General features: G+C 48.0%; 1 protein-coding gene across 3 annotated transcripts; it reads left to right on the forward strand.

Annotated features, from left to right (window-relative positions):
* Positions 1-18,216: 18,216 nt before the first annotated feature.
* On the forward strand, positions 18,217-41,345 carry DISP3 (dispatched RND transporter family member 3). Of its 3 annotated transcripts, none has more exons than XM_068171721.1 (21): positions 18,217-18,455; positions 24,013-24,949; positions 26,100-26,319; positions 27,777-27,913; positions 28,341-28,475; positions 28,704-28,864; positions 29,923-30,062; positions 30,741-30,886; positions 32,337-32,498; positions 32,888-33,049; positions 33,511-33,633; positions 34,239-34,375; positions 34,884-35,065; positions 35,513-35,643; positions 35,741-35,916; positions 36,626-36,752; positions 37,567-37,712; positions 38,060-38,219; positions 38,601-38,714; positions 39,717-39,883; positions 40,907-41,345. In XM_068171721.1, exons 2-21 carry the CDS (start codon positions 24,022-24,024, stop codon positions 41,267-41,269), a joined length of 4,017 nt encoding a protein of 1,338 aa, XP_068027822.1. In that variant the 5' UTR covers positions 18,217-18,455; positions 24,013-24,021; the 3' UTR covers positions 41,270-41,345. The 3 variants fall into 3 exon arrangements, 2 of the variants coding, with proteins under 2 accessions (XP_068027822.1, XP_068027823.1); XM_068171722.1 differs by having other exon boundaries at positions 35,744-35,916; XR_010993531.1 differs by lacking the exon at positions 40,907-41,345 and having other exon boundaries at positions 18,218-18,455; positions 38,501-38,714; positions 39,717-39,752.
* Positions 41,346-70,377: the final 29,032 nt, after the last annotated feature.

Below are 70,377 nucleotides of genomic sequence, written 5' to 3' on the forward strand. Positions count from 1 at the left end.
GGGGTTTTATTATTGGAATGCCCTGACTTTTCCCCAGTGTGACTGCTTGAAGATGTGTTCCCCCTTTAGGATCTTGTCTTCATCAGAGAAATAATTTCTGAAATGTATCAGAAGACGCTGAGTGATTTGTATCTGTGACACACACCTGCTGAGAGGACCTGAAACTTCTGCTACATGGGGGCTGGTAGCTGCTGGGGCATTTCTGATCATGAAAATACAGTCAAGGAGCTCAGTTAACAGCTCTCACTCCATGGTGCTGATGGGGACCTCAGGGGACTGGTAATGGAATATGGCACTCTTTGCTTTACCAGTTAGCTTTCTCTCTGGTGAGCAGTAAGTGAAGGTTAGTTCTGGCTGGCTGTGATTTTTGGCTTCCTTGGTGTGATCTTATGGAGTGGACTTAGTTTCTAAATGCCAGATTCAGCAGCCTTCCCTCAGTGCAATACATGGGAGCAAGTGTGGCTGGATGTGGGAGGGGGGATGTGCAGGCTGTGGGAAGCAGAATACATCTTTGAAGGATCAAGTTTAGAAATCACCAATTAACCCTTCTGAGCTCACTAACACTGGGGGCTGAGTGTGGTGAAGGCAGATGATACGAAGAGGAACAGTGAACAAATAAAAGGCACCTCAAATGCCTCCCACCACCCGGCTGTACAGAAGGAAAGAGAAGGCTAGAGGAAAGCCAAGGTGGAAATAACCAGAGTAACTTATTCAAGAACCCAAAGTGGCTCCTGGAGGTCCACTAACAGAACAGAGGTGTCCACCAGACTGTGATGTGCCTCAGACTGTCCCCCTCCATAGATGGTTATTATTTATGTTTATACCATTAATAGATTGAAGGAAATCCATCTAAAACTTCACTTATTATGTCTCCCCTTCTATGTTCAACTCTACTATGATCTGTTTGAGGGACAGCTCTTTAACTGGAGGGCAGGAAAAATGGAATTAGGTGCTCCACAGTTGGACATGAATAAGAATGATTGAATGATTGATTACAGAGGGGTTTCTACAGATGCTGGGGCTTCAGGAGGGGACCAGCTCTGCAGAAAGACACAAGGGAGACACAAGACCAAAGATAAACTATGGAATAGAGATAGGAAAAAGAGTAGGAAAGGTTGAGCACTATCTGCCAGAGGAAGACCATTAAGAACAAGGCAACACTACGCTGTTGAGCCCTGCAGGAAAACAGCTGCTATATTAGTTCTGCTGTCTTCTACCTCAGAGTGGCCTGTAGTGGATAACTTCACCAGGAGGTACAGAAATGGCCTCATCTCTGCCCCTTCCCCATGTCCTCTGATGAACACTCTGCCACAGAGGAAGGGCTGTCTTGTCCAAGGTCACACAGTGAGGCAGTGGCAGAAGCCAGCTGGGGACTAGGGCTTCCCAAGTCCCTGGCCTGCATCCACTGCACATCACTGGCATAGAGGCAGCTCTGCAAATCTCACATTCATTACAATACAATCAAGCTTTGCTGCATGGGTTTGGTTTTTTGGGGTTTTTTACAATGTCTCTCAAAAACCCAAGACTGATTTGCATTTTAAAAACAACCAGGAAAATGCTATTCAGTAGCTCTGGGAGCTCAGGAGTAAAGATTATCTCTCAGTTTTTCTCTCCCAGATTTTTTGCCTGAAATATATTTTTGTCCTAAGAACACAATACTTATTGCTAATGTTTGTGTTGTGAATATTCATTACATCCTGGGGCTTCAAGACCCCAGTGGGAAGGCGAGCACAGGAGGCACTACTGTCCCGATACTCCGGCACTCCATAGACACAGGGTAGCGGCATCAGGGTGAGAAGGTTTGTTTGGCTGGGGGTTGAGCTGTGGGATACTAATGCAGTCTGGAAGCCTTTGGGGAATGCTGGTGAAACTCCAATTAATACTGCACTGAAGGCCTATTCAGCGAATAACTTCCATAAAACTATTAGTTTATCTTAATAGCAAGGAAAAAGCTCCACACACAGCAGGGGTTTAAGACACACTGTCGCTCTTTACATCTGTTTCTTTCTCTATGGCAATCTGCAGGAGGACCTCTTTCCCAGCGAGCTTCAGGGCTGGGGATACTCTTTCTGCCCTGAAAATTGTAGTGTTTCACCTGTCAGCAGTGGTGATTTAGGTTTCCACATGTGAATTTATGCAAAAGAACCTGCATGCCCAAGCAGGGGCAGCTTCCCACAGCACTGTGGGCTGCAGCTTCTTGCAGGGCTGGAACATGCTTCCCTTCTTCAGATGTGGCTGGAGGCTCCTGGGCTCACTGCTGTTCAGATGGTGCCATCTGGCTCTCATGAAATATATGAGAAATGTCATCCAATAAAGAAGGGTCTGGCTGGCTGTGTGCCCTCACCTCTGCTCTTTGGAGAAGTGATTGTTTCTGCAGCTGAGAAATGTTTAACAGAATCTTTGAGTACTAATGTTGCTTGAGTAAGAAATAATAGGCTGGTAATTAGAATTCAGCCCTGAATCAGTGGTGACTAGAAGATATTTTGCTTGGGCTGAGGTTTATAAAAATACACAACACATAGAAATATATAGTAATGTGGCTTTGTTCATTTTATGGACAGATAGGAAATGTCCCTTTTCTTGAAGCTCTGTCTAGCAGGATGTTTGGGTTAGGAAAGATAAGAAGAAAAGGTCTTAGTTCTATGAAAGAAAGACTTGAGGACGTTTCTAAAAAGAGCATTTTCCCCACTCCTCATTTGTTTTATATGAGAACATGCTTTATCTGCAGCTCAGCATCCTTCAGGGATTGCCCCGAAGAGCTGAGGGGACTGATGGGGCTGTTGGATGCACCTGCAGATTCTCCTGGGACACTTTGCTGCAGCAAGGAGTAGAAATAGAAATTGTTTTCTCTTTCTTCTCTCTGTGCTCCTCTACGAAAAATTCTGAGAGAGAGAGAAGAATGCCCTTGCCACCACACACCTTTCAATCCATGTGTTTTTAACTCCAAGCACACAGACATCTCCACATTCACAAGCTCTGGTAGCCCTGTGTGTAGTCCAGGGCTGTGCTGACAGACTTTGCACTCATCTCCCTTGCCTGGCTCCCAAGCCTGCCCTTGTGTTTGATGAAGTTCAGTGCTCAGCTGTTGCCCAGCCCTCTCTGCTCTGTGTCTGGCTGGTACAAACTTGAAAGCCTTTTGGGCAATCAAGCAGTAACAGACATTGTGGAAGCTGAAAGTCCCCTCGATAAAATTTACAAGGTCTAAGTGAGCCTGCTTGACATTGTTTAATGCTTTAGTAATGAGCACCTAGACAGGAAAGATTGCTGAAGTAATTTTAATCTGCATTGATGAGCAGTCAGAATTTCAGAGAAGGGCCATAAATATAAGCAAGTGGAATGGCCAATGGTGCCTGATCTTGGTGAGGAGGGTGGTTGTGCTTAGGCTGTGAGACATGAATAAAGGGGAAGGGTTTTCCTTCCGTTTCCCAACTCCAAAAGGCATCCTTTAGCCAGGAATGGCTTTAGGGACAGTAGCAATCTCTTTCCTGCCTGCTTGTGACAGTGCTTCCGTGGATAAGTGTTTGCGGATTTGCAGCTGGTAACGCACATAGCTGTCTCCTGCACGGAGCATTTATCCAGCAGTGAGGGCACCAGCGAGTGCTCATGATGAGTCCTTCCCAAAGCCCTGGCTCTAAGACGGGCTGGGCCTGCAGCACCGGCCAGGTGCTGCAAAAGTTTCTGGTAGTTTCCGTCCCAAGATGGGCCAGGTCTCGGGGCGGTGGCAGCGCCCACCCGACAGAGCCGGACTCCCACCCCCAGTCTGCCATCAGTCACACGAAGCATTACCATCCCTCTCCGAACCGGTAAACCGAGGGCTCCCTCTGCGGGCGGGCAGGGCAGTCCCGGATGGTCGCGCATGCCGGAGGGGACACGGGCACCCGCAGCTCCTCACCTCGGCGGCCGCTCCGTTACCTGCCCTGTCCGCTGCGGAGCTGCGCGGGGCGGGCTGTCACCGGGGGACGTTCCTAAGCGCCGTGTCCGCGCCGCCCTCCCGCCGGTACCGGGCCCGGTGGGGCGGCTGCCTTCCTTGCCGGGGCTGCCTGCCCGGCGCCACCGCACCGGGGCCGGCGGGGCGGGGGCCGCGCACGGGGCACGGGTTATATACGCGCTTTGTAGCGCGGCCACAGCGCCGCCCGCAGCCCGGCGGGGCGGCGGCAGCCCCGGAGCTCCGCTCCGCACCGCACCGCACCGCACCGCACCGCACGGCACCGCACCGCACGGCACCGCACCGCACCGCACCGCACGGCTCCGCTCCGCTCCGCGGCGGCGGGCGCTGGCGGTCCCCCGCCCGCGGCGGCCGCGGTGCTCGGCGGAGCGGCATCAAAAGGCGGCGGCGGGGCCGGGTCAGGGCTGCGGGACCGGCACCGCCGCTGCGGCTGCAGCGATCGTCGGTAGAGCGGGAGCCGGCGCTGCCCGCTGCTGCTGCCGCCCGGCGGGGCGGAGGTGAGTGATGCGTTCCGCGGCCCCGGGGCTCTGCCGGCTCCTGGGAGTCCGTGAGCACGGCCGTCTGTCGTGATGCTCTCTCCGCCGGCGGCCCTCAGCTTTCGGCTCTGCCCGGGGGTGGCCTGGGGTGTCGGTCGGGCTCCCGGGTCCCGCAATGCTTAGAGACAACACCGCTTGCAATCGTGCTTTTTTTTTTTTTTGTTTTGTTTTCTTTTTCTTTTTCTTTTTTTTTTCCCTCCCCCTCCGTCCCCTTCCCCTTTCCCTTTTTTGTTCCCCCCTGGGAATCCAGCAGCTAAAACCCTCAGTTGTGTGTTTAGCCAACTCTCCCTGGAAGCTCCGGATAGTTCATGAATATGCATAGGGAGATCGTTTCCCGGGAGCTGCCTCTATAATGAGCTGATTGAGCTGCGCCTGCAGCAGGGCTGTTCTCCTGGGGGAAAAGTTGGGTGCCAGAACTGGGGAGCTTTGTGTCCTTGGCTTCACGGAGGCTTGGCCGGCCTCTGAGGACGAGCAGAGTCAGCGGGGTATTGGCTGTATTCAGTGGTGTTAGCAGGTCCAGCCAGGCAGGATCCTCATCTGCTGTGTGTCCAAAAGATATAAAGAGCATCATGTAACTAGTACATGTAAGATAACCTTCCTGTTTTATACCAGCTTGTGTAGAAATGGACTTTTCCTGTCTAAAAACACCGCACCACTTAATAAGGACATTTCATTGCTTAGCAACAGTCCCAACTTAGCTTGGTCCTTAAGGCTCTTGCCATTCAGGTAGTCTCCAAAGATGTGCCAGTAAAACAGCCACTGTCCTGGAGCAAAGAATCTCTTCTGTTTCTTCCTTGGTGATGTGATGACCAAGCCAAAAGAGCAGGGCTGGTTGCTACTGCCCAAGTATTTAAGAGCACTTGAGAGACTGAGAGCTGAGTGTAATTGAAAAATTCCAGGCCAGACAGAGTAAGCTGGAAGTGGCCGGTCCCTCAGGCATGTTTGGGACCTTGCAGCTGCCTTGTTGATGCATCCTGTGCCACTTGCACCTTTGTTTTGTGCACAGGTGTAGCAGCATGCTGGTTAACAACCTTCACTTATGCAATTATTAGAATAGTATTTTGATAGCTGTGCAGTCTGCTAGTGTTTAATGTAATACACAAACAAATAAGTTCCTTTAAAACAAGGCTGATGCATGTCCTCGTCTGCTGCGGCAAGACAGACTAGTTAAGTGGGGTGAGGACTTGTGCTTTGGAAGAGCAATTCAAATGACAAATAAACACACAGACGTTTTGCTCACAAAGCCACATCCTGATACACATAAAATTTGCTACCTTAGAAACTCAGGCTTTTAAGAACAATTTCCCCATGAAAATTTGTGTAAGCTTTTGAAACTAGCTGTCTGCTCTCATCAGAACAACTTTGCTTGGGGACAATATTTTTCCCTCTTTCTCGCCAGTAACCTTGTGAAGTGTTGATAAAGATAGAATCCACAGCACCAGCTTGCTTTAATTGCTCTTTTAGACTGTGTATCTAGATGGAAACCTAGCAACACAACAACTGTATTGAAGGAAGATGTTTCACTTCTTTTATCACCCTGGATGCATCTTTAGAGGTTAGAGTCATCAAGCTAGTCTCTTTACCCCTTGGAGCCTTATAGCTTGATTCCCTAAGCCTGGAATAAAACAGAACTGAGCTAGTGAAAAAGACAACAAAGATGGAATGGAAATGCTTAATATGATAAAAGATCCATTCTTCCTTTCTTCCTGCTGTCCCTGTGAATACCTGCAGTATTCCCCTGGGGAAGATATTGCTCTACAGAGAGAGAAAGCTTGTCTAACAGGAAAATGATTCAAGGGGAAACTACCCATCAGCGTTTGTGTCCCTTTCACTTAGAGGCACAAGGGGAAAGCTAAGGGACCAATGGCCCAGAGCAGTGTGTAGCAGTGTAGTATGTGAGAACTGGACTGGCATTTGGGAAGAAGCATCAGCATCATCCAATCTCCAACTGCCCACAGTGGTGACGACTGTGATTCAGTTTCTGCAATGTACAGGGCAAATTCATCCTCAGGGGCAGGAAAAAACCCCAAGCCACAACCCCAAACATAAGCTGAAGTCACTTATACTCTGTCCAGATTTCCCTCACTGGCTGTAGTGTAGTGTTTTCAGCTATATTGACAAATACCCTTGTTGTGCATGTTGTTCCTTACCATAGAATAGGGCACTTACAGGGAGTCAAGATGGCAATATCTGACTGGTTCTTTGTAATTTGGGGGCACATAAATGAGGGATTTCACACTGTTGAAATTGCTGATAGTTTTTAGATGTTTGGGGGAAATGTGTTTGCTAGGTGCTAAAAATTCTTTCAATATCTAATGTGTCCTTGCTGTGCCTCCCAAGATCTTGTATTTTTTCAGCATTAATGAATTAAACATCACAAACGCCTTTGTCACGCCAACAGAAGAAGCAGTTAGGTTACAGGAAAACTCTGACCCCTTCTGTATCTGTAATTTCTGAACTGCAAATGAAGTGTTGTTGACAGGCTGTATTTTGCAGGAGTTTATGGGGTGGCTGTGATGTGCGTGTATGTAATCAAATCACACGAGAGTGATAGGATGGGTGCATTACAGTTTGGCACAGGGAGAGGGTATGCACACGGTGTTAACATTTTGCATCCAGAAAAACCACAGCACATCTGTAATCCTCTCATGATGCCAGTGCTCCAAGATAAGTGCTGCTTATACAAAGACCTGCCTGTTGGGTATGAGTACTTAATAAATAAGCTTGAGTGAAACCAGAGCGGGATAGAAGTTCATACCCTGGTGCATATGGAAAATCTGGATAAGCTGTGATTTTTATTTCTGGAGTTTGAACAGGTCCTTCTGTGAGTCGCAGGGTCTCTGGGTAACGCTGCTGTGGTTTCTGTGCATGCCAACATGCAGAAAATCCTGGCAGAAGATCTCTTCAGCACAAAGTATTTACCATACAATTGGTTTAATCCTCTAATCTTATCAAGCACTAACATAAATGAGAACTGAACAAATTCATTCATTCTAAAAAATCAAACCCCATTATATTTCTCAGTGTAGTGCAAAATATTTCTCCTTTTACTTACCCAATTGGCTTATTTTTTTAATCCATTGTTTGTTTAGAGGTATCAGACTATAAATTTGGGCTTAGTGGTGAAACGTACAGGTAATCAGCCCTCCCGTGATGCGAGTTTATCTGTGATTTGAACAGCTGGAGGGGATTTCAGGATCAGAGCAAGCAGTGTGGCCTGAGGGCCTGGGAGCTGCGAGCTTGGCAGAGGAAGGAGTTTCTGCTGAGTGAGTGCTTCTTGCCTCTTTGGCAACAGCAGTCCTGTGCACTTTCTATTGCTTTTGTGCCAGTCAAGAAGAGCAGCAGATGTCCTTTGCCTTCTTCCTTGCCACACACCTCGCTGTTTCTCTTTAGAGAGGTAAGCGGTCCTCACGAGGTGTGTGTGAAAACTGTCCTTCTGCTCTGTGAATGTGTGGCCAGCGGCCCGGGAATGTGTTTTCAGACCTCGTGATGAAGTTTGAGCAGTGAAATATTAGTTTCTAGAACTCACTTAATCTTCCCCCGTGATACCGCAGAACAGGCTATCTCTTTAAATGATTGATTTAACACAGATTTACCTGAGTTCATTCATCTTGCTGTACCTTTACCAGGGTGAATTTTCTCTCACTCCTGTCTCTCGGGGTCAGCCTGTCAGGACCCCAAGAGTGTAAAAGTCCCTGTTTCCTAGTCCGTGCAGCCAAAGAAGTCTGGAGTGCGTAGGACCGAGGTCTCAAGGTTGTTTATTTTTCCTTATCTAGAACATTCTTTCTCTGACCTGCTGAGGTCTGTCCAGAAAGGAAGCCATGGCAGTCTGCCTGCCCTCTTGGGCAATGTTTACCTTTTATATCAAAAGTTATGTATAATCTGTTTACGATAACGTGCCAATACCTATCATCTATGTTGGACAGTGTGTCTCTACCTTAAACCAATAGAAGTGTCACCATCACAGCAAGACATGGAGGACAAGATGAAGGAGAAGAAGGTCAAGACACGCCCAAATCCCTCCATCTTGACCCCCTGAACTACATTCTAAAAAGCCCCAAAATTCTACTTTTCCACCCTATGTTAATTCAAATATCACAGTACTCAAACCCTTGTGGCTTGTAATTCCTCTTACAGACCTGGTAGCCTTTTCCATGGACTAAAATCGAAGCCACAGGTGTTTTTGACTTTGTGCCAAGGTCTCCGAGACAGCCAGGGCAGCCAGAGGGATGGCCTGGACTCCAACACCTGTCCTTACCGATGCTTTGCTAAGGGCTGGATCCTCGTCTCCTCTTTCAGAGCAGCACCTCATTTCGTGAATAGCTCTGCTGCCTTCAGTGAGGCTGTTAAAGAGAAAGGCTGCGGTGCTTGTGACTCAGACTAATGCAAGTCAATTTAAAGGACAGATTAAGTGCAGTGTGAGTATGGATTGCAGTGTCTGGCCCGTAATGAATAATTCAGGAGTATGGAGGAGACAGCGTAAGTGCTTAATCCGGCTCTAAGTGAAGTCAGCAAAAGACTTTCCATTGACCCCCAGTCCAGGATACATTTCAGCAAAGCTTAACCACGTGTGAGTTTGTAAATTGTCCCATTGATAGCAGTGTGCTTCAGGCGTGAGCTACAACTGTCTGCACTAGCACCCAGCTGAATGTTATTTATGACTCTCTCGTCCGCTGTGCTGTCATTGACCGTCCTCTGCAGCACCTAAGGGAAGCTTTTCGAGCTCTGAGCACGGCTATTGAGTCATGCTTTTATAGCATTGAAAACCTGAAAAGATTAATAACCGCAGTACTACACCATTAACAGGAGAAAATACAGACAGAAAAAGGTTGGGAAAACAAGCTTCAAAGGTTTAATTTTGGTTGCTTAGAGCCAGGAATGGTGCCCTCCTCCTGCAAGAACAAGGCAATTGTGTGTGATAGGGATCCCACCGCAACTGGACACTGCCTTTCACAGCTCAGGAGTCCTGAGCTGCCAGCAGCTGGGTGTGATCTGCCTTCCCGGGATGAACTGAACCCCCAGGGACTGCAACTGCCCCTGGAAGACCTGATGTGGAAATGGCAGAGCAGTTCTGCTGGTGGGAACCAGAGGATGCTCTGCACCTGCAGCTCTTGTCTTCAGGTATGGGTCTGTAGCACCTGGGAATTCTGTCCTTCCAGCGGCTCCATAGGGATTTACTTTCTCATAAAAGTTCAGTTCAGCACAGCCACTAGCAGTGATGATTTTTTTTCATGGTGGCAGCATTATTGACTTGAAGGGGCAGGGCATCTCCTCCTGGTTGTAACTCAACATATAAAAATTTCAGTGTAATCTGTGCCTTTGTTCTGAGCCTGTAGATTCTGGCAGTGCCACAGGCTTTGCTCTCCTGTGGGGAGACAAGCACACCCACGACAGAGCAGGGCACCCCAGACAGAGGCTGTCTCCTGCACTGAAATTAGGGCTTCACAGCGTTATAGATAGGTAATGAGATGGTTGGCTCTCACAATTAAGACATGAATATTATGTGTATGCTAAGAGAAGTGTGAAAAATGCATATTAAATGATTGGCTCTTTACAAATATTAAATTGAATATTATACATGTTATGTTGGACAGTTATTGTGTAGTACTGTATTAATCCTTTTTAAGCAGTGTGGTAGATATAGTTTTAGGTTATAACATAATGTTATAATAGAAACAATGCGATGTAAGATATTATTTTAACTAGCTCAAAAAAGGGATGAGATAATCAAGAAATTCTTCGCATAGAGGTAACAGCAACAAGACATCTAAGAGTTACTGCCTCCTTATGGGAAAAGACAAACATTCCTCCACATCCTTTCTGTTTTTAAGGAGCTACCAGGATTAAGGGGAAGAAGTTGACGATAACCAGAAAACACCCTTTGTTTGAAAAGAATTTATTCATCATGTATGAGATACATGAATATGCAACAGGCTATTGCTTTTAAAGGTTAATCCTTTGTTAGTGAGCCATGCTTTCAAGAAGGAAAGCATCCAGACGTCCGTAATTCTTTGCTTTTTATTGTCCTTTATTGTCCTAACTCTCATTGTCCAAATTCTTATTGCTCTAGTTTTTACTACTATTTTTATAACTATTTTATTACGATTAAACTTTTAAAATTTTAAAACAAGTGATTGGCGTTTTTCACCTGGTTATGTTATTGTGATACATTCTCCCATAGTCCCCTTTCCCCTCACTAGATGGCCTTGGCAGTCCAGGCATTTGGGAGGAGGGCAGGCTTGTTACTGTAAGTTGAGGCATGGCAACACTTGGCCTCCAGTCAAGATGTAAGAAAATGATCTCCACAATGGATAGCAGAAAAGGAGCTGACTGACAAGACTTTGGGAGGGGCCAGGGGTCGCTGATGCAACACCAAAGGTATATAAGGTAGAGCAGTCATTTTGTGAATGAGCACATGGCGGTTTGGGTCCGTGCTCCCAGCGCTGTATTTTTCCTTAATCCGTTCTTTTGTTGTATTTTGTTAAGGTTTAATATAACTTTGACATTTAAAAAGTGAGCGTTGTTTCTCACAACAAATAGCTCACTTTTTTTCCCTGTTTTTGAGTTTTCTCTGCTTGCTGGGAGAAGTGGTTTGGGGGGACAAGGCTGGAGTACTTTCCCTGCCATCTGCCTTAAAGGCAGCAGGCTTGAAAGCTGGCACAGTTACTTCCTGATCTTTGCCAAGCTCTGCTAATCCAGAACAGCTTCTCCTGAACAGAAGGCAGTTCATGTTTCTTAAATAGTGGAGAAAAGAGAGAGGCCAGTGTGTTTAAAGGGGTTGAAAGACACACTGGCAGTCATCTGATTCTTGAATTGATGCTGGCCTGGACTCTCTGCTGCTTTATTGGGGGAGATTTAGGGGTGAGCATCATTTTTCTGCCTGGACTTGAAGGTGTGAATGCTTGTTGCTTTTGGGGCCTGGTTCTGCAGCTGCATCTCACTTGCAGTCATGTCAGTGAAGTCACTTTGGATTTGTTACTGGGAGTGTTCCCTGGGATCTACCTGCTAAGCTAACCACATGGATAAACTTACTTGGGTTTCAGGGCATCCTGTCTGAGGCTGCCACAGGCTTTCTTCCTGTCTTACTTTTTCATAGCAGAAATCTCTTAGACTTGAACAAAGAGGAGTGTTCTGGGAGATCTCTAGTTTTACTCTGAGCTCACTGGGCTGATGTTGGGCTAGCAAGTCACAGGGTCTCTGTGTCACTGTTAAATGGAGTTGTAAGTACCACTGCTGCTCCTCATTTGGCAACTAGAGTTGAGTGATGTTAGCTGTAACTTGCTTGGTCTGTATTTAGCTTCTGTAAAAGTCAGCAAAAGTAATAGATTAATTCCATCAGAGATGAAGCTCGACTGTGGAGCCTTGCTTAATTCATTTGTGAACTTGCATATAATCCCATCTATTTCCCTAGAGGAACAAGGAATTTAATCTGATAGGTGTTTGCAAAGGGTTTATGCGTCTCTGATGATGCACAAAATACTCTTTGCTCCTAGAGGGATGTTGACTTGTTTCTTGGCTCTGTGTTGCACCTAGGAGCTGAGAATGAACTGCTTTTGAGCTGTATTCAAATCTTTGGAGACAATTTGGAAAAAAAAATTCCACAAAACAACACCTAACCTTCTACTGCTTTGGGTACTGCTGTACATGCAGCACACTTGATTCCCTGAATCCAACAAGTTCTCTCTGTTCCTCCTTTTTACAAGGGCAATGAATTACTGGAGAAGATGGGGCTGCAGACTCAGGTTTGAACTAGAGCCCAATGGGGCATTTTAAACATGTTTGAGAAATGCCCAAAGCAAGCCTGCTTATAAATCAAACCCAGCCAAATCCTCTGTCTTTGTATTTGCACTGCCACCGCTTTCCCTCCACCTCCCCCCTTGCTCACCCTCCCACTTGCTCTCCAGCTAAAACTCAGGCTCTAGGTTTCATCTCCAAGCCAGTTCTTACAGCTGAGTTGAAATGGGGAGGTGGACAGGCCCACAAGTGCAGAAAGTGACTCAGTAACACAATGGGCTCCAGCTAAACTGGGAGTCTTGGCAATATAGACATCAGCTTGTTTCTAAAGCTAAATTTATTTTGCCTGAAAGCTCAGACTAGTTCTTGGACCATGCTGAAAGCTGCTCCTTCCAGTGCTTCCTGCCAACAGTTGCAATTTGCAACCTCTGGTCATGGCAGGCTGGGCTTCTTGAGGACCCACAGAACACCTCTCAGTGCCTTGAACTTGCCATCCAGACTAGACTGGACATCCAGAGTGCCCAGTCCCTGGATGTGTTTCTCGGTGGAGTGTCTCACAGTCTGATGGACATGCTGCAAGCCATTTCTTTCCACATTCAAACTGAATTTTATTTCCAAGGCCATCCCTTCTTTTTCTCCCCATCCTAACCCTTGCATCTCAGCTCTGCCCCTTCACACAGAGCCCAGAGATGGGCAGCTGAGCTTTGGTCTGGGGTGGTCTTTGGTCCATTGCATGCTTGTCCCTGGTATCAATGTGCTTGTGCACAGAGCATGGCAGAAAAGCTGCAGCATTGCAGGGAGCTATAAAACACCAGTCTAAGGCAACTGGAAACAAGATATATCAGCAGGTAAATGTTTTGTCCCCTGTGGCAGTGCGTATGCCAAAGAAGCAAAGCTTCATCCCTGTAAATCTGCTGTCTGGAACCAATTCCTTGATGCACGTTTCCTCACAGTAACTGCAGAGTTCATAGCATGGGTTTGTGTATAATTGGCACAGGGAAGCATCTGGCCTTGTTTAGGTTCCAATAACAGAGATCTCTACTGTAAGTAGCAGACAAATAAGTTTTTTATGACATTTCCTTCACAGACCTCTTGCAATCCCTTATATTTCTGATGTGTTGTGAAGAAGATAATTCCTTCTGGATCCAAATCTTGGCTTTTATGCAGCTAAATTAGTTCCTGCATGTACACCAACCTGCCTACGTGCTCATTTATTTGATTATGTTGTGGATCCTGGTACTGTTTGCATTTCCATTTCTTTGGCTGAATCAGGAAGCATCTTCAGATACTTTCCTCTTGTACTCAGCCAACAGCCTGGTTTCCAGAGGACTGCAAAGTGTGTCCCTTTGAACATCCAGCCTGATTTCCAGAGGGCTTCCACAGTTCCACATCCGGCTGTGGAGTATGTCCCTTTGAAAATCAATTTACAAATGTCTTTTCAAAAGTAGTCTGTGTTTCCTTGTGAAGGGGAATCCCAGGAGTCTTTTGAACAGGGCATGTTGCGAAAGGATAGAAGTCTCAAACTCCAAAATATGAGAGCAATTCAGAGCAGATTATGTGCTTTGGCTCAGGAAAGCTGGAAAAACTAACAGTAGAGCCACAAATGTATCTTTCATTTTTGTGTTTTGACTGCAGGACTTAGCCCTTAGAGATAGTGCAAGTCGCATCTCAGCCTGTGAACATCTGTCTGAAAGTGTGGGATGCAGTGAGAAACTGGGAACAATTGGCTGAAATGCTTTGATCCTTCCAGGTGGCAGTTCTTGTCCCTTTGGGTTGGCTGGTTGCCACTCACGAGCAGCTCCTGTGCAGCTCCTGTGGCTGTGAATCTCTGCATCTTTGGTAGTAGAAGGGGAATAAGGACAATGGTGATGTTTGCCTCTCTCTGAGCTGCTTCAGATCACAGACTTCCAGGTCTGTGCTGGGGGGGAGGAGAAGAGAGCAGAGAGGAGGGACATTCCTGCTGTCTCAGCTCAGTTCTGGTGGCCTAAATCTGTATCCTAGAGACGTGGCTTCACTGGCAGCTTCTGGGAGCTGTTGCAAGCAACATTTCCCTCCCTTGCACAGTGACTAATAGGAACTGGCTCATGGTGTCTCTTGTTTGTGCTAGGAAGCATCCTGGACTTTCTCTGAGATGAACGTGTCACTAAAACCTATTTGCTTATTCTGAATCTCTGCCCCTTCCTCTGCTAATGGTCTGCAGGACTGTGCTTATTGAGCTGTAGTAATATTTAATGTGAGTTTCTGCATGGCTGGTGCAGCTGGCAGTAAGCTTTAACTCATTGTACTGGCAGGGGATCTGCTGACCTGCTGCTCAGACACTGAGGCAGCTTGTCTTGTCTCCACATCTTCCCCTGAAGAAGTTTTCCTTCTGTTCTGAAAAACCTTGTGCTTGCCCAGGTCCTGCTCTGGGCAGGACTGTGTGGCACCAGGGTGCGGCCCTAGAGGCTCTTCAGCCTCTGGATATTGCACATCTGCTTCCAGATTTCTCACTGATTCTTGGAAGATGAAATAGAAGTGCAAATTAATGTAATTCCACGAGCTCTGGGATTTAATGGGAGGAGAGCAGGTAGCTGCATCTGTTTGGGAGAGAGAGAGAAGTGTGGGAGGTAAGGAAGACATACCTGCTCAGATCCCACTTTTCAGGCTGCTCACAGCCAGCCAGCTACAAGCTGCTTTGTGAGTCCTGATCCAGTAGTTAAGTTTTCCATGGGTCACTATAACACATGGTTTTCTGCAGTTATTCTCACTCAGTTGTAGTGACTGTCAGGATAAATTCCCCCCAGAATCCACCCTCACATTCTGAGAAATAGGCTGCGTCTGTGCCACAGATGAGATCAGCTCAGTGCATGGAGCTGGAATGGTACACATTTCAGTACTCCTGCTGCTCCCTCATTTGGGAGAGTGCTACAGATCCCCCACTCCTCTCATGCTGGTGTGTGGAAAGCCCTGCAGAAAAAGTGAATGTAGCTAAAATACCATGGGAGCTGTGTCCTCACTACAGATTGCAGCCTTACAGCCTTCCTCTTCCAAATCTGGTTTTTTCTGATGTCAGTAAATTGTAGCAGTGAAAAATAAGACCTTTAGATACATTAGATCAAAATGGGTAGCACCTGGAGTGAGACACTGTGACCTGCATGACGTGACACGTGCAAGTGGGACTTTGTGCCTGTTCCTCCTGTTTCTGAAAGGTCAGAGCACAATGAGCAGAGCTGGCTAAGTACACTCTTCAGGTGGAGCATTTGTAACATTTTCTTTTAACCTCGTTGTACTTTTTAAGCTGGAGTGGCAAGAACTGGAGCTGAAATTGTTGCCGGTGCTGTGGTTGGCAAGAAGGTCTGGCAGGACAGGTTGGAATTCCTGCCTTACCTCTCATATTGCTGCCCACAGAACCACAACCAGCAAAGCCTCTTCTGCACAAACTGCTGCTTGAGCTGCTGAGAGAAGCAGCTCAGATGGAGGGTAAGGAAGAAGTTTTCCTGCTCCTCCTCAGTGATGAACTAGCAGCTTATGTGAATGATGTGGAGAGGGTGTTTTGATCAGTCCCAGTAGTGTGAACGTGTTGGGGCTTAGGTTTCTTTTTATTCCTTTTTATTAATATAGAATTTTTTTTTTCCCTTAAGTTGCTAGGAAATATTAACAACTGGGTACTTGAGAAAACAAAAAGTGGCTAAGCCTCAGGGGAGGAGAGCATCTGAGTGCACTTCTCTTATCTGGGAGTTTCTCTCTGAAGGCGAGAACTGGGCAGGTAAAGGACAAGGATGGGCTGGGGAAGCTGCTAGCGCTCTGTGTCTCTCTCTGCTTTGGAGGAGGACAGTCAGATTTTACATTTTCCATTCCAAGGGAGGCTCCTGCCTTCCCTAGCAGACACCTGTCTTTCAAACCAAGACAGCACACCAGCAGGGTGTTGCTGGAGAACTGCACGTGGATGAGGCTGCATAGCTGTGGGAATCCAGGACATCCCTCTGGCTGCCCTGGTTGTCTCCAGACCCTGGCAGGGGGCTCGGAGACCTTGGCACAAAGTCAAAACCACCTGTGGCTTCGATTTTAGCTTATGGAAAAGGCTGCCAACTTTGTGTGAGGAATTACAAGCCACAAGGGTTTGAGTAGTGTGGTCGTTGAATTCACACAGGGTGAAAAAGTGGAATTTTGGGGCTTTTTAGAATGGGGTTCAGGGGACAAGATGGAGGGATTTGGGTGTGTCCTGACCTTCTTCTCCTTCTTCTTGCCCTCCGTGTCTTGCTGTGATGGTGGCACTTTTCTATTGTTTTAAGGTAGAGACACACTCTCCAACATCAATGACAGATATTGGCACGTTATTGTAAACACGGTACACGTAGTTTTTTGTATAAAATGTAAACACCGCCCTGAGGGCAGACAGAATGCCATGGCCGACCTGCTGGACAGAGCTCAGCAGGGCAGAGAGAGAATGTTATAGATAAGAGAAAATAAACAACCTTGAGAAGCCGACCCTGCGCATTCAGACTCCTTCTCTGGCTGCGGGGCTGGGAGAACAAGGATTTTTACATTCTCGGGGTCACCTCGATATCCAGACCCCGAGACACGGCCAACCCTTGTCTGTATCCTTCCTCCCACTGCAAGGGGTGGGTGTGGGGAGAAGGGTCAGAGTCTGCATGGGAATCCTGCAGCTGAGCACAGAGTTGTATCGGTCCCGGTGGTTAACGTAAACTGGGGAGGCTGAGCGCTGGGTAGAATAATAAATGACTGGTAGTCACTGCCAGCAGGATCTGGCTTTCCTTTTCAGGGTGACAGTGGTGTGTAAAGCTGGAGAGTATCTGTAAAACAGCAACACACAAGCTTTGGGGTTGGCAGTTTATTCCATTGGCTTGGGAATTGATGATTGCCTTCAGTGGTCTGACATTCCTTCCTGGAGTGATACTTCGTGGGATAGTAATGCAAGGCTCTGGTTTATGGCAGCTATCTATATTTAATGATCTGTAAAGGCTTTGCTCTGAGCACAGGTGCCTTAGGGGTAGGTGCTGGAGTGTGGGAATCCACATACCTCTGACAAGCTTGTTCCTTTGGGCCCCAGCAGGTGGGATCCGGGGTGCTGTTGAAATCTGACAAGGCACCCAAAGGCACCTAGCTGAGCCAGAAGTGATCCCTTTACTTTGCAGCAGCAACTTGCTCGGGTTCAGACAAATCTAAGTAATTTTTGTAGTGGTTAAGTGAGTAATTTCTGAAGCATATCAGAGCCTCAGCTTACTTGGTACCTGTTTGCAGAAACCTGGAAGTGCCACATACCTGAGTGACAGCACAAGCAAGTAACTTAAGCAGTAAACATGGTACAGGGCTGCGAGGCATGTTTTGTGAGATTATAACCAAGACGCTGCTTCTGACACCTACAATCATTAGTTACAACAACCAGAAGCAAATTATTTTATCAGGAAGTTAATTTTCTTTGGCAGCGACAAGCATGTTAGCAAGGTGCTCACACAGGTATACCTCTGCAGCAATCCCAGGATGTCAGGGCACCAAACATGCATGATTTGATGTCAGCAAATCTTGGCAACCTTTGTCTTTGAAAAGTGCCAGTTCCAGTACTTTAAAGCATGTGTTTTGGGGCAATTTATTGGGTTCTTTTTGGTAGTGTATGTGGTGTGAACTTGGCTCTCATTGTGGAGGTTGGATATCCCTCACCAGCATCAAGGTTACATTGCACAGTGATGGTTATCTTTGATGATACAGCTCAGATTATAGATGCAGAACACATGAGAGTTTGTGGTTTGCTGCACACAGCCCCCATTTTTGCCCTCAAAAAGATTTGTTATCTTGTGTGTCAAACTAGGTACCCAAAATAAATGTCTGCTTCTTCCTTCATCTCCTGAGCTCCAGCATCTGTCAGAAGCAGACTACACCACCCCCTCCTTCTCTGAGACGCTGCAGAAGATTCAGTTCAGCCCTGTTTCTTCAGCCCTCAGACTCTGTCGTGACAGGCAGTGTTAAAAAGCTCACGAGGAAATTAATAATTCTGCCTGTGAGCCAGGCATGAGCGGCATGCAGGAAATGAGGCATGAGACCACACGCTGAATGATGAGGAGAGAGCAGGGTAGTGAATAACTGCTGGGTTTGGGGAGCATCATCCATCACATGCACTGGTGGGAGCCAGAGTCCTTGCCTTGGACACTGAGCTTGGAAGCAAAACTACACTGCAGAGCATTTACAAAAGAGGGACAAATTAAGGACGAAGTATTGGGCCTGAATTTGGCATTTCCAGACTGGTGAGTGCTTGACTTTGCAGCTAATCTTCCCACACTGTTTTTGGCATGCAATTATGAGTAGATCTAATCAGTGTTTGTCAGAGGCTGGAACAGCAGGTGGGTGCATGCAGAAGATCCTCGACATAGCAGGCTGAGAGTGCTCTAAGCAGCCTTTGTCCAGTCTGAAAGCTGGTTGAGAGATGGTAGAATCATTTAGGTTGGAAAACATCATTGAAAATCATCACTTAAGGTCATTGATCCTTCTGTTTCCAGCTGCTCTTATCTTAGCCAGTGTGTAAAAGTTGCTGTAAGGTGGAAGAGGGGTGGAACAGTCAGCAGGTGGAAGGAAACACCTCAGTAGGAGATGAGGGGTGCATGTGCCTGTGCTTGATTTCATAAAAGCTTGAGGTCAGATAATCCTCTTTCCTATATACAGCTCTGCCTATTGTCTTGCTTTTTGTGGGTAACTGGAATTATAGACTGTAGAGCTTATATATATATATATTTAAAATAATTTTGTTGAACTTTCTTCCCAGCAAACACACATTTATACAATTACACTGTAATTCCAACAGCTCTGTGCTGCTGGAGCATTCTGATATCATTCTGATCTGCAAAGTGCCTGGGGTCTGGCAGTGTTTTTCTGCATCTTACTAAAGGATTTAAAGCAAGTGGAAAGGGAAATGCAAGGCACACAGAAAGAAAATAGATTAAAGCCTTGTTGTTGTGCTGTGCTTGCAACTGGGAAAGTGAACGTGCTTAACTAAGAATGGTGGAGCCAGCTCAGCCAGCAGATCAAACCAGTGCTTTTGAGTAGCATGTGCATCTCTGGGCTCGTATCCCACTGAAACAGATTCTCTCTGTGTTCTATCCTCAGGCACAGCTTCTGGTCTGGGACTGAATTAAGTCAGTGTTTTGAGAAGTATTATAGGAGATTCAGGGTGAGGTGTCCATGGCCTGGTTGACTTTTCCAGGAGTGCAAGACTTACGAAAGTCAGACCTCCAATTGGATGAAAATCATATCTAATTCTCCCTTATTGTTTTGTTTAACAATTCATGTTAGCAGCCTCCACTGGGAAAGGGACTCCATGCACTCGGTGATAGCTGTGTTGAGAAGGGGGACCTGAGAAAGCCCTTCTTGGCTGCATTTTAAAAGTAGACTTCTGGGTTAGTCTCGGTGATTCAAGTGTAGAGCAAGACTGTGGTGCTGTGTCCTGGTGTCCCTGTGGAGCTCTGCTTTGGTGTGGTACATTAATGATGCCCCTCCAGTTGCTCTACATGGCCAGAGCTGTGTGCAGCTCTGTGTCACCGAGATGTGGCTTTTGCCAGGACTTGGATGCTCTTAGGATAATTTGGAAGCACAAAGGCTATTTCTCTCCCTCTTATAGGAACTTCATGTAGCTATCAAAGGGGCCTAAAGCTGCCTTTGGTAGAAACTCCAGGAGATTTCAGGAGCACAAAACTGCTAGCTCTGCTGTGAAAGCTCTGCACATGGGAGAAACCAGTGTGAAGTTTGATTATTTTGTCAATGAGAATCTCCTATATTACAGAAATTGTCTTTCCCTCCCTTCTCATCTTGAACTTTCTTTTCTTTTTTCTTTCTAGCTTGGTGTTGCACAAGACTTCCTTTTTCCTGTAGGAAGGAACAACTGGGTAATTGAAATGGAACACTAGTGAGGATTTTTTAATGTGAAAGTCAGCATTAATTAGTCAGGTCGGGTGTAATTAGCTTCCTCAGCTGTCACTGCTTCTCTCCAACTTGCCAATGACTTTCTTCTAGATGTCACTGGAAAAGAACTGTCTTGTGGGAGCTGCATGGGTGTTTTTCCTGGTTGAGGTGCAAGTGAATGACAATCCCTGTGGGGCTGTTGGGGCTTGAGCTGGATCTTGCCTGCAGGAAGTCTGTTTGCTTTGAAAATAGCAGAAGGAAGCCCAGGAAATCTATATGCCTAGCCAAACCAGCTGAATCAGTGCCTCTTCTCTAAAGAAACAGACCCAGGGCTCCAAGGAGTACTCTAATCCTCTGCCTCTTTCAACCTGGCGCAGGCTAAGCTTGCGCAGGAGTGAGGCAGAGCTTTAATGAAGGCTGCAGGATTAAGTTCTCTGTGGATATCCTGGAGCTGAAAAAGTAATTGGGCCATGATTCAGTGCTGAGAGTCTCTGGATAGCATGAGAAGTGCTGGAGGGAAAACAGGCCAGCCCCCAAGTAAAATTCAAGCAGAAAAAATGCATTTCAATCCCCTTCTGGATGATTTGAGGGTTTATCTCCACCTCCAATTCAATTTGCCATGTTTTGGGTTGGGTAGGCTTTCATGCTGACCCAGGCAGGATCTGGGGAAGGTGGCAAAGCCAGATGAGTCCCAAGGGCAATGCTAAGTGTGCCGTGTCTGGCTTTGGAGCTGAACCAGCTCTCCTGAAGGGGGTTCAGAGCTGTGGGTGCAGGCATGTGCGTACCCTGCGTGCACAGGGAGGCTGGCAGTGCTGGGGACAGTCCAGGTGCCCCCCACCCTGCCCTTGCCTCTGTCCCTTTATCTTTCCCTGACTCACTTCTCATGTGAGTGCATACAAGGGCTTCTCCAGAAATTTCTGTGCTGGAGTTCACACCAGTGCCAGAATTTGTGTCAGTCTGCAGCTGGAGTGTAACACGTGTTGGTCACCACACATTATAGGTGCCCATGTGTTACAAACTGGGGTTTGCAGTCCAGACCATGACAACTGATGGACAAGTCAGAGGGAGATGCCCTAGAACTGATCCCATCCTTGAGTTGAGGATTTAGCTCTTGGTTAAGAAGATTGTGTGATCCCTTTTCTGCTGCCTTATTATTATGTTGCATTCTCTCATTTCCCTTTCTTGTCACACGCAGGCTCTTCTATCTCAGGATAAGAATCTTTTCCCTCCTTCTCCTCAGTAACTCAATAAAATGGGAAATTATTATGGCTCTTTACCTCTCTTTCTAAAGAGAGAATACATATCCTTTTTCAGATCTCACAGTAACTCCATTCTGTTGAAGGAGAGCCCAGGCCAGTGGGAGAAAAGTCAGGGGTGGAGGGGAGGTAACTGCAGGTACACACCAACCTGCCCAAGTGGGATGAGTGAGGTTTACCCCTGAGTTCCTGCAGCATCCATCTACACTAATGTGAACTGGAGCTCCAGCTTGGCTGTCCCTTAGAGGCTGAAGGGTAACAGTCCCTGGCAGCTGAGTGATGGATGGGGGTCACACACCAGCCAAGGGGGTCTGAGGATGCCTGGCAAAGGTGAGCAGTGTGGGGTGACATGTGAGCTGGGGCTGACAAGGTGCTGTGTTTGGGGGTGCTGGTATGCCAGCAGGATTTGGACACATATTTTGTCATCTTGGGCTTATGGCTGCGTTTGGGAGTGTAGAGTGTGAGAGACAAGGCAGGACTGTGGTAAGAATCCTCCAGGAGAGGATTAATTTGCAGATTCGGAGACTTGGGAAAGCCTCCTCCCTGTCATGACACAGATAAGACTCTGTAAGCAAACAACACAAGAGTAGGGTAGGTGTGTGTTCCCACGAAGCTGAGTAGTGCCTGCAGTCCAGTGCCTGTCCTGGACAGCACCATTTCTAAGCTCTTGGCTTTGCCCCAGTGCCAAGGGCTCACACCGTGATACATGTGTATTCAGGGAAGCTCTCAAGCACTCCTTGGTTGTTTAGGATGATGCATCCTGAATATTAAAGAAATCTCAATGGAGTCTAAAACCAGCTAGGTTATTTCCAGAGGATTGAAGATGCACACCCCCTCCTCCAACTCCCACTTTGTTTTCCTCTTTTGTCTCAGTCCTTCATGAGAAGGGGGCAACAACACAGAAGAGTTTTGTGCACTGTCCTCTCTTCACCCTGTTTCTCAGCCTGCTGAGGGTTGAAGGTCTGGCAGGAGAGGCACTGTGGCCATCTGCAGGCTGTGGTACCTGTCTGTTTTTGTACTGAGTGGCAGAGCAGGAGGCTCAAATCTGCCCTCCTGCACAGTCTCCAGGGTCTAGCTTGAGGTGGGTGAGCCACTGTAGGAGCCTAACCAGGGTGAGGGCCTGGGAAAGCTGCTGCTCTCACACTGACAGGAAGGGTGGGATGTTTTGAGACAAGATCAGTTGCAGATTCAAGGCCCTGAAGAACATTCCTTGCTTTCCTTGATGTGCGCTGGAGCTTGGAGGTTCCCTGTTCTCCACAGGTTCTCTGATGAGGGGAACACTCTGCCCAGACATGCACAGATGCTGTCCACACCAGACTGAATCCCATGGGAGCTGCTGTGGATCCCATGAGCTCTCTGTGAGCAAAACCACTGGCATTGCTCAAACTGGCCAGAGCCAGAGGGGTTGCTGTGATCCTTGCTGCTTTGCACCAGTTCTCCTCTGCCAGGGAGCATTTTTGTCCCGTTGCTTTTCCTCTTGGTCCAAGTCCACGCAGCTCCTAGGCCTTCTGAGGACATAGAGTTAAGAGGCACAGGCAATCTATCTTCCTGCTGATATAAGGCCTGATAAAATAGAAACACTGGTTAGGAGCAAAGCTCGTACGTTTTTTCTGGCCTGTGTGTAAATTGTTTTCAACTCCCAGGGTCAGGTAACAAACGGAACCTGTTGGTTCATTCATTCAGTGACAGGGGCTACTGGCTTTGCTGCGTGGAGCCAGAAAAGGGAGTGACACTTACAGGGTCAGGGCTTTGCTCTGAGGGACCACCACTTGGGGATCCCTGGCTTGGGAGGCCACTATGAGACACCAGGGTAAGTCTGGGAACCAGGGAAAACCTGCTAGGAGAGCACCTCCCAGGGATTATCCCTTTCTTTCCTGGCCAAGCCTGGGCCGATCAGGAAGGGTTTCCTCCTTCATTCCGTGAAAGCAGTAACTGCTTTTTCTTCCTGGTTGTTCTGTAGGAATGGGAAAAATGCACTCCACTAGCAATATTCTGCAGGAGTGGAAGGAAGGCAGGTTGTTCAGCACTTTCCCTTCCCATACTGTCAGTGGACATCCCATCAGGAGCTAGAGCACGGTCACAGTGAGTTCTCAGAGGGGTTGATGTGTGCAAGGTGTGGCTGTGTGCGCTTCTGGCTCTGTGTGCACACATGCACACTTCCTGAGAAAGATGAATACTGCTATAACTAGCTGGGGGAAATCTATTGTCAGTTCTAAGGAAAGGAAGATAATGCCCCCTTGCATTTTGTATCTGGTGGCATGAGCCACTCCTGGATGTGAGAACCAGGTTAGCAGATTAAGCGTTCATGCTGCTAAGTGTGAGCAACATACTGTGAATCCCTGCAGCCTCCTTGCCTGGTGCTCCTGGAGCCATGCAGAGCCTTCCTCTGCCACAGCGCTGGGCTCTGGGACTGTCACTTGCACTTTTCCTCTCTGGTTCCTCTGCCAGGCAGAGTGTGGGATACCCCGTGACAAGGCTGTTGTTTCAGGGGCTGTAGCAGATCTGTGGGGTTTGGAAGGAGCGATGCTTTCCTCCTGAGGGAACTGGAGTGTGCCTCTGGCCTGGCTCTGTTGCTGCGAGTCTGTGGATTCACAGCTGTGCCTGTGACACCACTGCTGGCTCTTGCTGACTGCTCTTCTCTATCTGTGTGCAGCTGCTGGACATGGACACGGAGGATGACCCATTGTTACAGGATGCCTGGCTAGAGGAGGAAGATGAAGAGGTTGCCTTCAGCTCCCGGAAGAGGCGAGAGGGTGCTCTGTTGTGTGGGAAAAGCCCGTGCAGAGTCAGGCCCCTGTGTGTCACACTGCCTATGTCTGGCTTCTGGAATATTGTTGGCTGGGTGTTTACCAACCCATACTGTGCTGGCTTCATACTTTTCCTGGGCTGTGCCATCCCTGCTGTGCTTGCTGTTGTCATGTTCCTCCACTACCCTGCCCTGGATATTGACATCTCCTACAACGCTTTTGAGATCCGCAACCACGAGTCCTCGCAGCGCTTCGATGCCCTTGCCTTGGCCCTCAAATCCCAGTTTGGGTCATGGGGCAGGAACCGCCGGGACCTGGCTGACTTTACCTCAGAAACCCTGCAGAGGCTTATCTTCAAGCAGCTCCAGCAGCTTCACCTCAATGCTTCCCATCTTGGGGTCAGTGCGCGGATCAAGCGCAGCCCCGCAGAGGGCAGGATGAGCTCCCTGCAGCCCCAGGCCCACCTCAGCACAGGAAACCAGACTTCCCGAATCGGGAGAGGAGCCCCACGCTGGGACTACTCCAGCACTTTCGTCAGTGCTAACACGCAGACACACGCTCACTGGCGCATTGAGCTCATTTTTCTGGCTCGGGGGGACTCTGAGAACAACATCTTCACCACTGAGCGCCTGGTCACCATCCATGAGGTTGAGCGCAAGATCATGGACCACCCTCGCTTCCGGGAATTCTGCTGGAAGCCCCATGAGGTCTTGAAGGACCTGCCCCTGGGTTCTTACTCCTACTGCTCCCCTCCCAGCTCCCTCATGACCTACTTCTTCCCCACTGAGAGAGGAGGGAAGATTTACTATGATGGCATGGGACAAGACCTTGCTGACATCCAAGGTGAGCTGAGGGCCATGGGCAAGGGCTGGCATGCTCAAGGAATGCCTCTCCTCAGGTTCAGGCAGTCAGTGGTGTGCAGCTAAGAGGAGTGACTGCCTTGTATGGAGAGGAAGATGCTGCTGGGCTGTGCCTTGAGGAATTGTCTTTTTTGCCCCAGGGCCCCTTTTTAACCCTGCAACTCCAGTCATAGTTGACACAGACTCCTACAGACAAGTGAGAGGGGGTGTCCTGCATGGTGCAGATGTCTTCTACTGATCCTTGTCCCCTGTAGATGGCTGTGGTTCACGAGAGCAATGTCAGGGGCTTGAAAAGACAAATAGGGATGAGCTTCCCTGCACTACAGAGCAGATTAAAGAGGTCCATGGGTTGCTCTGGCAGCTTGTGAGTCACCAGCTGGAAAGGTTCCTGTAAGGAGAGGAGGAAAAAGGCCCTGCCTCCTCCTCCCAGCTCTGTACCCTGTACTGTGCACCTCTAGTAGATCAGAGGCTCTGGGTGGTGACAAAGAGGTGACTCATGAGGAATGTGTGGGTGTGATGTGGCTGTGGGATGTACCCTCCATCTGTCTCCCAAGTCAGGCTGCAGAGGGTAGGTGTCCAGGAGCCATGCAGGGAACAAGCAAAGGATTAAGTCCATCTGCTCCAGTAACAGTTCTGCTACAAAACAGGAAAGAGCATAGTTTCTGGTCTTTCTGGTACGAACTCTAGGGAACTGGATTTTGGAATAGGTAGGCAGCATCTTTTAGTCAGAACTAGCTGAGTGCTTCCATCTCTGCATCCCTCACACCATCAGATGGCAGAAGTACCAGGTCACAGCAGAGCCAGGACTCCTCGTCTGTGGGCATTGTTTAGTTCTTGTGCTTCCATGTTGTTGGCTGGGGATGCTGTGGTTCAGGTCAGTCAGGTGGAAGATGTGTCCCTGATGAGGAAATGCATGGGGGCAGCAACACAAGCAGTCACAGAACAGAAGTGGGATGTGAGTCTTTGCAATCCTGATTTCCCTGGCCCTCCTTGCTCTCTGGAAGGCAGTAGCAGTCAGCATTGCTCTGATGAAGGACAGGGTGACTCCCTGTTCCCCGTGGCCAACTAGATCCTGTGCCTTGCCAAGACAATCAAGCAGGACCTAACAAGAGTGGCGCTGCTTTCTCCTGCAGGGTCCCTGGAGCTGGCCATGACCCACCCCGAGTTCTACTGGTATGTGGATGAGGGCTTGTCTGCTGAGAACATGAAGAGCTCCCTGCTGCGGAGCGAGATCCTCTTCGGGGCGCCCCTGCCCAACTACTACTCGGTGGAGGATCGCTGGGAGGAGCAGCGCCACAAGTTCCAGAACTTCGTCATCACCTACGTGGCCATGCTGGCCAAGCAGTCCACGAGGTGAGGGTGTGTGTAGGCAGGCCAGGTGGGAGTGCATAAGAGCAGGGAAGGGCACAGGATGGAATAGACCTTTCAGGGCAAAAGCTCTGCCTTAAAGTTCACACCAGGGCAGAAGCGCCTATTCTGCGCTGATAGCCATGTTCCATTTGGCTTCACTGGGAAGGCACCAGGCACAGGAGGCTTGACATGCTAGCTTGAACTACTGGTCAGGCTTGAGTAGTGGCCATGGCATAATGTTCCAGATGAAAAAGCATCTCCACTGAAACTGAGTTCAGCCACAGAGCTGTGAATGATGGTGGGGAGTATATGGCGGAAAACTACTCATATGTTCCCCTTTACTGCCACTTCCACATGCAGCAACATTCCAGAGACACCAATAGAGACAATGAAAAGGGGACAAAGTTTGAATCTACTGCCTGTCTTTCCACTGAGTCCTTGTCTGGCATAGGATCTTTTTGCTTCTGTCTTACAAATCCAGTTCCGCTAGCTCAAACAGAACTGCCTTCCTGCTCTGAATTTGGCCACTGCTGGTCTGATGCAGGGGGATGAGAGTCTTTACTCAAGGCTGCTCAGCCTGTGGATCCAATTCTGCTTTTTGTACAGAGAGGTGGGGAAGGGAGTTTCAGGGTAGGATAAGTTTCAGGAAGTGCAGGCTTTTTTCACTACCAGGTCTGTGTGACTTGGTTAAACAGAGCTTTGCTCCATGCTTGAGAGAGAGAGAGATGATAAAAGAGCTAAAAGAGCATCCCAGTACTCAGGCAGTTGACAGAAGGCTGTGCTTCCCAGTCTCTGTACCTTCTTAGACTCCAGCTTTCTACTGCCCTGAGTCTTAATACTTCCCAGAACGAAGGAATGCTGACCTTCAAAAGCAGGCTGGAATGCAGGCAGCCACAGAGCATTCCCAGCAATGGGAATGCTGGGAAAGCAGATTGTGATTCTGACAAGCCAAAAGGGAATTGAGGCCAAGGCTCAGTTCCAAAGCTCAGATCCCTGATAACCTCCTGTGGTGCAGCATTATTGTAGTCCTGGTTAAATTATGTTGGATTATTTTTGCTCTGAGCCTGCTTCCAGAGGCAGAACCTGGTAAATCATATCGTTTCTGATTGAGCTCTCCCTCTGCCTGCATCCACAGTGCTAATATGATAAGCAATGATTAGTATTCCAGATGGAATTGGCTTTGAAGACTCTGAAACTGTTAGTGCCCAAGACCCACCATGCAGTGGAGGAATTTTAAAAATATTAGACCTGCTCTTTATTTTTCTCCTTCCCTGTGTGAATTTCACCTCCAGCAGCAACTTTTTTCAACCTGCTCTCACCACTCTGTTTCCTCAGAGAACTGCCAGGTTATTAGAGCATTGACCTCCTTTGGCTGTGGAGGAGATACTGTGCTTTAAATCACCTGGCTCTTCTCCTTTTGTGCTCAACTATTCCTCTTCTTTCATATCTCCCCACCCCAGCAAAGTCCAGGTGCTGTATGGAGGGACAGATTTGTTTGACTATGAAGTGAGGAGGACTTTCAACAATGACATGTTGCTGGCCTTCATCAGCAGTAGCTGCATAGCTGTCTTGGTCTACATCCTCACCTCCTGCTCAGGTATGCTGGAGTCACAGCTACCCTGTTCCAACACAAATCCAAATGTGCCCTGTCTCTCTGTGTGAAGGCTGAGGAGAGACTCTGATGCCCTGGCACCAGTGTGGCTATGTGGCACAGCAGCATGCAGAAGGGCAAGCCAGTCTGATTCTCCAGAGGAGAGATTTATGGGCAGGGTGAGGGAAAGACTCACAGGAGGTCAGGAATAAGATGCAAATGCCCATCTTGGTAACACTGGCATAAATTTGATGTAATTTTTTGCATGGGCCTCATGGGAATGAGTCTGTAAGCAGTTCTCCTGCAGCCCTGAACTGTTCCCTGTCATAACACACTCATGGGAACCACTATCCCAACAGGGCAGGTGGGAGGTGTCTGTTCTGCTGGAGGGGGCCAGAGATACTATTTTTTCCATGTTTCTTTTCTGCTGTAGTGTTTCTGTCATTCTTTGGCATTGCCAGCATTGGGCTAAGCTGCTTGGTGGCTCTGTTCCTGTACCATGTCGTATTTGGGATCCAGTATCTGGGTATACTCAATGGTGTGGCTGCCTTTGTCATCGTGGGGATTGGTAAGCTCATCTTTACTCAAAGCCTGTGCTTTACCTGTGCTGCCTTGCCCTGCCTTCTGTCTGCAGGAGAGAGGAAGTTGATGGTGGCAAATGCAGATTGAATTCTCAGGCCTTTTTCCATTACCTATAAGTTTAATATTTGTAGGTCAAATGTCAAGGGGGAAATCAGATTTTTAGAGGTGTCACTCCTGTGAGCAGAGTATCAATATCTCTGCTGTCTTTTTCCAGGAGTTGATGATGTCTTTGTTTTCATCAACACCTACCGCCAAGCCACCCACCTCAAGGACCTGCGGCTGCGCATGATCCACACTATCCAGACAGCAGGGAAAGCCACCTTCTTCACCTCCCTGACCACAGCTGCAGCATATGCTGCCAACATCTTCTCTCAGGTACCCTCTACCTTTGCAATTTGGGGTTTCCATTTCTGCCAACAGGCCTAATAGATCAGGAACCTGCCAACACCATCTGTCCTCTCCTTCAGCACGGTGGACTGCCAGACCTGCTTCTTACAGGGCTGTCTCTTACTTCTGTAAGGCAGTGGATTATCCAGGGAAATTCTTCTGTGCTGTCACAGTACAGCTGGTCTATAGCTGGACAAGGTAAATCTGGCCATAACAGAAATCCAATTTGGTTAGCCTGGTTCATTCTAGAGAAGAAGTAAAACAAGTCCCTGAGAGAGCAATCATTGGTTAGATTTGAACTCAGACATCTCATCCAATCATGTTCCTTCTAGAATGCAGACATACCACTGGTCAGGGAGCTGGGGTGGTGTTAAGACCCAGACCAATCACTTGTCTAACCCCAGGAGTTTTAAACCCCCTGTATAAGGAGGCTTCCATAATCAACCGTTGCTATTGTCGCGTGGATCTCCGAGAGTTTGTGTTGTGTCTGTCTCCAGCCCACGATCCCACGTAACGCTGTGCCACTGATCAAACAGGCTCTGTTTCAGTGCTTTACCGATCAGATTTGCTGATTTTCGTGACTGAGGTCAGCGTGTACTGTTCTCAGGTTCCTCCAGACATCTCTTCCTTGCCTGCTATCCCTTCAGCAATCCTGCCTCAGCTGATCCCTGTCGCTGATGGTGGAGACAGGAATGCGACATTCACACACCGAAGTTCATGTGGCAACAGCCAACCTTTGTTGAAGCACACCCTCTTTTATAGGGGCCTCGAATTTCCCGTGCTTTGAGAGAGGATTGGACAAAGGTCTTAACTCTGCCTGGCTAGCTGGCCAATGATACAGGTGCATTCCTGATTCAAAGGGATTGGATGGGGTCCCCTTGTTTGAACTTAAATTTAGCCTATTAGTATTGTGTCCAGGGTCTTGTTTACTTCAATTCCCTAATAAGCTAAGCTGGTCGAGTCTGTCATGGCCAAATTATTTGTGTAGCTATAGGCCAGCTATAGCCTTTACAGATCCCAATCCCATGTTCTCTCTCTTCATGTAGATTCCAGCTGTGCATGACTTTGGACTCTTCATGTCGCTGATTGTGTCCTGCTGCTGGGTAGCTGTGCTCTTCACCATGCCAGCTGCTCTTGGAATATGGACCCTTTATGTGTCCCCATTAGAGAGCTCCTGCCAAGCCAGGTGAGCCCTGGAGCCTATGGGTGGGAAGTTGTGGAATTTGCAGTCAAGGAGGTTTTCAAATGCCTTTCCTGTCATCTCAGTTTATCCTCATTCCCCTCAGGGAGCTTGACTTTGGCTCTGACAGAAGGGAAATTTAAGTTTTGCCGTTCCAGATTCAAGCAAGATGGAAGGGCCAAGTCCCAGTCTCATTCTCTCTCAGTCAATCCTCTAGGTTGAATCCCATGGAGTATTGGACCATTTGTTCCCTCAGAGCACCTAATGCACAGCTAAACCTTCAAGCGGTGGAGATGCAAGCCCTGCAAGGCAGACAGATCCCCACTGCTCCTGCCTGTGAGCACAAGCAGGACGTGGAGATTTGTGTTTGAAAGTCAGCACTTTCCCTTTTCCCCAGCTCTTTAGCACTGCAGGTGACCTGGAATGATTTTATTCATTAGCAGGGAGATGAACTGCTGAAACTCCTATCACTCAGCACCCAGTGTCCACAGCTCAGCCCTGCTCTGTGTATCCAGCCCAGCCATTGCCCTCTCAGCACTTAGCAATGGAATTTGCTCCTGGCAGTTCCTGTTGTCTTTCCAAGCAATTGGAGCAGGTTGTTCCTGTGCTCCTTGGAGCCCACTGGTAACTCTTCACAGGGTAGGTGGCTTAAAACTCTTTGTCTCCTTTCCTGCTTCAATCCAGCTGCAGTCAGAAGTGCACCAAAAAGAGTGCCTTGCACCTGGCTGAAGATCTCTTTATTGCCTCAGCGGCCACTTCCAGAGCAGGCAGAGAGACCCTTCCCTACCTTGATGATGACATCCCACTGCTCAGCGTGGAGGAGGAGCCTGGTATGTGTCTGCTGTTTGGTGCCTTTAGGGGGATCACACTGCCCTCTTCATCCTGCAGTTCTCCCTACCCCTGACACTGGTCCTTGCCTCAGTTCCCTGAATTGTAAGCTGGAGATGGTGTCATCAGGGGAAGTTGTAGGAGTCAGGACTCAATATTGTTTGTAAGTTTGCTTTGGGATCTTCAGTGGGTGTCAATGCATGCTTTCTTAACTGTTTGCTAATTCTCTGGGGTCCACTGTGGTCTGCTTTCTATCTGGAATCAGTGATTGTGACAGGGAATTAGCCATGAAACATCTAATCCATAACAGTGGGACAGCTCACCATGGAGTAAAGTTTTCCCCTCTTCCCTGCTATTTGGAGCAGTGTATTTGGGAAGCAGGAGAAAGAACACTGTTGTTCTCCAGCATCAGCCCCCTAGAGCAGCTCCTTCATCATGGTATGAAGAGAGCAGTGACTTGCCTGAACTCACATAAGCAGTCTAGAAAAAAACCCAGAAATTCCCTATCTGTTGTTAGCAGGAGATAATCCTTCCAGTCCCGATCCCAAGAAAAAGGTGCTTACAGGGTCGTGCTCTCTTGTACTTGGCTTTTAAAACTTGCTGGCATGTCTTAAACCCCACAACAGCAGTGGTCAGGGCAGTGAGTAACTTTCAGGCCTACAAGCAACTGGAACTGGAGATAACTGAATCAATTCCGTGGCATGTGCAGAGCCCTTGCTGCAGAGCAGGCTCTGAGATGCCTTTGACAGGCAGGCAGAGAAGCTCTGGCTCTGTGCTGCAAGAGTTCTCCTTAGTATGCCAGAGCCACATGCAATGGTGATGTATGGAAATAATCCCTCTCTTCCCTGCAAACAGCAGAATGTTTTCCTCCAGGGCCCCTGGGCATGAGGGAACTGCGAAGAAGCAAAGCAGCTTGTTCCAGTGGCTAACCAAGCGTGGTTTGTTGGTTGGCTGTACAATGTGCCAGGCATGCTTCATCCCTCTACAGCAAGTGCCCACTTCTCATGCATAGAGAAGGGGGCATTTCCCTTGGCATCTGTGATCTGGAGATGAGAGAATCAGGGAGGAGCCAGGCTTCAGTCAGGAAGAGGTCAGCTGTGTATAATTAGCAGTAAGACATATTTAGTGGGGACAAATTCTGCTTGGCCCAAAAAGCATGCAGCGTCCTTGTGACCTTATGGACAGTGTTTGTGGGGTTTGGTAGAGCAAGGAATAGCCTGAAGCATAGATTTGGACTGAGCTATGGATTTACATGTGTAGCTGTTGCTTGGCAGTGACTTGACAAAGATGCTTCTTAAAACATCCTGGAGTCACTGCCTCTGCCAGGGTCTTACTTCACCTCTTTAGCTTGAGTGAGTTGTACAGCACCTTGCAGAAGATTTGATAAAGGAGAGCAGAGAGCTCTGAGACACTCATGACACTGAGACTACTTTTGATTTCTCTCTATTCTAGTCTCCCTGGAAATGGGGGATGTCCCCTTGGTGTCTGTGATGCCAGAAAATCTGCAGCTCTCTGCAGAGAAGAGCAACCAGGGTCACTTGATAACTCATCTGCAAGAGCTGCTGGAACACTGGGTGCTGTGGTCTGCAGTGAAGAGCAGATGGGTGATTGTGGGTAAGCAAGGAGGCGGGTTGCATCTACATGGATTTTAGAGGGTTTGCTATTTCAATCTGTCTCCAAGCCTTGACTATGAGTTAAAAGAGCTGGGGAAAGAGACATGGTAAATATCTTCTGACACAGGGCGAGAATGCTCCCTGAACAGTCAGTCCCTAAGGGACTTTTCCATCCCTTTCTTCTCACTCAGATCTAAAGTGGCAATTCCTGATGGAATTTTTTCCCTGGCATGGGGCTTATTACAGGAAGGCCCAGTTCCCAGTGTGCTTTAGTGGCTGTTCTTTTTCCAGCTGAAAATACCATCTTTCTACCACATGCCTGCTCTCTGAGCATGTCTGAAGTGTGAAGTGCATGTAGGGTCCCACGCTTACCCAGGTTTCTCCTTGCAGGGCTCTTTCTCCTTGTTTTGCTCCTGTCCATATTCTTTGCTAGCCGCCTCCATCCAGCTAGCCGTGCTCCAGTCTTGTTCCGGCCAGACACAAACATCCAGGTTCTACTGGATCTGAAATACAACCTGAGTGCTGAAGGTATCTCCTGCATTACCTGCTCAGGTGAGAACACTGGTTCCCAAACCATGGTGGGGCAATCCATCCTGGCCTAAGCCCTGGACTGGAGGAGCTGAAATGTGAGGCAGACACCTACAATGTTCAAATATCTCATTGGACATTGGATGGACCCTGTGGAAAGGAGGCGCATGTTGGGAATAGGATGGTTGAGTTGCCTGTAGGAGTGGAGTATTTAGAAAAGTATTTCCTGCTTTAGCCATGAACTGCCTGTGTATTTCTTCCGGAGCAATCCCTTCACAGACCATGAAAACTGACTATTTTTACTCATAAGTGCTGGTCTCGTGTCAGTGCCCAGCAGAGAGACTGTGGCACTGTGTTGCCTGCTCAGGGTTTGGTGTTCAGCAGCAGAGGTGTCTGTGTCTGTCTGTGAGCAGCCTGTGCACAGGCCTGGTACATCTTTTCTCATGCCATTCACTCTTTCCTCCCTGACTAACCTTGTGGGACAGGTTTGTTTCAGGAAAAGCCCCACAGTTTGCAGAGCAACATCCGAACTTCCTTGGAAAAAAAGAAGAGGGGCTCAGGTTCACCTTGGGGAGGCAAAGGCAGCATGAGTGATGCAGGGCAGCAAGGTGAGTGAGGCATGATGACTCTGGCCACATTTGCAGCCAGGGCCCAAGGATCCACTGGGGTTCAAACTAAACCATACGCTCTCTGAATAGCTGATGGGGAATAATTCTCTTCAGAGCCTGCCCCACTGAGCCCTAGGTTGGTGCTGGATGTATGGGGCATCTTTAGACTCTCCCTTTCCCTGAATACCTACTGCTCTCTAGGACATGGTCCTGTAACCCTGGTGGCAGTATTGTCTCGTGTCATATCCCTCTGATCTGAGTACAGGGTTAGGAACTCCAAGCTTTCACATCCCAGTCCTATTCACAGCCTTGCTGGCAGGTCACAAGGAGAGTAAATTCAGTTTGCAGGGGATGTTGAGGATAGAAGAGTTATTGGGCCAGGTCTCGAGATGACATGAATCAATAAGCCATCAGGAATTACTGCAGCTCAGGATGTACTTGTGATAGCCTTTGAAAGATGTGCTGTGCTGCCAGAAGGCAGAGGCTGTGCCTGGTGTCTCTGAGCAGACAGCAGACCATAAGAACCCTCCTTTGCTCTGGCTGAAATCTGTAGGATTTGCTGGTTGAGAAGTACCACCAAACCTCATACCCTCTGTTTTCTTCAGGGCTCCAGGGGACTGTGTATATCTCCAAGTCCAGGAGCAAGGGAAGACCAGCCATCTACAGATTCTCACTCAATGCCAGTGTCCCTGCGCCATGGCAGATGGTGTCACCAGGAGATGGGGAGGTGCCTTCATTCCAGGTAAGTCAGTCCAGGATGTTGGACCCCTCTAGCAAGAGGGCAGCGCTCAGCAGGTGAGCACAAGAGCCTCCTCCTGTCTCTCCATGGGGTCCTATGCAGCTTTGGGTGACATTTTCAGAGCACTGCAGTAGGGTAGTTAACACAGAAGGCATTGTGCTTGGCATCATCCAAGATGATGCCTTGGAGTGCCACAAGACTTCACCTGTTGCTGTTGTGAGGTGACTGTTGGTGATGGGAGCAAAACTGTGGGTGACACTAGGGCAGATGTCCCTCACCCTGGGCAGAGCAGCCACCATTCAGCCTAGGCCACTGGGAATGAGGGTATTAAGGGGCTCGTCACACACTGGCCATCGCTGGGAAGGGGCAGGCTGGGGGCTGACTGTGCCTGCAGTGCTCATTCTGTGTGGCTGTGCCAGTGCTCAGGGAGGAAGGGAGAGTGTGATGCTAATGTGCAACAGGCTGCAACCCTGTGGAGTTAAGTGTCTGTTTTCATTAATCCATTGCTTAGGTGTATAGAGTGCCTTTCGGTAACTTCACCAGGAAGCTGACAGCTTGTGTGTCCACAGTAGGGCTGCTTAAGCAGATGAGCCCCAGGAAGTGGATGATGACCACCTTGTCCTGTGACACCAAGAAGGGCTGGAAGTTCGATTTCAGTTTCTACGTGGCCTCCAAGGAGCAGCAGCGAACACGGTAACCTTCCCAAAGCCCCCTCGGGACAAGGCAACAGAAACAGCAGAGCTGAGAGGCTGATGTGAGATGCCTAATGGCCAGTGCTAGTCCTGCCCTCCATCAGTGACATCCATGGCTCTAGAATTTGCTTTGCTGCATATATGCCCCATCTCTGCAGTCACTTTGCCGGCCCGTAGCATCATTAACATGCAAAAGGCTTGAGAGACTGTGACTGGGGGGCTTCTTTGAGTGGCAAAAAGATGTTGCTGATCTGGTTCTTGCCCTTACTCGCCTGAACTCTTGGGCTGAATGGGCAGCACAGAATCTACAATGGCTAGGGATACAGGCCTGCAGATGTTCACCTTTCCCGTTGCTTCTGTCCCTGAGAATGTCAGTTTCCATGTAATTCTTCGGACGCTTCATCTTCTCTACCTCTGTCCCCCATAACAAACTTTCTTTGCTGCACAGGAAACTGTATTTTGCTCAGTCACACAAGCCCCCTTACCATGGCCGAGTGTGCGTGGCACCTCCGGGCTGTCTGCTCAGCTCCAGCCCAGACGGACCCACCAAAGGCATCCTGTACGTTCCCAGTGAAAAAGGTGAGCTGATGAGACCCTGTTCAAACATGCCAAGATCCAGAGAATCAGACCTTTTTTTGCCATCTAATACAACCAACCTTCATTCTGTATTTGACAGCAGCACCCAAAGCAAAGCTGTCAGCCACATCTGGATTCAACCCATGCATGAACACAGGCTGCGGGAAGCCAGCGGTGCGGCCACTGGTGGACACGGGAGCCATGGTGTTTGTGGTGTTCGGAATCAGAGGCGTAAATCGCACGAGGCGCCAGGACAACCACGTCATCGGAGACATGGTACACATGGTCTGGCGTGCTCGGGGCTGGCAAGCGAGGGGCAGGCTCTCTGGATGGTGTTTAGTTAATACCCACAGCCCAGGGTGGTCCAGCGGTCTGGACAGATGGAAGGGCAGGGGTTGTAGCATTGTGATGAGCCAGTACGGTTCTGTTTTAGCAAATTGACAAAATAATGGAGATCAGGAAGTCTTTACTGAAAAAACACTTCAGACTTTTCAGAAAATCCCTCTGAGTGCAATATATAACCTTCTAATTTTGAGTCTAAACATGGCTTTCTTGAAGATTTTTGAAACAAACCCATCTTGAGCGTGGTATAAAATCTCACTACACATTCAGGACTGAGGGAACTGCTATTTTTCTATAATATATAACTTGTTATGAAGTATAAACAAAAAATAAAAATCAATTACTCCAAGGAAACTCATTAAATGTGACTTTTCTAGAAACAACTTATCTGTGAGATCTCATACTTTGACACATGACAGTCTTTCCCTAGAAAAATTATGCTTAGCTTGGCTGCTGCGCTTCAGCTTTCTGCTGTTCTTCCTGCTCTGTGATTTGGGGGTACTGTGCAGAATCAGCATTTGCCTGTTTCCTCCGAAGGGGCAGTGAGAAACGCAGGCAGTGGAGCAGGCAGGAAGCTGGAGTGCCAGTTGCTGTGTGTATGTCTCACGTGTGGTGCTCTTGTCATTGTGTCTCCTTGTGAAAGGGCAGTGTTATCTACGATGACAGCTTTGACCTCTTCAAAGAGATTGGCAACCTGTGCCGCCTCTGCAAAGCCATTGCCAGCAACTCTGAGCTGGTGAAGCCCGGAGGGGCTCAGTGCCTGCCCTCGGGTAGGTTAGACTAACTCCTCTGCAGCCCTACCTGTGCTTGCTTGAGCTGGGGTCCTCAACAGCAAACCAGAAAGGGTGACTGCTCTTGCTGTCTCCTTTTCTTCCCAAGGCAGCTTGACCCTTCTAGAACATGTCATTGGTTGTGCTTTTTGGGACAGAAAGAAAGAAAGATGGTCTCTTTAATGCCAAAGACACCGGGTATATTCTTTGGAATTTAATCCAGAAAGATAAGATCGGAATTGCATTTGTTCTTTCTAGTCATGGGTACTGCTTGAGATACAATCTTTTGATTCAGTAAATATCCTCTTAGAAGCTCCTGAATAACAATGAACTCACACCTAATCTCATTGCAGTGAGGCTACTCACTGTCTCTGTGGCTTTGCATACCTGACCAGTGACCATCTCTCCCAACTTCAGAGGTCACAAGCTTGTGGAGCTGAGCCCAGGAAGTGTATATTGGCTTCAGGCTAAAAGCCAGTTTCATGCCTGGAGCAAATCCCTTGCCAGGCCAGGCAGACTTGCTCTTTTTGCTGCTTCCTGACAGCTGGGGACAAACAGCAGTGGCACTGTCCTGTCCCATGCTGATGACAGAGAGTGTCCTTTCAAGCTACAGCAGCTGAGAGCTGTGATGCTGAGACCTCAAGGGTTTTGGCAAACCAGAATGGCAAGGGGAAGCAGCTGTGGACAAATGGGTCCTGTGATTCTCTTGGGGCTCTCATTTTGGGTTGTTGGTTGGGTTTTTTTCATCTCTTTGCTCCAATGTGCTTCCTTTCCCTGTTCTGCCCTCCATCTCTTGCTCTTTCTTTCTCCCCAGGTTATAGCATCTCCTCCTTTCTGCAGATGTTGCACCCGGAGTGCAAGAACATCCCTGAGCCAAACCTGCTGCCTGGACAGCTCTCACATGGGGCAGTGGGGGTGAAGGATGGGAAGGTGCAGTGGATCTCCATGGCATTTGAATCGGTGAGCACATGGCATCACCTGGTAACACTGTCATTCTGGTGACAGTTTCATCTTGTGACTTCTGGGGGTTTAGCTCTGCTCTTTCTGCACTGGCCACTTCCATTTGCAGACATAATTTAATGTTTATTAGCATTTGTTGCAGACAGCTGCTTGCACTCAGTCACAAGTTAGAAAGGGCTGCTTACACCACAGCTAGCTCAGGCAAAAAGCTGGTGGCAGATTTGCCCAAATGCCACTGCCAGTTCTGCCTGGTGCTGCCACTTGAGCTAGGTTGTTCTGCCCTTTCCCCTGCCATGCATACCCTGCCCAAAGAGCAGGACATGAGCGATGTGTTTGTCTTGTTACAGACAACCTACAAGGGGAAATCGTCCTTCCAGACATATGCTGACTATCTGAAATGGGAGACATTCCTGCAGCAGCAACTCCAGCTCTTCCCAGAGGGCTCTGCTCTCCGGCATGGTTTCCAGACCTGTGAGCACTGGAAGCAGATTTTCATGGAGATTATAGGCAAGTGACTGCCATGTTTCTCTCCCTGGGGAACCCATGCTCTCTGATACATCTTCACAGCACACTCCATCCCATATGGTGGGCATGGGTAATATCTGCAGTCCCTTGCCATTGCTCTGCAAACTCCTAAAGCTTGTTCCTGCCCTAAGCAATGTGTGTTGTCAAAATTAGGCAAAGCCCAAGGAAGTAGGTAAGGGAAGGGACTCAGCCCTGCTGATGTGAGATTCAGGAAACCAATCACCTTCTTTCCACTTTCATTCTCCCCCTCCTGTCTTCCCCAGTGTGAGTCCCTGCCTGCCTTGTTGCCAGCAGGAACATGGTGCCTTTCTCATCGCAGCTGTCACCTTCCAGGATTCATATCAGCTGGCTGTTTCCTTCCAGGAGTGCAGAGTGCCCTGTATGGTCTTGTCCTCTCGCTGGTCATCTGTGTGGCTGCTGTGGCAGTGTTCACCACACACATCCTCCTCCTGCTGCCAGTGCTGCTCAGCATCTTAGGTAAAACCACCAATTCCAATGTGTCAGGCTTTCACTTTTCCTGAAATTGATGGATTGTGGCACTGCTGATTATCTGGTGATTTGAACTGAATTGCTCATTTTCTGTGTAAACTCTTCTGGCTTTCCAGGAGCCAGTCCTAGAGACCAGACTGGCTAAGTGAACAGAAGAAACTCTCAAAAAATGCACAGGAACCTCACTGGGAAAGTAGATTTGTGTGTCTAATTCCTAGTGTGTTTTATCTATACAATCCCTTCTACTTGTTTAAATAAGGGTTTTAGCTACACAAATGTCATCCCTACCTGTTATGTATAATAATGTGATTAAGTCCCACAAGCTCTGAATAACAATTGCACTGCTTTCCAAGAACCTGTACCATGGCTGCTGTTTCCAAGCACTGGAAGATGTTAAAAGCCAAGTATTTTAGCAATGTTTTAGTATTTGAAGCAAAATTGTAAATAGTTTACTCTCCTGGGCTGGTGATTTGATAATATTGTGATCTAAATGTGTTGCTAAACCTCTTAGTTTAAAAATCAAATCTAACATTTTGAAACCACATTGTCTCCCACATATGACTCACAAACTAACAGTACTCTTTGCCTTCAAAAAAGTGTGCTCAGCCTCTGTGTAACTGCTGCAAGCAAAACAACAGGCTCACTTCCCCGTGGTCCTTGTGTGCACACATGGACACTTGTCTGGGCTTGGATTCATTTAGCAAGAGTTGGTCTAGACTGGCATCAGTCTGTCAGTTTGCCTGATATTTAGCTAGGTGTTCCACTAGGCCCAGCAGGTCTGGTCACCTTACAAAATGGTCCCTGTGCTAAGGGAAGGCGAGGGAAGTGTTTGTCTCTGTGGCAGGGGGACTGTGTACCAGATTCAGACTGGGTGGCGCACACACCTATGGGATATGATCCCAAACTCCCCAGGGATTGATTTGTATCAGTGAGCTTGTGCAGCAGTCCCAGAGTCCTTTACATTTGCCTAACAACACCTTTCTCACACAGGGGTTGTCTGCCTTGTGGTGACCATCATGTACTGGTCTGGCTGGGAAATGGGAGCTGTGGAAGCCATTTCCCTCTCCATCCTCGTTGGCTCCTCTGTTGATTACTGCGTGCACTTGGTGGAGGGCTACCTGCTGGCAGGGGAGAACCTGCCACTCCACCAGGCAGAGGTGAGCTCTGTTCTTCCTACAGCCTTGCATTCATTCCTCTTGTGTCCTCCGTGCCACTCAGCTGTGATGTAGGACGCGTGATAGGCAAGGGGGGATGTGTTCTGGCACTCTCAGAGCATCCCTGGTGTACTGTATTTGCTGCTCATCCAGCTGACTGCTCCAGACTGTGAGCTTGTGTACCTGAGTACGGTAAACTCAGATGAGGGTTTCCAACCCACATGGTTGTCCCTTTCTTGCTGGCCTCAGCTGTGTCCAAAGCAACCTGTTTTCATGTCCAAGTGAAGACAGTCTGTGCTGAAACAGCTCTACACTAATTCTGTAACCTCTGAAAATTGCTTTGCTGGACCGACCGCCAGCTCACCTCTGGCCTTGTTAACCAGATCTTTCTGATGCTGTTGAGCCAGGGACGGGCGGAATGGCTCATATGATTTCAGAAGACAAATGAGTGTTTATTCAAAAGTACATCTCTATTTTATCGAGAACATCGTGAACATTAATTCTAATTGTCTTAAAGTAAAAACATTTCACCTGATTGGCACACTGGACTTAGGTCAGTGTGGCAGAACACATCTATAAACAATATGAATGGAAAGCAAGATAATAGATTGTTTACATTCCTCTCGGACTTTTTCCCAGGCTTAGTCTGGCAGAAATCTTTCTCTTTTTCTCTCTGACTGAACTGAGAATATCCACATCTTTTGTCTCATTGGGAAGATGGAGACTACAAAAGCCTGGGATCTCTGATGCCAGGTGTAGTGTCTGCATGCAGTGCCTGTGTGGTGTAGGCCCAACAATCAGTCTGATGTGGTGGAAAGGAGGCACGAAATCCAGCAGCCTTTGCCTCTGCTGGGTTCTAACCCTATGGCTCTTGGCACAGCATGCCCATAGAAATGTCTGAGCTGCACTCAAGCAGCCTCTTTGTCCTGGACCGGGATTATATCAGCGGAGCCACCCTCTCAAAACCTAAAAAACCAGTGTAGCCCCATGTGCCTGTTACACTAACACTGCCGTCCCTTCCACCAGGACCCCACGGCATGCCGACAGTGGAGGACGATGGAAGCAGTCCGGCACGTGGGTGTGGCAATCGTCTCGAGCGCCATCACCACCTTGATCGCCACCGTCCCGCTGTTCTTCTGCATCATCGCCCCCTTCGCCAAGTTTGGGAAGATCGTGGCCCTCAACACGGGGGTCTCCATCCTGTACACGTTAACTGTGAGCACAGCCCTGCTGAGCACCATGGGGCCCGGCACCTTCACCCGCAGCAGGACTTCCTGCCTCAAGGCCGTGCTGGGGGTGCTCCTGGCTGGCCTGCTGGGCCTCTGCATCTGCCTTGCCCTGCTGAAGAGCGGATTCAAGATCCCCCTCCCCAATGGGACAGCCCTGTAGACCCCAGGCCAAGAGCCACATGGTCTGTCCTCTTGCTCCGTTTCTTTTTTTCTTTTCTTTTGAAAGAATATTTTTTGTAAGAAAAAGAAGAGGAAAAAAAGTCCCTTTTTTCATGAAGTTTTTCAATTCCAGATGCACTTTATTTTCTAATGAGTTTTGCTCTAAACTTGTATTTATTTTAGGTAGTGGTGGATGGATGATGGAAAGTGAGGGCTGCCCAGGGAATAGCTCAGCCCGTGAACAGGAGAGGAGGAGGTTTCCTTCTCTCAGTTTTCGTTCTGCTTTCTTTTTTTCTTTTCTTGTTCCTTTAATTTAATTTTAACAAACAGGGCTTTCTGGAGCCACAAGGCTAAAACGGGAGAATTTGGGAAGGCTATCTGATCCTTTCAAAAATCTTTCCCCTCCACTTGTCCAGGGTCAGAATTGCAATGATGACTCTTAGGTGATGTCCTACTCGCACACCAAGCCTGTGCCTCGTTACTTGAGCCTTCAAGAACAGCAGTGAGCTGTTGGACAGGCCTGGGGAACAGCATTGTCTGGATCCCTTTGCCAGGCCCTGTACCCAAGCCAGACCAGCAGTGAACTTGCTGCACAGGAGCTCTTAAGAGTGTCCCTTTGGGATCCAAACTAGAGCTGTTGCACGGCACCACCTGCAGTGGACCTGCTTTCATGCTTCAGAGAGGGTGTTGGGACACAAGGCATTCCCCTTCCTTGTGGAGGGACAGTGCACTTTGTACTGGGATCTCATGTGTCTGTGAACAGCCATCAGGAATCAGATGGTGCCCTCAGCAGCCTGCCCTCCTCTCCCTCATCTCAGTAGTGAGGTCAAGGCAGTTTCAATGCCCAGCCCCCCATGTCACTTCACCAGTCACTGCCTCTGCTCTTGCTGGTGGAGAGAAAAGAGAGCCCTGAGGTCCCTGCAGAGCTCTTTGGTCATAGCAGTCAGCTCTTAGCCTGAGGACAAGGTAACCCCTGGGGCCAGGCAGAGCCCATACCTGGTGGTATGCACAGCATTCTCTGTGGCAGCTCAGGGACACCCTCCTTCGTGGAGACCTGAGGGCACCAGAGCTGCAGCTGCTGTCTGCTCCGAGCAGATGGTTTGTATTTAAGTAAAATGAAATTGCAAACTGGTGCCATTAACAACTACATTTTAAGCATCACTGAGTCTGTCATATTTTTAAAATTGAAATAGCTAAGTGTGCATTAATATACAGCACATCTGATCCTTGGCAGAAGGGGAGGGTCAGGCCCACTGGGAGATGCATTAACCAGTATTTACAAGGATGCCAATAGAGTAATGTGGCCAGGAAGCAGCCTGACCCAATTTCTTTTCCGATTTCATGTCCTGGTGGCTATGTGTTCTCTGTCTGGATCAACCCCTCCTTTTTAGATGAAACTTCCAGGAAGTCCAACCCTATTGCCAGCCATTTCGTGGGACCTGCACTGCTGAGAGACTGAGCTGCTTCTTCTTGGCTCAGTGTATCCCTGCTTTGATCCCTGCCAGTCTAACACCTTCACATTGTGTCACCCCTGTGAAACTGGATCAAATACTTGTTTCTTGAAGTAGGTTCCCCAAGGTGTCCCCAAGGTTCCCCAAGCTGGAGAGAGGAGTTCCTATTGTTTCCAGGTGGACTCCAGAGTAATCCTGCTGCAGGCAGTGAGGGTCATGAGAATGTGAGTCGAGCAGAATGTGAGTAGCCTGGTTTCTCCTTGCTATCCCGTGGTGCTTCTGAGTTACCCTTTTCTGCAAAGTGTTAAATGTTTCTTGGCACCTACCTCTAATCTGCACCAGCTCCTTCATAATGAACCCCGTGCCCATGAATAAATGGTTCTGGAAAGGATTTTTGATTATTCCTAACCTGTGCTGCTTTGATGGCTGCTGTGCACAGTTTAGCCCCATCCTTGATCTGTAAGCCATGCTGTTGCCTATGTCTGTGCTCCAGATTTAACTCTTGGTGGTGCCCTGAGCACTCCTAAGTGGCAGTGACTGGAGAGGGCAAGAGTGCTTATGATATGCATACAGCCCCATGGGACCTGTGTGGCTATGCAGGTGCTGCAGGGAAGGGCAAGGTATCCCTGGCACTGTGGCCAAGGAGTCTCTGGCTAGTGGTTCGACTTGAACTTAGCAAATGCTTCAAACCTCTTTTGGGTGATTAAAGCTGATGGATATTTCCAGGTCAGCAGACAAGAAAGTAAGTTGCTGAGGGCACCCTTAAGAGGAAGTTCCTCCTTCTAGAAGTATGAAGAAACCTTTAAAGGCCTTTAAGAAAAGGCACAGATGTGCTTTGAATCCTGTGAAGTTGAAAGCCTATGTAAGCCCCTGGTATCCTGTATTTGTGCTCACTGTAAAGAGGCTACATAAATGCCCCACCTCCAGTGTGATTCTGGACATGTCATGCTGGGAACATTTATTCAGACAGTGTGGGGAAGCAAAGATTAATTTTAAAGTAGAGAGAAACCTTTTATGTTTCTTGGGTCTGATCTGGCAGTGTCTCTGATCTGCAGACAAAAATAACAAGAGATCTTGGCACCTGACAGGATCCATCCTGTTTTCTGAAGCAGGCAGGGAAAAGGACAAGCTATCATTTACTCTCCTCCCCTCCTGCCAACCCAAGCTCCCTCTGTGAAGAAGGACTGGCAGGCATCACCTTGGTTTTTGTTGCCCAAAGTGATACTGGGAATGCAATGGCTAGAACGATTCTGAAGGAACAGGGGAGACCAAGATAAGTGCAAATTATTCAAAAAGGCATGCTGAGGAGATTGTGCCACTCCAGGAGGGAAACTGAGGCAAGGAGAGGAGGAGGAACTTACCCCAAATCCAGCAGGATGGCAGAAGAGCCAGTAGAGGATCCTAGGTGATGTTTTACTCTGCAAGGACTCACTGAATGTTGTCACCTGAGACTCTGATTAAACACAGTCATGACACTTGTCTTAAGATCTAACTAGACATTTGCCCCATCACTGCTTCACCCTGCACAGCTCTGTGGTCAGGGTGGCTGGTGCTTTCTCCACATGCAGTGGAGTGACAGAGACTTAAAACTGGAGCCCAGCCTTCTGCAAAGCACTTAAAACATCCTGATCTCCCCAGGCATCTGTGGAGACAGCAAATGAGTAGCAGATGTATACATGTCCACGTAGGCAGTGTCATCCTTGTGATTACAGAGTACTCATAAAATTATAGAGCTAAGGAAAGGGATGGCTTTATCTGAGCTACTGTGGAGGTGTAGCTGACAGCCCTGCTGGGAATTGGTGCTCCAAGGCAGATGCTCATAGCAATAAAAAGCAAGGCTTCACCTGTCTGGTGCTGTTCCAGGAGCAGATGTTCACCTTAAATGATTCCTCCCACATCTTCTTTCCCTGATGACTCCTCTGTTTCACAGGCCATCTCCTGGGCCCCGTTGTCTTGCTAAACAAGGTTCAGCCTTCTCCATGGTAGGTGTTCATGCCTAAGGTGCTCACAGAATCTGGACTGAAAGTGGCTGGAAAAGTCTTGAGAATTTCCTTAGGCAGAGGAAGCCAGGGAGTTAAACAGCTTCACACAAAGTTTTCAGTTTTGATGTTTCTAAACAGAACGCATCATATCAGCCTTACTTGGAAGAAAATGCTCTGATTTTCCATTTCAAAATGATCTTCATGCAATTAAAAACCATTAAGGAATTTTCAGTCAGCACATGGCAATGGAATATGCCTGTAAACTGCCCACTCCTTTATTTCTAGCAAATCCTGGTTTGAGGCTTAACCTCTGAAAAGTTAGGTTAGTGTTTCAGGAGGGGGTCATTCTGGAACTATGCAGTCTCCTACAAAACAGAGTGGGTCTTGTCCTGCCCAGAAGTTCTCTCCCTTCCAGTGCAGGGCAGTAGCAGAAAGACACTGCTCCTTGCTGCTGAAGCTCTGAGATTCATGCACAGAGCTGGTGGGACTGCTCTTTGCCTTCAGTGGAGCTACTGAGTGAGTCCAGGGCTCCCCATCGCTGTGGACACTCAGAGAAAGAGTCCCTGCTCACAACAGCCCTGTCCACATCAGCTTTGGAGTAGGGAGGAACAGAGTTGATGTGCTGTGCAGAGATCAGCATAAGAGGAAGGAAAAGGTACATGATTCCTTGCTCTGTTTGTTTCTTTATGTTGTGGTGCCTCTTGAGGTGCTGGGTTTGGGCAACTGGGGCATCAGATTTGGCTGCTGACCTCTGCAATTGCCAAGGCTGCACATTCTGAAAGGAATCAGTAGCTGAGCTGGACTATGTTTCTCAATTCCTGCTGGATCTGAAAATATGCCAAAGCAAAGGTAGCCTGAGAAATAGCCCCAAGGAGAAGGATATGTTGACACTTGGAGAGCTACTGGGACCATTGATAGTGGTCTGGAGGCAATGGTCTCCAGAGACCCTGGCTTTGCCTCCACTGGAGCAAACTGGGATGCTGCAATGTCTAAGTCTTTCAGCTTGTCCTGCACTGAATTTCTGTAGCAGAGCAGCCTGCCCTTCTGGAAGGTTATAAAAGGCTTTTTGTTTAACCCCATGACACATATACATCCTCCCACACTATCCACCAAGGAAGCTGTGCAGACTGATTTGCAGCCAGGCAGGACAAATTCAGTGTCTTGGTTACTTCTTCCAAAATCACTCGTCACCGTAGATAGCGTGTAAGCCATCGTTTACAGATATTTCAAAGGCTTCTGCTAACTACTCTGCCCTGGGTTAGTACCCAGGGTCCCAGAGCTAGACATCTTTCAATGCCTGTCTCCATCCTGAGGACAGAGGTTTTTGGCTTTTTCCTCTCTGCTCCTCCTTTGGGCAATTGCTGAAGGGAGGTGGGGGCAGTGACCATGGCCAGAGGCAGAGCAACAAGCAGATGAGCAGAAAGTTTTGGAGGCAGAAGCAGAACAAATAGGAGGGAGGATGTTTCAAAATACAAGGGGGAAAAAGTGTGAGCACCCCAAGGACAGTGGGAGGGAGGGCACTGCCATTCCACCACGTTGTGTGCAGACCTTAGAGTGTCAGTTCTCAGAGTGATGTAGCACAATTCCTGATGTATGCGTGTCACTTTTGTAAGTTGTCTCCTAGCCTCACTATTTTCAGTGTTCCTTGATTTTTGGAGACTGTTGTAAATAAAAAGATTTTGACATTCGCACGTTTGGATCCCTCATTCATCACCACATTACTGTTCATGTACACATACTGACAGCCAACACTGACAGGATCTGTGTTGTGTAAGGAATGCAGTGGGGACGAGGCCACAGAGCCAGTTCCTAAAGTGCACAGGATTGTCTGCTCCTGCTACTGAAGTTGGGCCTATTGAAGCCAACTTATCACGTCCAGGAGAGCTGGCAATCTGGAAAAGGCAGTGCAGGAACCCACACATGTCTGCAAGAAGACTGACTAGAACAAGAGCTTTAGCCATGATTTGTGGAAGCTTTTTACTCCTCCATTTCATGCTGTGTTTCTTCCAGTGTGTGAAGATTGCCCTGTGCTGACTCCATGAGGATGGGATTCACCTGCCTGCTCCTGCAGCACTGTGGTTTCCCACATCACACAGTGTCTGGCACGAACTTCTGGTGGAGGTTTCGTCTGTCTGTCCTGTGCTGCAGCACCAAAGGGTTGTTCTGCACCTCCCAGGACCCCACAGACTGAACACTGCAGAGAGAGCAGCAGTGGGGCAGGAGGAAGAGCCCTCAGTCCCTCATCTGGGTGTGCTCACACTGCACCCAGGTGCAACACTGCTGGGACAGGCAGCACTGACAGCACATGGCAGCAAGAACCTCCTGTGATCTCCAGCCCTCATTTCTATGATGAGGCCAAAATGTCTGGTGAAACCTGTTGTTATTAAGTACCAGGAAGGCTCTGGGTCACAGCCTGACACAAACAAAAAATACAGTATCCACAGGAAGGAGGAATGTGTTTCCTTTAATGAGAAGTTGGGGATTGCGGGTAGGAGAGGGTTTATGCTTGACCTTGCTGCTGGAAATGGGTTGGTTTTGGTTACAAATTCAGTCCGTTGCCCCAAGAGCAGGTGTGGCAGGCACTCCCTAACACACAGGCAGGGAGCTGTGCGAGAGCTGTGGACCACTGAGGAGACACAGGTTGCCCTTGGTGGACTGTGGACTGTGGCACCACCTGGCAGTGGTGAGTGCCCAGGGCTGCCCAAACATGAGGATGAGGGCACAGGAACGGGGTAGGACAGCTGCAGGCATGGCCACAGATGGACAGGGTTTCTCCACAGCTCTTTGGAAAGGAGCTGCTGGACTGAGGAAGGGTTTGGGACAGGGGAAGGGGCTTGGAGGAGGGATTACACAGGGTGACAGCTGCTTGGTATTCATTTCAAGCTCGCAGAGGAGGGAAGAAATTGTGTTTCCATCTGGGAGAGCCTGTCCACACAGGCTACTGCCTCAGCCTGAGCTCATGCTGACAGCCCACACTCAAAAACCTGCTGCCTACCATTAGCAGAGCTCCATCTCTCTTTCCAGGTGAGTGAGCCTGGTGTGAAGTCTTCATCACACACAGGGAATTCCCCTATATCTCCTGTCAGCCTCTGGCACAGGACGGTCTCCAGTACTTCCACACCAGCATTTAGGGGCTCTGCCTGTGCCTCCTGTGTGCCTTCTCCGACAAACTCCTTCCCACCCCAAAAACACCCCCCAGTTCTGGGGCTTTAAAAGCTTCCTTCCCTCTGCAAAACTGCCAGATGATGATGCTGGACCTGTGTCACCTGCCTGTCCCAGGGAGCTTTTTGAGGAGCTAGAGAGGGAGGTTGGGCTCGTTAGTGCCTCTTACTTCAAGGGGAAACTGCTAAAGGGACTGAAGTGGGTCTGGGGTAGGGAATGGCTTCCTGTCTTTTCATAAGGGGGCTGGGGGCTGTGTGTTCCCACCTTTTCATGAGCGGGCGGGTGGGCACATGTGCTGCTGGTGCCTCATCAGGCTGCATGCAAGGCATGGCTGAGGGAAGTTGGCTGCTTCTGACGGGACATGACTTGGTGCCAGCCTGAAGACCGGTTCCTGTGTCGGGGTCTGTGCCCTCAGGACCATCCCTTGGCTCTCCGTGCCAGCCTGGGTGACAGGGTTCCCTTTCCCCTCCGCTCCCTTAGTGCCATTCTCCTCCCCTCTGCTGCAGGTGGCTTAAGCACAGAAACAGGGAGCTTTTAAACCTTACCCTTGCTTGACTGAGTCACGCTGATGAGGAAAAAAAGTAGTATTTGGGGGTTTTTTAATTAGCTTTTACTCCTTGGTGTTTTTGTCCCCCATGCTGTGCTCGCCACCACTTCTCCATCCTCTCAGTGCCTAAGGGGGCAGTGCCCACCACTGAGTTTGGTCCCCGGCTGGCTCCCAGAGCCCCACATGGCTCATTATCCATTCCTGAGGAGCTCGGGAGCAGCCTTCCCCCTCTGACACTGAGGGCAAGCAAAGAGGATGACTCACCCTCTTGCCCAGTGATTTGTCACCCTGTCAGTGACACATCTTAGTGACTCTTCTAAGAGCTGTGCCTCTGGGATGCTCTTTTTCATCTTCATGGCCATTTATTCAGTTTCTACGTGCTCCCCAGCCCCTAAGGATGGTAATGAGCAAAAGTCGGAGAGGCTGAGTCCCAGGCTTTCCTTCAGAAAATGCAGGAGCTGAAGTGAGCCCAACGCAGTGGGAACTGCAGGTTTGTGGATCATGATTTTGTAAGTGCTGGTGCACTAGGCCTATTTCTTGTTACTTTTTTTTTTTCCCCTCAACTCAGAGCAAGTTTATTAAATGCAGTATGCAACAAGCAGTAGGCAGGTTCAGGAAGCCTTGTAGCACTCTGATGGGTGCTTTGACATGGAGAAAAGCAATGAAGGAGCTGAAAAAGGCCTGAGGTGTCTTGAGCTGGGGTGAAAAAGATTGCCAAAGACTTGGTTTCAAACCCAGATCTGAAGCAGAGAAGCTATTTTGCCAGGTGGGGTTGTCCATGGATCAATCTGGCAGTAAGGGGGAGTTTTGGCTGGGCCAGAAGGCAGCAGCTAGCAAACAGCTTGTGGTGGGATGTGGAGGAGAGTGCATTAAATTAAAAATACAGAACATTTCTACTGCCTGCCTAAATCACAATCTATCTCGTACATTAAAGGTTCCCCTTGTGGAAATGGAGGTTGAGTGGCAACACCAAGGGTTGAATTTGGGCAGGAAGGAGATATGGGTAGGCCCTGTATAGGGACTAGCCAAGAAAAGTCTTATATCTGAGAGGAAGGGTTGTATTGCTCCTGCTTTTGGGTAGCCCATCTGAGAGTATGTGGGCAGGGAGGATAGGTCATATCCTTTTCCTGTAGCAGATGTGTCACTCTTGGAGCCCCCAGGGTGAGGGTGGGTGTGAGGAAACCCAGTCGCTGAAGGTCAGAGCTGAAATATGGCACTGAGAGCATTGTGGTTTGACTGGTTTTGGCAGGAAGGCAAGCAGCTTTTGTTCTGTGTTGGGCTCATCTTGGGCTACAGGTGTGGGCACTAATGTCTCATGCTCCTGACACAAAGGAGCTCTGCAGCCTAGTTGGAGCGTGATGGGTGTTGAGTGTGAAGAAACTCCCATGTGAAATTAGGTGATCTGAGATGATTTCTCTAAACAGAGAGTGAAGATACGGTTTACAACGCGGGGCAAGGCAAACTCGGGGTGGGCTTTTCAAACAGCTGTGCAGAGGTGTCGTTTTCGGGTTTTTTCGTTAAACTTTAGTGACTTTTCCAGTTTAATCTCCTAGTGCTGAGTGAGAATTACAATGTGACTGCAAGGGAAGGTTGCATGTGTGTGCTAGGGCTTTTAATCTTTTCTAGCTGGTAGCCTCTGTCCTGCTGCATTCCTGGAGCTGTTCTGTGTTGGACAGAAGCTTATGAAGAGGCAACAGGGACTTGTGTGTTCTCTCTTGAGCTTGTTCCCAAACCCACTGGCCAGCTTGTGCAGGTTCCTGGGAGCCTTTCCTAAGGTAAAAGGTCTCACCTTCTCTTGTGCTTTTTTTGCAGACTTAGGAGTGAGTTGTTTAAGCAGCCAGTGCTTAAGCTAATTGCCCACAGATGGTTGTCTGAGGCTGGCCCCAAGTTTGTTGTCTCAGTGTTGAGCACTGCCTGTCAGAAAGGTCCCATGCTATGGGCAGCCATGAGAGACAGGGGCTGGCCTTTGGTGGCATTCAAGAGTGTGATGAGTTTGCTGTCGGGGGCTGCTCTGCTTCGCCTCATGGAGTTTGTGTTTGATGGATAAGATCGTTTTGTCGCTAGAGAGTGAGCAGGGGCGGTTCATCACCTTCAGTACCCCCTGGACTCCTAGTTTCCTGAATGAGATACAGCCCAACAAACGCTGCCTGTGGGATTTTCTTTCCAACTCTTTGGAGAGAGGGAAGTTTCTCACTAGGGAAATTCCTTCTTAAGCTGCCAGACTGCTCAGGGGAAGGTAGGGGAGATGTGCTGCTTTGGTCATGTTTGCTGCCTTTACCAGTTCTGTCTTTAGACTCAGTCTGGCACTGAGACACAGCACTGCCTGAAACAGCCTGAGGGTCTCACTGAACTCTGTGAATGCTAGACCAGCTTTTTATTTTTTTGCAACTGCTATGGAGCTAACTCTGGGTAGTGCTCCCACTGTATATCCTTTGGGGGTGAACTGCTCCTGATGGCAGTTTTTAAGGTTGGCTGCAGAGGATGGTGGCTAATTTTTTTTTTTTTTTCCTAAATTTTACCTCTTGCAGTTTTTCTGAAGGTTCTAGTTTGTCAGATACATAGGTGTGAATAAACAGCAGACCTGTCCCCTGTCCCCTGTATTCATGTAACTCTTAAAGGAGCTGCTATAAAGGAACCAAAGGCTGTTGTAAATGTCTGGAATGACAATGATGATAAATCATGATATCCTGCCTATATTTTGTGTCTGCATGTCTTTAAGCTTCATTTTTCCAGATGTAAAAATGGAAGTGACATCTGTGTTTAATGTGTGAGGCAGTGTCTTCAGTGAAATCTGCTGATGGATGCTGCCAGAAGACCCTCATGCATCATCTAAGGCTGCTCTGCCCTTGCTCAGCTGACTGTTGTGCAGGCACCCTCACCATGTCCAAGGGCTCTTTTCACTAGCTGGGGATATGGGAACGCTGCTGCTTCTTCGGTTGCTGGCTTACACTGGCCACAGTGGAGTTTGTGTGGGGAAAGGAAGCATGTTCTCAACTGCCCACTGTGTGTTTAGGCATCTACTGTGGTGACAGATCTCACCCTCCAGTATGCAGTTATCATCCTCCAGCTGCTGCTGGTGGCTCAGGTTTGCTGGGCCTTTGCTGATCTGGAGCTTTAGGGCTGAGCAGTCTGTGCAGCTGGTAATAACCCTGAGAGAAGAGCATGGCTTAGCACTGGAAAGCACAGAGGGCACCAGATCAGAGACACTCAACTAAGCATTAATTTTGTCCTCCACAGGTTTTCATTGTGTGCTAGTGGAGAAATCTGCCAGTGCTCTCCCAGAAAATTTTCTCTCTGCTGTCTGTTTTGCTGAGGCAATTTCTAATAAAGCTAACTGCAGAAAATCAGATTCAGCTTCCTCCCAATGTATGGAGGCAAGTAAATTTTTTTTCTCCAGCTCTACTACTCTGAGCCCATTCCTCTGAGCTGAGAAAAATGCCTTACCCACCTGACTCTGATAAGAAACTTTATCTGCTCATGTGGCAACTGGATTTTGGGTATATTCTGAGATGGTAACTGTGTTGTGGCAGCTCCCAGCAGGGTTAACTAGGTGTGGAGGCACATGTGGGACAGAGCTGGGATGGCTTGGCAGGCGGAGCCACACTCCCTGTACTGTGTTTGAAGGGCATCAGTGCTTGCAGCACTGGCTGGGAGCTGCTCCAGGAACCTGGCTGGGGAAGGCTGGTGATGACCAGCTGCTAACCTCGTGTGCACTTGTAGCGTGCTGTCCCATTTATTAGCAGCTAAAACATGCTGTCTCTCCTCCAAATGGAATGTTTGCAGCATTGACATGAGCAGCTGTCCTAGTCAGCCAGATCCTAACAAATGGGAGCTGTGGCTGGAATGTTATTTGCTGCAAGGGGGCAATACATTGTATTACTAAACAGTGATGGTCGTGATGGATGGTGATGAGTCAGTTTGCTGTCTTGCTTGATGATCACGCTGAAGAAAAACATAAAACCAAAGATGCTTCCAGGGAGCTAGGAAAGGCCTTGCATTGTACCTGGGAAGAAACAATACTGAAGTTCTCTGCTGTCCTATCTGCACAGCCTTTGCAGCAGGCTACTGGTTATGCTACCTCCTCTAAAGAAAGGATGTGTTAGCTGGGAAAGAAAATTTGGGGGAGAGGAGGAGGTGCTAGTCAAGAGCTTCTTCTTCCATGGGAACGCTGCAGAAGTCTTGTCCTGGGTAATGTTGTCTGATTGTAAGACAGTGTGGGCCAAACTGTACTGTTTTGATCCAGCCTGAGGCAGGGCTGTGTTATTGTGGGAGTTTAGAGCTCAAATTCAGGGCAAGGCGGGAGTGGGAGCAAGGTACTACTGGAGGCCCTGGAGGGAGATTATTAATTCTGTGGGGACAAGGCATATCATCCCTCTCCTGAGGGCCAGGCATATCATCCTGCTGCTTCAAGTGACTTGCATTGAGGACTGTAAACCACAGCCTCTCTGAGCAGAAAACTAGAGCAAATTAAATACTTGTTTAATGCCAGCACAAAATTGGAGGAAGCATGTTTGATGGAAAGGAGGTGAGTTAGTCTGATCAGCCACCTCTGCATCTGTACAGCTGCAGCAGCAGAGCTCAACCCCAGCTATGTTACATGTTATGTGTAGGTATGTTACGTACAACTCAATCACTGCTGCGACACCAATGGGTTCTTGGCCCAGCTCTGAAGGAGCTGCAGACAGAGGAGTGTGGGCTGGCTAATGATGATATGTAACTCGTCTCTCCAGTACCTTCACTCATGCACCCTTCCCTGTGACAGCTGACAGACAGCTGGCCTGTAGTTGCACAGATAAATTAACCCTAAGGGACACCAACTTGACCAGCCTAAGCTCATTGGAAAATAAAAGTAAATGAGTCCCCAGGTATGATAATGATAGGTCAGATTCAAATTCAAACAGGGGACCCCGGCCAGTCCCATTGATTCAGGAATGCAGACATATCATTCGTCCATGGGCTGGGCAGTGCTAAGACTGACCAACCACGTGTGTAAGCTCGGGAAATTTGAAGCCAATATCAAAGGGGGCGCTCAGCAATAAACTTCGGCTATTGCTGCATGAACTTCGGTGTGTTCTGTTGAGTGCCTGTCTCCAACGTCAGCGACAATTGGTGACCTCCGATGTGATACAACAAACTGCTGCGGATATTGGGGGAGACAGAGGGCGGAGATTGCGGAGATTGCTGCCTGCAGCCTGCAGGGCTGCAGAGAGGGGCGGGGAAAGCTGCAGGGCAGCGGAAATTGCTGGGGCGTCCTGGCAGAGCAGTGAATATGGCTGCGGGCAGGGTGGAAAGCTGTGCAAGGTGGCAGAGAGTGCCATGTGGGTCTGGACTCCTTTGTGACTACAAGACGCCGCTGGGAAAAAGGGGAGCATGGGCTTCAGTGGAGGAAGACGCTGTTCTCCAGGTATAGACTTTTTTTTTAAAGAAAAGAGGGACAAAATATGATGAGCAGGCTTTGCTAGCCTTGCTGGTGTGGCGTGAGAGCCATGGACTGGGTGTGACAACAGGGGCCGTCCTGGACTTAAAAACTTGGGAGCCGACTGGCAGATTTATACTCGCAGCACCCTCCATAGGTGACGAGACTGCTATTAATGTGATAAAGCTCTGGAGGCTCGTTGTGGACTTGCTAGAACAATTAAAGACTGAGGGGGATGCGGGGACACTGGAGGGGAGGCTGTGGACACTACCCACCAAGGCATGCAGTGAGGACAGGACACTGGGCGATGCAGCAGGAAGTGTGGACCCCACACCGGGCATGCAAGGGAAGAGGACGTGAAACCGCACAGAGCCGCGAAGCTGCCCTGTGTAGGGACGCCTCACCCAAGGAACATCCTGTGGCCACCTGAGACCACACCACTGCCCCGTGCAGGGATGTCTTACCAGTGGAGCGCCCTGCAGCTGCACCAAGTTCACCTGTGGGGCCATTCAATCTGCATGCGCTGGAGCTACACATGTCCCTCACCACCACGGATATGCCTCCTCCCAGAGATGATTGGCCCAGCTCCAAGACCGTGCCTATGACCCAGCCTCTGTTGGGCGCACCAGCTCACTGCTGCTGCGATTTGGGGGTGGACCCTAGAAATGTGTCACCCTGGGTGCCTGGATGCAAAGCCAACAAAATACCCGGAGGTAGCGGTGGATCCGAGGATCCTAAAGCCTCCACCGCTGCTGCTGCGTGTGTGCCACCACTACTGCAGCTGGAACAGCCCCTGACACACACACTGGTAAGGGACTCGATATACACTGGAGAAGATGCCTTCATGGCAGCTGAGTCAGCGCTGCACTGCAGTTTCCTGTTTGACCCCGACAGGTCCAGCCACACTGAGAGGTGCCACCTTGGGGAGCCCTGAACAGCCACTGCACCCGGACCAGGAGAGCCCGGTGGGCAGGGGACAGCACCCTTCTCCCACCTTTCACACAAAGCAGCTTTGCTCTTGTGGGCGCTGACACCGCCACTTGGGAGGGGGACGGCATGGCCCCAGTCCACTCCGCTTCTGCTGCCACTGCTGGTGGGCCAATGCCATGGCTGTGTGCCCCCAGGACTGGGGCATGGCTCTCCAGCCACAGCCGCAGTGCCTATTTCTGCTTCCTGAAGTGGCAAAGAGGGGGCAGCAGCACAGCCCAATGCATTACAGCCATGTTAAAGAGATGTCAAGATCAAGGGAGGTTAGCACAGATGCTGTCTTTTGACTTTGCTGTTCATAACATCCAGAAAGTCCCACAGGAACAGTAGTCAGGACAGCTGAACACGGGTGGACCATCCAGAGATTTGGACTTCTCAGGAGGAGAGGAGGGATAGAAGACCTTGCCTATCAGTAACCATGAATGATCTACAAGGACCTCTAGTGATTGGTGGTTGAATATTGTTAGAAATAAACTCACTTTTGGATACCATTAAGTGGGGACAAATTCTTTGAAGCAAAAGAAAACTTTATTTGTAACGAGTTAGCTGCATCGGCTGTGTGTCTCTCCCCCGAGAGATGAACACGCATACATTCGACAAAATGGCAACTTTTTGTACCCTTTCGAGGCCAGGGGTCCCTGTCCTATTGGATTGGTGCTATAGTACATGTTGTCTTGTACTGGGCAATTAAGTTGGTTATAAATAAGAAACCCAGCCTGGTTCCATAAACCGGCCCCTGGGTTGACACAGAGGGGTTTCAACAAATCACGTTCCATCCTAAGCTGCAGACATCTCACTGGTCAGAGAACTGGGAGGTGTTAAGACCAGACCAATGAGCGTTTTAGACTAGGACCTTTCAAACCCCCTATATAAAGCTGGGTTCAAACAATAAAGCTCTCTCTATTGCCACATGTAACTCCAAAAGTGTGTTGTCTCTGTCTCTGACCACCTACTCCAGGTAACAGATGAGTACTCAGAAACTCACACTCTCTCCTGACTGCCTACCTTTCTGTCCCCTCCCTGTGACATTCACATTCTCTGGACAGAGAGACATCATTCTGTCTCTCAGGAGAAGCACAGAGGGAAGAAGAGAAAACAATCTTTATCTCTGCTCCTTTGTTTTCCCCATGTGGAATGTGGTGTGGAGATTGTAAACCTGCAGTGATTGCTGGGTTGGATTCTGGTGAAGGTTGTTTGGGTTCAGTGACCAGTGGGATCCAGCTGTGGCTGGGGCTCTCAGCAGAGTCACGAGTTTGAGTTAGATAGGTAAGTAAGAAGTATGTAGAATAGTATAGTATCTCTTTAAATAATATATTAATGTATTATAGTATAGTTTTAATAAAGCTATCCTTCAGCCTTCTGATCTGGAGCCAGACATCATCATTTCTTCCCGCATCTGGGGTTTGCTGCATTTTTAGTATACCTCCCGTATCATCCTTCTTCCTTTTTTGGTCCTGTCTTCAACCCTGCCCCTCTCCCAGTTCTCAACAACCCCCAGCAGATTAACCAGAACAAATCCAAACTATAGATAACAAGAAATAGGGAGCAGAACCAACACCTTTCATTATTTTACTCAATAATCTTTTAGGCTACGGTATTGTTTTGCAAGCAGTTGTCATTTAACATTTAGGTAAAATACATCCATGAACTAGAAAGCCATCCTTTTGAAAACAGCTTCTTGGCTTTGCAGGCTCTCCAGCTAAAAAGTTAAAACTGCCTGTTTCATCCGCCAGTGCTGAGCCAATCTGCTGGAACCCTGAGCTGGCCCTGAGCACTATGTGGTCACCTCAAAAGGTCCGGTCCTGCTACCATGTCTGGGAGATTTGGAGGAACAGGGGGAAAAATTGAAAGGAAACTTTGTGCTTATGCCCATTTTACCCCTTGTTTGAGGAGACTGTTGGTTAGTTGGCATGGCTAATGCTGAGTGGCTGGGTATGAGAATTAATTGACTTTCACTGGGGATCTTAAGCTGCGCCAAGGGAAATACAGGTTGGATATTAGGAAAGAGTGATAAGTACTGGAATTGTCTGCCTGGGGAGGTGGTGGAGTCACCATCCCTGGATGTGTTTAAAAAAAGACTGGATGTGGCACTCAGTGCCATGGTTTAGTTGAGATGTTAGGGCATGGGTTGGATTCAATGGTCTTACAGGTCTCTTCCAACCTAGTGATTCTGTGATCTTGGCTATATGAAAACTCCACCCAGGCTCAGCTGTTAATACCTATGTTTTCCCTGAAGAAGTTTCTCCCCTAAGCTAATATTTTACCAGACTGGTGTTTTTTACTTAGGAAAGTAGCTTGACAGGGGAGACACCACTCCTAATGTTTTTCCTTCATGTCTAAATTATGCAAAGTTTTTTCATTACTATTGCCTCTCTGAAAAGCATAGCTTCCAGCTTTCCTTGTTCCTCCTTGCCTCATCTGGTTCTTGCTGATGCAACCAAGCTGAATAATCTGGTAGTCAAAACTCACAATATAATCCTTCCCACCACTCTCTGTGGTGGGAATCTAATCAGAAGTTTTTGGGGTGGTCACTGCATCATTGCAGGTGATAATGGTACCAGTGTGTGCCCTATATCCCTGTGAAGGTAGTGGCAGTTCTCTTCCGTGGAGCACAACAGCTTCTCATTTTTCCAGCAATCCTCAAAAGCCAGCAGCGTGCCTTATTCAGGCTCCTTCACAGCAATGCAGTTACCATTGCATGAAAGCCATGCTGCCCATGCTTTAACAGCATTGCAAATTACAGTCATAAATTTAGAGTGCAGCTAATTGTTGTTTTATGGAGTAGATGTTCTTTTGGGGAAAAAAAAAATCTGTAAGCACTCTGATGCCCTGCTGAGCAGAGGGCTATTTATCTTGGGTGAGGAATAGCCTTCCAGAGCAATGTAAGGTGGATCAGACTTTTCAAGGGCACTCGCATTCCCCTGATGTGGTTCTGGGCAAGTGTGATCTGCAAAAGGTTTTTATTTAATGTGGGATTTCACCTGCTGATAGAGTAATGTGCCTTGTGATTACAGTGTTAATACTTTTTCTGGAGACTCATCTGGCCTGGCTGAGATCAGGGCTCCCCTGTGCCACCCACTGCCCTTGTGAAGGGGAAGGGTGCAGCTGGTTTGAAGGATTACACTCAAAGTGGATGTGACTGGCAGGGGACAGAGGTACCCAGATCATTCTGCAGGGGAAGCGAGGTGCTGGGAAGAGTCAAACAAACAAAGCTGAGAGAGCTTTGTTTACCAAGATACTGTTGTGTGGCATTTGTCACCATTAGGAGGTGCCATGAGAAGGTTTCTGCTCTTCATCTATCTTGAGCCTGTCCTGAAGATTGATGGGACAGCCAGAAATGAGCTGCTCTGGAGACTTGGCCCAGAGCCCTGATCTTCAGTGGCCTCATCCTGCACATGGGCAAATCGGTGGTGAAGCAGCACCCCCCATTTGCGTGGGAGTTGTTGAGGCTTCCACTGCTGGAATGACCCTAGTTAGGTTTCAGCTCCCTACATTCAGACCCTAACACTTGTAGGTCAGCCAAAACCTGCCAGTTCTTGTGGTGTCAGTCCAACTCTCATAAACTGCTCCCCATCCAGCCAGTACCGTGTTCTGCAAGCAAATGTGGCCTTTTAAAAAGGCCACTTGCTGAGCCCCTCTCTCAATTCCTAATTGGATCTTCTATACTCAGCTGTCTTCATCTTTGGAAATGTTATGCGGGGGAGTTTTCAGCCCTTTTTTCTTATGATAGTTTACTGTATTTTAATTTTGGTTTTAGTGTGTACTGAATTGGCAGGATATATGATTTGCCAGGAGGCAGAGAGTGGGAGGTTTTATAAATAAAACCCCTGCATCTGTTCCATCTCTCTTCACACCCAGGGGCTGATCTTCATTGCACCAGGACAAACCTTGAAAGCTTTTCACTAAAATTTAGGGTAGCAACAGCGAGGTGTGGGTGTAGCAGAGATGAGAATCAGTGCATGTAAATTGTCAAGGCTGTGGTTCTTGGGGCTCTAAAGAGCCAATGTTTGTGTATTTTAATAACTAGCCTTTACAGCAAGCACAGTTTCTGCTGAATGTGCAGGATGTAAACCCACAATGTAATAGGTGGAAATGTTGTTTGTGGTACATCTTGATACACTGTTTGGACTGGGCTTTGCTTTGCTCCAGGAGGCTGTAAGAAGACTTTGGAAGATGATGTGCTAATTCAGAATTCAGCAAATAACAGCTTTTTAAAGGTCCTTATTTGGTAAGATAAGAGATATCTCTAAAAACAATGCTTTAACTGGTTAGACCTACTTAGGAGGATGTCCTTATGCTGCACTGGGGCACTGTAATTACAAGTAATAACTGTTCTTTGAGCTTTGAAAATGCTCTTCATAATCAAAATGCTTTTGTCCCCTCCTTGTAGTGCTGAAGTGAAGCATGTAAGGACAGGGAAGTTTTTCCTCCAGGGCATGGAGACAGCACTGGGAACTGTACTGAAAGTGCTATCTTTTGCCCAAGTCCAGCTCCAGAAAAGGACTTGGATGCTCTGAGGAGCTTTGGTGTAACTGCCAAGGTTGGCATATGTCTAGTGCTACAGTGAATGTTGCTTTACAGCTGGTCTAAGATCTGATACCATGCCAAGTGGGAATCAGACTTTAAGCACATAATCTGCTTTATCAGTCTCTTATCACCAGGGGGACTCCTACTGTAGCACTACTTGTTTAAAGGGGAGAAGTGAGCACAAGCATTTTAAATGCAAGGGTTGAGCCAGGCTTTCACTTAAACAATGCGCCTTTTCCCTTCAGTGTGTGGAGGCTTGTATGGAGTGCCCACTCGGCTGACAGCCCTGGAAGAGCTGATGGTGGGGAGGTGTCCCCAGGAGGTGCAATGCTGTCTCACTGCTGCTGCTGCTGGAGTCTGATCCAGCTTCAGGAGAAGCAGGAGCAAAGAGGGATGAGAACAACCGTGGAGCACAGCGGTGCTTTCCGAGTGCGGGCTTGGCTCTGCTGCTGGAGGACCTGGGGCCTGACTTCCTCTTGGAGGAGCTGAACTGGGAGACAAGGGCTGCTCTGTCACGGAGTGAAGGAGGCAAAGGCTTCAACTGGTGCTATGCTGTGATTGCCAGGCTAGAGCATGTGTTAGTGTGAAAATTGTAATGCTGGCTCTTGGCAGTCAGTCAGAATGACCTGAAGGAGGAAAAGATCTTCATCCACTCCAATGCACACCATTATTTAAAGGAGCCAGTGTCTCAGTTTAAAGACAAATTTAGGAGAAAACACTGTAATTAATGTTTTCTCTAAAAATGAAGGGCTTCAGTAATCTCCCCTTTTCTGCCAATGAGAGAAATGACCTACAGGTCCTGGATCGACCACCTCGGTGACCGCCCAACTTCGGACTACAAAACCAAGCCGAACAGTTCAAGAGAAAACAAAACAGAAGCTGCCAAAAGGATTGCCGATGCAGCCTCCAGACAAGGGGAAGGAAAAAAACGAAACTTCTTGCTTAAACTAGCAAAAAAATAATCTAGCAGAAGCAATAATGTAACATCCGATGCACCACAGCCATCATGCTCCAGAGAGAATCTTTCAAAAGAGCCCCCAAGGCTCCCTGCCCCTCCTCCGCATTCACCTTAAAGCTACAGCAGCCATTTCTGGGCATAAAGCAGATGATTAGGGAATAGAATACCATCAAAATCACCCCAAGACAGTCAGTTTTTATTCCTGGTCTTAGTGTGAGCTTACTCTGTCACTGTGATTGTGCTCAGGTAAGTATGTGCATAGTTCCTCTTGCTATTGTATTGGGGCCCCTCGGACTTCCCCTGCTGTGCCTCTGCAGCTGCAATCTCAGCTGTAACCTGTTCAGATTTCTTGGCAAAAGTTTTCATGTAGAGCACCATGCTTTGCAGGCAGTGTGTGGACGAATATAAGCAAAGCCAACAAGGTGTTCAAATCATCCTCTCCAAAATATTCCCTCCCAAAACTTCCTTTCCCAAATCCTCCCCTCCCAAAACTTCTCACAAACCTTCTTTTCCCAAATCATCCTTTCCCAAAGCATTTCTTCTGAGATCATCCCCTCCCAAGTCATTCCTTCCCAGATCTTCCTTTCCCAAACTATCCCCACCCAAACATTCCTTTTCCAAACCTCCCTACCCAAATTATCCCTTTCCAAACATTCCATTCTTATCTCAAGGAGAGATGCTCTTTGTCAGGGTTCTTAATCCCTAAGTCTGTGCAGATAAAACTACAGACTTGGAAAAACAGGCAAGAAGGAGGATGTGGATAGTCAGGGAGAGAGTAGGATACTGAAGAAGGAGCAATGGGAGGGAAGTGGGGAGGGAGAGAGAGGTTAGGAGAGGGTAAGTTGTGTCACATTTTTCATTTGTATTACTTGTCCTATTCTTTTAAGATATGGTGAATTGGAACAGTCAGTAGAAATTTGGTCTCTCAGCAGAAGCACCAGGAGGTGGTGTACAGGAATTTAGCCATATGATGTTTTTATTATTTTATTTTCCAGTGCACTGTGACTGGGGTTTAGCTTGGAACAGCTTTTCTGAGACATGTACACGGCAACAGTTATAGCATTACCCAGAGTGCACGGGAGCTGTGCTGGGATCAGCTGTATGACTCTTTCAGGCTTTTCAAGTATATTGCAGGGGTTTTGCTTTGTGAAGAGCTGTGTAGTTAAACCCTCTTCAGCTGTTTTATGACTGCTGCTGCTCATGTAAGTTACTGTCTTTTCTGATTGCTCTGGAAATGCCCATAGCTTCACAGGGTGCTGAGAGCTAAGGCAGCTGCCTTTGCTGGTTTTTCTGAAGGCATTTGGCTTGCAGGATGAAATGGGCTGTGGGCACACTTACCAGCAGTGATAGTGGTCTGGATCTGAACTGGGAGAGCTGATCTCCAGCTCCTGGAAGGTCCAGAGGCTGTGTGCTAGGTAGGTATGTGGAAAAATACCTTTTGAGGCTCCTCAACCATGCTCACTCCTTACTGATCCAAAGTGAAGGGTAATTGAGAGCAGCACTTCTCCCCCAGTGACTCTCTTAGCAGGGCATGCATGGGACAGTGACTTTCAGTGGGAAAGATTTGGAGCTTGAGATGTGTAGCAAGAATTAAATTCAATTTATGAGGGCATAGATTTAAATTAATTGGCTCATTTATAAAATCAACTTCTTCAGGCTACTTAGCTTTCTGATGTGTCACCAGTATTTAATTGTCTTAACTTGGTCTTAATAGAATTATTAGGTTTTATATCTCTGTAGGTCTTGATTTATTTCTCTGCTCTCAGTCTATTGGCCTGTGGCAACACTCCTCCTTAGCTTTTATTTGTATGGGGGGGAAAGTCATTAGACCAGAGTTTGTTCTGCATTAGTAAAGGGAGCTGTTCTTAATCAAATTGTCTGTTTTCTGATGTAGGTTAAGCAAAACTATGGCAATACTTACCACACTGGATGCACTGATGTTATCTTGATGAGTCAATTATTCTCCTTCCCCATCTTGGGATGACCTCAGTCCCTCAATATTGCATAGCTGAGTCTGAGAAAAAAAAGACCTTTTTCAAGCATACCTGTGAAATGAAGTTTTGAGCCAAAATTGATGACAGGAGGATGAAGTGAGACAGAAAGATACATATTTTAAGCTTCAGAATTTGTGTTTTTCTGAAATGTTTAATTATGTTTTAAAACAATGTCTTTATTTTTGTTCTGTTTGATACAAACCAGGATTTTCTGGACTTGAAACAAGAGGAAATTTCACTTTTTCACCTCTTTCTTGGTCAATTACTAAGTTAAAGAAAACAAAGAAATGAACTCACTGAATCAAGTCCTTCCCTAGGCTGCGAAGGTCTCAGCTGAGAAAAGAGAGATTGTCCCTGTATCCTTGGGGATTCTGGAGTTTTTAGAGAAGAGGGTGGCCAGCAGCAGATTGGGGAAGGCATCTTGGCAAAATAGCAGCTGGGGTCAGTGACAGCTCAAAAGACCAAGCTCAGAACTGCAGGTCAAGAAACAGCAGCTGACATTAGCATAGAAGCCCTGATAACATAATCCTCTAATAATACCAACATAATACCAGCAGCTGAGGGAAGGGAGGGAGGGGAGAGCTGGCCCTGCATTTGATGTGGATTGACATGAGAGAGGACAGTGTGTGCCCAGGTGGCTGAGGCACAGTAAATGTGAAGGTAGGTCTCTGAGCACAGGAGGTGGCTTTGCTAGGAAGGATGCATACCTCAATGATTTTTTAATCACTGCTGGTTTTAACTTTTCCCCCACTCCAAAGGGAGCAGTAGGATTTGTGTTCCTATTCATGCCCTGAACTAACACTGCAGATGCCTGCTGGGAGAGGAGGAATCCCCTCTGGAGCTGGGGATCTCCATACTTGAACACTTTGGGATGAAAGGGCTGTGGTGAGCATTTGCAGAGGAGGGCTGTGTCCTCAAGTATTGCAGCTTTTCAGAAGTGGGGAGTTTGTGCAGAGCATTGAAAATGATGCAAAAAATGTAGCTTGGCTTTTACTGGATGTGCTGTTCCTCTGCCCCCACTTAAGAAAATATTGCCCTCTAAATTCAATCCTGTAGCCCATTATTCATGAGGTCATTACTCTTTAATTTAATCACCAAATGTCAGCTGAATCCCATTTATTCTGCCAGCTCACTAGAGATTTACCTATTTATTTTACATTTCAAATGAATTGCTCATTATTTTGTCATTCTGGGATTTTATTCTGTAATTTATTTTGTGAGCCCTGACAAGTTGAAAATGAACCCTGGTTCTCTCCTGTCTCGCATGTTAATTGTCAGGTCCATGGCTCAACTGTTTGCTTACAGGACCAAGGGACCTGACCCTATATTCAGGGAGGGAGGGGAGCCAGGCTGTTTAATCCCACAGCTGCTGGTGGTGATTCAACTGTGACAAGAAGAAAATACTTTTTCTCTTTCCTCCCTACCGCACTTCTTGTGTCAATGTCAAAGGACAAGTTATTCTATGCAACTTGCCCCTGAAATACATCACAGCAAATAGAGGTGTGTGGTGCCCCTTATGGTGTGTGGGCATGGGTGTGGGTGTGTGGTTGAAGTCCTGAGAGAAAGGCTGTAAAAATAAATGTTGGAGAGAAAACAAAATTTGGGGTTATTATAAATACCAATCCTCTTTTAATGAGGTTAGGGTGAAATGGTCCTCAGTGAGGGATAGTCCTTACATCAGCTATTTCTAGCTGCAGTTTTTTCTTCTTTGCTCTTGTTTTTGGCTAGTGTTGGTGCTGGAGAAGAAAGACCAGTGCTCTGTTCCAGCCAGCCAGGTCCCAGGGTCCTGTGGTGTCCCTTCACCTGGATGAGGTCTGGCTTTCTCTAGTAGGTCCAGGGATCCTGTACGGCCGAGCTCACAGATCACCTCCTTGCAGACAAGTTGTGCTTGTATATTTGACAGTATACCACGACTGCTGTGTGCAATCTGAGCCCCATCCAGCCTCTTTCGTTTTCCTGTTGCAGAATTGTTCTGGTTTGAAAGCAAAACCAGCGAGAGACTCCAAGTCAGAAATACATATTAATAAATTTTCTTAGGAATTTCTTAGGAAAATTTATTAAGAAAAGCGAAAAAGAAAACAAAATACATGCAATAATATAAAAGAAAAACCACTGACAGAGTCAGAATACAACTTGACACCCTTTTGGTCAGGGTGTTGGTAGCAGTCCAAATTGGAATGGCTGCAGTCCTCCTGGAAATCCAGTGGAAAAGCCTGAGTCTGGTGTCCCAAGACCCAGATTATATCCAGGTAGGAATGCTTGGCTCCTCCCTCTGGGCAGAGCATCTCACAATGGGATGCTGTAACTTTTATCAGTCACACAGTGACATTCAGTAGCCCATTATCAGCAGATGTCTCCCCCCGGAGGGAGAATTGGTTGTGGAAGAGATAAAGAAAACTGCCCACTTCACAGAAGACAACTGCTACACAGATGGCAATAGAATACATCTTTGCCTGCCAATTGAGTGATCTGTGCTTTTTCTCCATTGCCCTGTAAGCTGCTGGGACCTATGAGCCCTGCAACTCGCCCTGTTCCTATCCAGTTGAAGAGCAGCTCTTCTGTGCTGGAGAGGAGACTTGCTAAGGAAATTCACAAAAAGCCAGACACTGGCATACACTAGAAAGAGCAGGAGGAGGAATTTGGAGGATATGAAGGGGTATTTCAATCTTCAGGCTCATATCTTGGTGGGATATAAACTGAGCATTGTCTCAGCTCAGTTTGAGCAAATAGCTGAAAAAAAAAGTAAAAACCCATTGTGTTTGTCTTTGATGCTTTCTCTGTTGCTGACACAAATCCCAAACACCTCATTGATTTTCTGCTTTGCCCAGTCTGATATCAGCAGTATGACATTGCTCCTGTTTGCTGGGCTGAGTTACTGCCTGCTGTTTCTGGTGGACTTCCCTGGCAGGTTGTGACAGCTGGATGATGTAAACCTGTTTGGCTCTTCTTCTGAGATGTTCTTGGACACAGTATTTTCCTACCCTACTCAGCCTGGGCAATCAAGGGCATGTTTTGGAAGTCAATATTTACAGGACTGGAAAAAGCTTTCTTGCATCTGTCTCACTGTCTCTGTGAAGTAAGCCAGTACTCCTGTAGCTCTGCTAGGAAACCTGAGGGACTGTTAGTAGCTCAGAGTGACTGTAGTCAGACTGTGCTTCCTTGTCTACATGTCTTACTGCTCAGTCTGTCTCTTCTGGTGTACTGATACCTAGGGCAGTGGCTAATGGATGTTTTGGGGCAGGTGCCTCTGCAAGCCAGACTGATCCAGCTGGGGTCTTCCATGGTTCCATGTGCTCTGTGCACATCTGTGCTGGCTGTGGAGTGGGTGAGTGACAACAACAAGCTCTCTGCCTCCTGGTGTGTGCTCATGGTCTAAGCTGCTTCAAGCAAGGAGCACTTTTCAGTCCCACTCTGTAGGAGCAGGGGCTGAAACAGGGACTTTAAGACATGGTTGGGGTATGAGCAATTGCAAAAGCACCCAAAATATGTGTGACTTGCTCAGGTTGCCCAGGTTTCCTCCCTCTTCCTGTGGTCTGCTTTGACCTTCTTGTGTCTTCACCGGGGAGGAAGCCTCCTGGTTGATGCGTAGGGAATTGCCTGGCTTGCACTTGTTCAGTGCAGGGAGGAACAGGGTGGCCAAGTGCTCAGTACTTGCTCTTGTGAACAATGGCTTAGAAAGTGTAATTGTCTATCCAGATGTCAGGCATGTTTATTTCTGGATACTTAAGTATTCTTGTATTGGCCCTAACTGAATTTGTGTCCTAGCATTTTTCTTAACTGGGTTCTCTGATTCCTCTATGCCAGTGTTTAATTGGAGTTTAATTGGGAAAAACAGTGGTACACATCCTACTAGAGTAAATGGATCATCTGCCTGTCTCCTCCACGCTCCTGGTAGGCTCAGGGTAGGAGCCTAGTTACATTTTGGCCTGTCCTCCCCTTTCAAGGTTATGGTCTCCTCTGCTTCCTTCTCTGCTGCCTTGCTGATGCCAGGGAGGATTTCTGATTGGTACCAGTCCTGGGCAGGGTGGCTGTGCTGAGAAATGTGATGGGCTGAGTAGGCTCTCCCTTCGGCCCCTGCAGCTTGGCCCTTTGGGGTGTCATGGGGAGGAGTGTTAGATCATCAATAGTGTTTGGTGGAGGCCCTGCCTGGTTGGATCCTGGAAAAAGAAAGACTCCAGAGTGCTGCTGAGCACTCCTGGCTCTGCCTTCAGTTGAGCATGAGATGATGAATAGAGGTTATTGCTGCAAATGCTCCTTTCACCCATTAACAAGCAGTTAATGGTACAGAGATTCAATACCAATCCCTCAGACTGGCTCCAGAGCTTGTATGGCAGTGTCCCTGCCAAACAGCATCTCTTCATTTGTTCTGTGTCTGGGAGAGCAGTGGAGGGGATGAGGAAACCATAAGGAGAAGCTTGAGCTCCTCACTATCCTCCAAAAGGTGAATGTAGCCGTGACTGACACAGATGTAGGGGCTGCTGTGTCTCTGGTAGCCAGGGAATGCAGGTCTCAGTCACTGACAGTGCTGCAGGCAAGCATTTGTTTCCAGCCCATTTTCCCCAGAGCTCAGTGCTCCCAGACAGTTCAGGGAAGGCAAGGAGCAAACTTTGCTCAATTCAGTAGGATGTGCAAGTAGGGTTGGGATGCTGTCTGATGTTGCACAGCTTCGTGTACCTCTTAACTGTAAAAACTCTGCTGCTTTTGAAGCTCCATAAGCAGTCCTATTACTGAGTGTACTAAGTAGAAAATAAGAGCCCCTCCAACATCTTCCCTGCTGGTAACACATTGTGAAAACCTTCCTTTCCTTTAAAAAGGAGCAAAGAGCCTTGCTTTACTGTCAATAGAACATGCATTTCTCTGGCAAGTGGCATAAAATAAATCTATTTAAATACAGGTAATTTGGTGCAAAGGAATTGATTTTGCTATCATGGTATGTTGGATAACAGTAATTTATTTTCTTTCTTTTTTTCTCTTTTTAAACAAAAGACTGTGGGGCAGGCCCATAGTTTGTTCCTGTGCACAGCTGTATAGCTGTGTCCCTCCATGTTTTTGCAGACTGCCTCAGAAGGTTGTTGCCATGTGTCCCTCCAGAGAGGTTTCGTTTTTCCGTCCCATTGAGCATGAGAAATGCCTGGCTAGTTAGTCCAGCCCCATACTCCAGAAATGCTCATTTTGAGTGATCCCATTTCTAGAGGAGATGGAGGGTGGCATAGAAATGGCACTAGTAAGCCTTTAGACACCTCTTAGCCCTTGTCAGTAGATGCAGGGGCTTAGAGCACGTGGTAATTGCTCCACTGGTTACCCGCAGCTGGGCACTAAATACCATGTCTAAGGAAAATGGATATTTGCCCAGCTTAGGCTGTCGAGCTGTAGAGTTGGCTCATTCTGTCTCAGCTCTTTCCCTCTTTATCAATAGGGTGCTGCCATAGTTTAACCCCAGCTGGCACCTAAGCACCACATAGCCACTCACTGTGGCATCATCCCCTCAGTGGGATGGGGGAAGAATTGGAAAAGGTAAAACCTGTAGGCTGAGATAAGAACAGTTTAATAATTGAAGTAAGGCAAAATACCATAATAATTGAAGTGAAAAGAGAAAAAAATACTATGAGAGACAGAATTAAACCCCAGGAAAACCAATACACAATACAGTTGCTATATTCCCAGCTCTTCCCAGCTTGGGCAAGAGGTTTTGTGGACACTGTCTGGAGTGAGGGTGCAGAGAGCAGAGCCCTGGCAGGTGTTGAGTGGTGACACAATGCGGGTAGGGATGGAGCTGACTCGATGTGTCTCATTTCCTTGGTGCCTGTCAGTCATAGCATCCATCAGACTTTTGAGGGTAGGGGTAAAATGTGAAGGGTAGGATTGAATTATGGCAGGAAAACCACCAGATTTCTTGGTTTTTATCTGGAATCTTATGTTCAGATTTGCCTTTGTGGCCTGGCTAGTCTAATAATGAATTGATTTCTCTGTGCCTTGGCACGGTTTACAGAAACTCTGTCAATATAATGCACTTGATTTAATCAGTAAAAAATGGCTGGGGACTTCAGACTAGAATTTAATCATTGCAACATCACTGGTGACATTTCGAATGACATTCCCCATTAACCTGGGATACCCTGCTCAGCTTGTTCCTGCAGTGCCCTCTGATCAGCTGATGTTTGGAGAGAAAGCCCTGCACTGACACTGCTGTTTGTGAGGGAGCTGAGCAGTGATGGGGAAGAGAAGAGGGAGACTCCAGATCGGGATGGTGCTCCTGCCTCAGCAGATGCGCTGCTGGCTCCATACCTATATCCCACTGTCATGCTGCACGCTTAATAATGTTTGGCAGCAATTAATTGACTCTGTAGCAGCTGTTTTCTGCCAGGAATGCACAGAGACTGCAGATCAGAATGCTCTGCCCTGCTGGGGGAAGGCTGAGGCAAAGATGGGCCGTTGACCTCAGTGAGTAACAGCAATGCTGCCATGCACCCCCAAGGGTGAGGGAAGAACTCTCCTTGCTTCTGAGGAAAGGTCACCACTTGCAGAGGGTGCAGCCTATGGGCACAATGGGGAGTTGTAAGACATGGAAGGATAAGTGAACTTTCTCTCTTGCTTACATTTTTCAGAAGCATTGTGCACTGTGAGACACTTGCCTCATCTACAGGTTGGTCAGAATTTAGTGTACTCCTTGTGTGTGGCCAGTGTGTCTGCATATGGGGTGGTTCTGACCTGTCCAACTGCATCTTTGCTCTGGTAGAAATGCTGTTCAGGTTGGGGTTGATTTGTACTTGGAGGCAGGACATAGTTCTGCAGAGTAAGTAGTTATTCTGCAGTGGTGGGCCTCCTGCCAAGCCAGTGAAGTCTATGGAAACCTAAGACTACAGCAGGCTCCAGAGTGTGGGGGTGTCCAGGAAACCACACTTCTCCATCTCCCATCAGAGCAAAATGGGTTTGAGACATTGAGATCCTCCCCACAAGGACACATGATGCCCTTGTTATATCACCTGGATAGGGAGCTGTTGCTTGTTTCTGCTCATCAGTGGTATTTCCCTCTGATTTGGGGCTGCCTCTGTGTCCTATTCTCCACACTGTCACTGTGCACTGTTCCCTTGGCTGCTGAGGGAAGAGGTCTCCGTTGCTCTGGGGGAGCAGAAATGTTGCCAGCTTGTCCTGGGCCTGGAGCAGCAGTTTTTGACAGTGGGCTGCTGCCAGCTCTGTCTTTCACAAGAGCCCTTTCTTGTCAGCACAGCAGATGGAAAACCCATGACCCCCTCTGCTGGCAGTCATCTCCCACTGAAATATAATTTCAAGCCAATACAAAATTAATTCACATCATCAGTGTGAAATGAAGAGGCAAGGGGTTGCCTTGTTTTTCCCATTGAGAATAAACCTGCCCTCTGAGACAGCCTGCTTACAGCCTTAAATAAGCCTCCCTGTCTGAAGCGGGATCACGGCCTGCTCTGCAGGATGAGTCATGCCTGCTGAGCACCATCCTGTCACACTGCTCCTCCTGCCTGTAGGGCTGCTGGTACTCCCTCCCTGGGACTGGCAGCATTTCAGCCCTGCTGCTGACACTGGGACTTTGGTTTGGCTGGGGCGGGCAGATGGTGCCAGGACATAATGCTGAGACTAGCTGAGACTTCAGAAAGCATTTTTGTTGTTGTTGTTTTAGTGAAGAAAGTTATTCTGCTAATTTAACTCAGGGGTCTGAAGGTTATGGGTCAGACTAATTTGTGCATCAGCTGAGGCAGAGAGAGCTGGCAGTATGGGATCTGAAATAGGAGAGAACCTGCATGGGACAAGCTGCAGGACAGTAAAACACTCCTCATCCATCCCCTCTGCACTGTGACGAGTTTGGGATTGGAATGTAGGGCTCTTTGGAGAGAAACTTCTGAATCTTTGAGTTTATTTAAAATAACTTATTCCTGAGGATTATTTTCAGCATGCTGTGGCAGTGAGATGAAAGCATCTTCCAAGCCTCTGTAAACAGGGAGCTACTTGCTTCACCTGACTGGATCTGTTTTATAATTGAACGAAGAGAGTAATAGGGCCTGAATTGTAATTAAATGTCTCTTAGCATGGGGCTGTTCCACAGCAAGACCTCAG

Source organism: Anomalospiza imberbis, chromosome 23 (genome assembly GCF_031753505.1).
Source record: "Anomalospiza imberbis isolate Cuckoo-Finch-1a 21T00152 chromosome 23, ASM3175350v1, whole genome shotgun sequence".
Taxonomy (NCBI): Eukaryota; Metazoa; Chordata; class Aves; order Passeriformes; family Viduidae; genus Anomalospiza; species Anomalospiza imberbis.

What these genes read in the sequence shown, in the direction of transcription:
- DISP3 (XM_068171721.1), top strand. Translation starts at nt 24,022, where the DNA reads ATGGACACGGAGGATGACCCATTGTTACAGGATGCCTGGCTAGAGGAG. An exon ending in GAGAGCTCCTGCCAAGCCAG is followed by an intron (nt 30,063 to 30,740) that starts GTGAGCCCTGGA and finishes GCTTCAATCCAG; the next exon opens with CTGCAGTCAGAAGTGCACCA. An exon ending in CTCCTGCATTACCTGCTCAG is followed by an intron (nt 33,050 to 33,510) that starts GTGAGAACACTG and finishes CTTGTGGGACAG; the next exon opens with GTTTGTTTCAGGAAAAGCCC.